The sequence below is a fragment of the Capricornis sumatraensis genome, chromosome 14 (assembly GCF_032405125.1).
Source record: "Capricornis sumatraensis isolate serow.1 chromosome 14, serow.2, whole genome shotgun sequence".
In the NCBI taxonomy this organism is placed as follows: Eukaryota; Metazoa; Chordata; class Mammalia; order Artiodactyla; family Bovidae; genus Capricornis; species Capricornis sumatraensis.
Genome location: NC_091082.1, coordinates 88,038,994 through 88,107,939, shown reverse-complemented (window position 1 = coordinate 88,107,939; position 68,946 = coordinate 88,038,994). Strand labels below are relative to the sequence as shown.

General features: G+C 58.9%; 2 protein-coding genes across 6 annotated transcripts; both read right to left on the bottom strand.

Annotated features, from left to right (window-relative positions):
* Positions 1 to 26,886: 26,886 nt before the first annotated feature.
* On the bottom strand, positions 26,887 to 34,389 carry TNNT2 (troponin T2, cardiac type). Of its 5 annotated transcripts, none has more exons than XM_068985631.1 (14): positions 34,355 to 34,389; positions 33,652 to 33,662; positions 33,538 to 33,552; positions 32,754 to 32,819; positions 32,380 to 32,415; positions 31,390 to 31,423; positions 30,271 to 30,331; positions 29,939 to 30,055; positions 29,457 to 29,534; positions 29,008 to 29,131; positions 28,048 to 28,153; positions 27,623 to 27,713; positions 27,194 to 27,234; positions 26,887 to 26,979 (listed from the first exon to the last, which is right to left on the bottom strand). In XM_068985631.1, exons 1-14 carry the CDS (start codon positions 34,387 to 34,389, stop codon positions 26,934 to 26,936), a joined length of 861 nt encoding a protein of 286 aa, XP_068841732.1. In that variant the 3' UTR covers positions 26,887 to 26,933. The 5 variants fall into 5 exon arrangements, with proteins under 5 accessions (XP_068841732.1, XP_068841730.1, XP_068841734.1 ...); XM_068985629.1 differs by having other exon boundaries at positions 28,048 to 28,157; positions 29,021 to 29,131; XM_068985633.1 differs by having other exon boundaries at positions 32,380 to 32,412.
* A 6,691-nt stretch (positions 34,390 to 41,080) lies between these two features.
* LAD1 (ladinin 1) lies at positions 41,081 to 53,497 on the bottom strand. The gene is made up of 11 exons (XM_068986477.1): positions 53,460 to 53,497; positions 46,103 to 46,216; positions 45,004 to 45,121; positions 44,407 to 44,955; positions 43,542 to 43,652; positions 43,202 to 43,245; positions 42,242 to 42,314; positions 42,020 to 42,157; positions 41,697 to 41,783; positions 41,407 to 41,487; positions 41,081 to 41,234 (listed from the first exon to the last, which is right to left on the bottom strand). The coding sequence occupies exons 1-11, from the start codon at positions 53,495 to 53,497 to the stop codon at positions 41,229 to 41,231; spliced, it is 1,359 nt and encodes a 452-aa protein (XP_068842578.1). The 3' UTR covers positions 41,081 to 41,228.
* Positions 53,498 to 68,946: the final 15,449 nt, after the last annotated feature.

The following is a 68,946-nucleotide window of genomic DNA, read 5'->3' as shown; positions in this document are numbered from 1 at the left end:
GGGGCTGCACCCATTGGGGGTGTGGGGAGAGCCACACCCTTGCTTCCAGCCCATTGCCTCGGGCTGCCCCAGGCAGGGGGCTGGCTGTGAAGACTCCATGGGTAGGGGATGAACCAGGCCAGGGGCTTGGGGCTGGGCCTCCTGAGAAAAGACCAGATACTTTCGGTGAGGACCCAGAGGCCACAGAGCCACCCTGCCCAGAGACCCGCCCCAGACCTGGCATCACGGCCCTGGGGGCTGCTGGCCCTGCCCTCTGCCCTGTCCCCAGGACCAGGGAGGGGGACACGCTGCAGCCCATCAGTCAGTCGTCCCTGGGGGAGGCAGTGCCCGGGGCAGACAGGACCGCAGGCGTAGCTTGAACCCCGAAGACCCCCTCCTGGGTACCGAGGGTGTGGAACTGAGGGCTGGAAGAGGGCTTGTGCCCTTGGACTTCGGCCGGGTGGACAGGGAGGGGGGCATGCAGAGCCCAGGCACCAGCACTTGCCAGGTTTCCTGGTGGGGGAGGCAGCTGAACGGAGCCGGGCCGGGGTGGACAGTGAGTGGGGGGCGGGCAGACTCCAGGACCCAGCACGGGGGTAAACGTCTCCGGGAAAAGGCCGTGGGGTATGTGCGTGCGTGTGTACACGTGCGTGTGTGCTGTGTTCCTGACAGCGTCTCCCCTCACGCCGCAGGGAGCAGGAAGGTAAGCACACCCCAACTCTCACTGGGCAGAAGGACAGCCTGGCTGGAAACTGACTGTCTCTTCTCTCCTCTCTTGCACTCACGCCTCCTCCCTGAGCAGAAGCAGCCGTGGAAGGTATGGGGGTGGGGGTCGCCCAGGAAGCATCTCGCCTGTCCCCAGTCCCTGCTCCCAGCTGAGCAAAGCCCCCCTACCAGCCCCGGCTTTCTGCGGTCAGAGTCCTGACGGGGCCATGCCGCCTGTCTGCTCCACCGCCTGACCCGGCTGGGGGCCCCACCCTGCCAGCGAGTGATGAAAATAGAACCCCACCTCCTCACTCCACCCCGGCCCGGTCCTCTCGCATGCTGGGCGGCCCCTCACCCACACGGGTCCTTTCTGGTCCCAGACACTGAGGAAGGGGCTCCAGGGCCTGAGTCTAGGACAGGACCCTGGCCCCGTGCCATGATGCCAGAGAACGAGCTGGGGAGGGAGGCTGAGTCAGACACGGGGCCCAGAGGCGGCCCCACTTCAGCAGCACCTCCAGGTGCAGAGGGAGCTTCAGCCCCAGAGAGGCAAGTTTCAAACGAGAGGACCCGGCACAGACTTCCCCTGAAGGAGCAGACACAGAGCGTTCCAGGCTTTGTGGCCGCCCGTCCTGCTGAGGCCACTGCTCCAGGAACATTCTAGAAACGTCTGCAGGCTGTTGGGCCCCAGTTTGCGGCTTCTGGTTTAAACCAAGAACAGAGCAGCCGCTGTCAGCCACACGAGGCCCCCCACACTCACTGAGACCTTGGATGTGACTGGGCCCCACACCTCCCTGCACCGGGCCTGCTCACTGTCTGGTTCACCTCTCCAGAGCACGAGGAGGCGGTGGAAGAGGAGGCTGGAGGCGAGGCTGAGGCTGGGGAGCCCAGTGCCGCAGGTGAGGCCCCTCCCGGAGCGAGGGGGGAAGGGGGCCCGCCTGAGCTGGGGGCGGCAAGGGCCCCAGCGCCGCTCCTGTGGCAGCGGGGAGGCCCCCTAGACCGTGCTCTGCAGCCTGGGCAGCCCCCAGTGCAGGCTGGGCTCAGCCTCGTCAGTACATGCTGCACCTGCTTCCTTCGGCCAGGCGGGTCTGGGCCCTGGCAGGTGTGCACAGGCGGGTCCTGGACCTGCAGCCCTGCAGGGCCCCCTTGGCTGCGGATGTGTGGGTGGGACAGGGGGCTACTGGCAGGGCCTTGAGCTTGGAACCGGGACCGTGACTCCTTCTCATGTTCTGTTTAGAAGATGGAGAAGAGGAGGAAGGTAGAGAGGCTGAAGGTGAGGCCCGCTGGCCATTGGGACATGGTGGGGAAGCCCCTCCTGCGGCTGTGGGGGAGACCCTCGGGGGAGGGGGAGACCCTCGGGGGAGGGGGAGACCCTGGGGGGAGGGGGAGACCCTCGGGGGAGGGGGAGACCCAGGTGAGGAGGGGGAGACCCTGGGCTGCTATTTACAATGTACTTAGGAGAATGTGTGGAGGGTCACTTAAAAATAACATACAAGTGTTCCTGGCAATAATCCTCGCTTCCTTTGTCCACCGAAGCTGAATAAGAAATACAGAGACAGAGCTTGGAGGCAACAGAGAGGTGGCTTCAATCCTCAGCCAGTGGAGGGGGACACGGTAGGTCCCCTCATGAGGAGTCTGCGGGCTTATATAAGGCAAGGGCACACAGTGAGGGGCTGATGACGAGGAACAAACATGTTAGAATCGTCCCCAGAACAGTCACAGGCTGGCGCCAGCCACCCAGGAACGAAGTCTGGCGGTTCGGGGGCTCTGCGGCCTCCTGTCTGAGGTGTAACTACAAGGGGCAGGGTGTTGCGAGGGGAGCCAGGGGCTCCAGGTGTGAAGCGCAGCTCCTGCGGAGCGAGGGGCAGAAAAGCACAGCGGCTCGCCGGCTCGCAGAGTGCAGAGCGGCACAGCGGAAGAGAAAGGAGGAAGCGAGGCGCGCCCGGGCCGGCTCACCGCGCTCCTTATTCTTTGCTCTCAGGAAAGAAAAGAAAAAAACTCACTCCTCCTTTCTATTTTCTTTTCACTGCACCCAATTCCACCATCATTTTATGTCCTCCATGTCAATGGAGAAAGGGAAATAGGCCTCATTCTTGTTCTTGTCTCAGTTTCGGTCTGTTTGATGATCACCAGCTGTTCAACCCAGGGACCCATCTTTCTCCTGCTTCAGATTTTCCTCGAGAGACATGAACTCCAAGAAATATCTACTGGGGTGATGAGACAGATGGTCAATCTTTCGTAACTTCACTGCTGACATGGTATTCATAGACCCTATCTAATCGGGGTCACGGAGCTCCCGCCCAGTTTTATTAAGGGCCCCAGGGTGACTTTTGTGGTTACTCCCGGAGGATCTGTTCAGAGGAGTGGCTGTGATCTCTTCGGGGCTGTGAGTTTTCTCTCTGCATCACTGTCATCTTGAAATGAATATGCTGTCATCTGGAGGAGACAAGTCTTAACAGGTAGTTTAAGGAAACAGAGGCCACAGATCAGTAAAAGAGTTACTGTAACTAGGGGTCAAAGAAAGGGTAAGAACCAAGTTACATTTGATGACGATTTTGATTGTGGTCCAGATAGGGTCACTGCTTCGGTCATCCTGTCCAAAGGGATGGAGCCATTCAGACCCAGAAATAGCTGCAGGAATAACAACCTGAACATTGATACATAAACTAGAAAAAAATAAGCCTGAAATTGAGCCTGACTCCTAATTTAGACTTAACACTTTGAGGGGACTGTTAGGTAAAAGACGACCAGGACACCAAAAAGAGTGTCTAACAGGCTTTAATGGCGAAGCGCTCCCGGCGAGGTTCCTGGACCCGAATGAGGCAGGTTGAGGAAGTCCGCGCCCAGACTGTGCTGGGAAGTAGCTTATATGCGTTCGTTGCAAGGGATGGTCAGGCTAAATCGCCCAAAAAAGGTACGGTTAGTGGACGAGGGTTCGGATAGGTGGTTAGGTCGAGGTGTCGCTCGGGCTGATATGTCCTTCTACGTGGCTGGGGTGGGGCTGCTTTAGCTGGCGAAGTGCGCTGTCATTGGTCCCAGGGATCTGGGAGGGTCCTTCTGTTAGGGACTTTCTCACCAGTGGGAGAGAGGAGGGGCAGCCCATCATGGCCCCCAGGTCTGGCCTTACAGGGACATGTAGCCAGGTAGCCAGTTGTCTAGGTTTATCAGCGTAGGTCTTAACTTTTAATATGGCTATTGGTCATTACATATTTGTTTTTCTTTTCTTGTCAACATATGATCCAGAGCAATTTCCTTGTCTAAACAAGGAATATAACAGTTACAAAGTTACAAGAAGAGACCTTTAAAAAGTAAGGTTCTAGACCTGCCTCTTGAGAAACCTGTATGCAGGTCAGGAAGCAACAGTTAAAACTGGACATGGAACAACAGACTGGTTCCAAATAGGAAAAGCAGTATGTCAAGGCTGTATACTGTCACCCTGCTTATTTAACTTACATGCAGAGTACATCATGAGAAACGCTGGACTGGAAGAAACACAAGCTGGAATCAAGATTGCCGGGAGAAATATCAATAACCTCAGATATGCAGATGACACCACCCTTATGGCAGAAAGTGAAGAGGAGCTAAAAAGCCTCTTGATGAAAGTGAAAGAGGAGAGCGAAAAAGTTGGCTTAAAGCTCAACATTCAGAAAACAAAGATCATGGCATCCGGTCCCATCACTTCATGGGAAATAGATGGGGAAACAGTAGAAACAGTATCAGACTTTATTTGGGGGGGCTCCAAAATCACTGCAAATGGTGACTGCAGCCATGAAATTAAAAGACACTTACTCCTCGGAAGGAAAGTTATGACCGACCTAGATAGCATATTCAAAAGCAGAGACATTACTTTGCTGACTAAGTTCCATCTAGTCAAGGCTATGGTTTTTCCAGTAGTCATGTATGGATGTGAGAGTTGGACTGTGAAGAAGGCTGAGTGCCGAAGAATTGATGCTTTTGAACTGTGGTGTTGGAGAAGACTCTTGAGAGTCCCTTGGACTGCAAGGAGATCCAACCAGTCCATTCTGAAGGAGATCAGCCCTGGGATTTCTTTGGAAGGAAAGATGCTAAAGCTGAAGCTCCAGTACTTTGGCCACCTCATGCGAAGAGTTGACTCATTGGAAGAGACTCTAATGCTGGGAGGGATTGAGGGCAGGAGGAGAAGGGGACGACCGAGGATGAGATGGCTGGATGGCATCACTGACTCGATGGACATGAGTCTGAGTGAACTCCGGGAGTTGGTGATGGACAGGGAGGCCTGGCGTGCTGCAGTCCATGGGGTCGCAAAGAGTCAGACACGACTGAGCGACTGGACTGAGCTGAGTCACCTGCTGCTGGCAGACGTGGCTCTCAGAACGGCTGACGGCACCTACGTCTGATGCTCAGAAAACTCAGTTCTCAACGACACAAGGACTTGTCTGGAATCACACCATGGTGTCGTCTGGTTATTTTCATAGCTACTGTACCTTGACTTTACCTGTAAACTTTTTTCTTAACAACCAAGTGGCTGTCACTGTCACCAGTGCTGGTGTTTCTCTAGGTCTGAGAAGACACAAGAATCAGGGTCATAAAAATCTCCTCCCAAAAGTGTCCAACTATCTGAAGGCCTCTTCTGCAGGTGTTTTTTGTTTTGTTTTTTTTTTTTGGAGCGCAGAGTGCCCCATTTCTAATTTCCACCCTGAACTCCTTTCAGGGATGTTGAAGGTCAGCAGCTTCAGTGGCCGTGGTTCAATCTTTGTAGAGGTAGATGACAGCGCCCCTTCAGGGTCATGAACCTGAGTGCAGTTTGGCGGCACTACATAACCATTTTGTCACACACTTGGTAATGTAAGGGACAACACTTTTTTTAATTTTTTAAAAAATTTAAAAGACATGGAACCCATGCAATCTTGGCCCAACAAGGTACAATAGTCAAGTCTGGGAAGCAAGCTAAATGTAGAAATTACAGATGAATAGAAACAGACCGGGTACACGTACACAATGCAATGTTTCTCAACAATAAGGAAGTAGGAAATAATGCCAAGTCCAGCCACAGGGAATAAAGTAGAGACGATCATTCCAAGTGAACTAAGGGAGACAGGGAGATACACGCATCATGTGATATCACCTCTAGGTGTAACCTAAAAATAGATACAAATGAAGTTCCTTCCCAAAGAAACACAGCCTCACAGATTTAGAATCCTCTAGGTGTAACCTAAAAATAGACACAGATGAAGCTCCTTCCCAAAGAAATACAGCCTCACAGATTTAGGAAAGAAACTTCCGGTCACCAAGAAAATCAAGTTGCATTGGGCTGAAAAGGAAAAAAGCCCCACAAGATCGTGATTCACCTGTATACTCCAGTTCAAACCATAGGGTAAAAACAGAAAAATATGGAACAAGAAATGCTGATTCTATTCGCGTCAGGCCACAGTGACCTGGGCTGGTGTCCCATCCCTGGAGTCTGATTGGCTTGGACACCAAGGCTGAGCATCCTGGGGCTGAGGGAGCCAGGAGCAGGTGGCAGGCACCCCCACGGTGGACCTGGGGTGCCTGCTGCCCTCTGCAGAGCCCCAAGCCTTCAGAAACAAGTGGGGGAAGTTAGGAGTTTGGAATTAACATATACACAGAAATATATATCAGATGATCACAACGTAACTGGTGAATAGCATAGGAAAGTCGATGAGCACACTGTAATCACCTATACGTGAAAATGAACCCAAAGAGGATAGATAAACATCCGTGCAGAACTGAACCATGTATCTGCACAGCTGAAACAAACACATCGGAACCAACAATATCCCAACATGAAATAACAAGGAAATTACAGCGGGGAAAAAAAGGGGGAGCAGTGCTGCCCCCTCCTGGCCTTTTAATTTACCAACACCGTGAAAAGCCGCGCTGCGGGGCATTTAACGCACAAGGGTCAAGGGGCTGAAGGTAAGACACTTGCCTTCAAGAAACGTCCTAGGTGTCACTGAAAAAAAGTTCAGAACAAGGCAGGCACTCAAGTGGCCAATTTCAAGAGGTAAGTTTAACTCACACCCTTTAAAAGAATCACGTGAGATGTTCACATCACTGTGAACATGCAAATCAAAACTGCAATGAGGCGCTCCTCACTGTCCAAACGCTGGCAGGCAATAAGCACTGGAGGGAGTGTGGGGAGAAGGGAGCCCTCCCACACTGCTAGAGAAAAGGTGGATTAGTAGCAGCCACTATGAAGAACAGTGTGCAGGTTTCTTAAGAATGAAGTTAGAATACTGCCTAACAGCATACAGAAAAATAAACTCCAAATAGATTAAGGACCTAACTAAAAGGACAGAAAATATGAAAATCTTAAGGGGAAAAGCAGAACACACTTTGACATAAAATGCAGCAAGTTTTTGTTTGACCCACCTCTTAGATTCATGAAAAATAAAAATAAATAAATGGGACCTCATCACCATGAAAAATAAATGCAAAAAAGCAAAATGGTTGTCTGAGGAGGCCTTACAAAAAGCTATGAAAAGAAGAGAAGCAAAAAGCAAAGGAGAAAAGCAATAATACACCCATTTGAATACAGAGTTCCAAAGAATAGCAAAGAGAGATAAGAAAGGCTTCCTCGGTGATCAATGCAAAGAAATAGAGGAAAGCAATAGAACAGGTAAGACTAGAGATCTCTTCAAGAAAATTAGAGATACCAAGGGAACATTTCATACAAACATGGGCACAGTAAAGGACGGAAATGGTCTGGACCTAACAGAAGCAGAAGATATTAAGAAGAGGTGGCAAGAATACACAGAAGAACTGTACAAAAAAGATCTTCATGACCCAGATAATCATGATGGTGTGATCACTCACCCAGAGCCAGACATCCTGGAATGTGAAGTCAAGTGGGCCTTAGGAAGCATCACTATGAACAAAGCTAGTGGAGGTGATGGAATTCCAGTTGAGCTGTTTCAAATCCTGAAAGATGATGATGTGAAAGTGCTGCACTCAATATGCCAGCACATTTGGAAAACTCAGCAGTGGCCACAGGACTGGAAAAGGTCAGTTTTCATTCCAAACCCAAAGAAAGGCAATGCCAAAGAATGCTCAAACTATCACACAATTGCACTCATCTCACATGCTAGTAAAATAATGCTCAAAATTCTCCAAGCCAGGCTTCAACAGTATGTGAATCGTGAACTTCCTGCTGTTCAAGCTGGTTTTAGAAAAGGCAGAGGAACCAGAGATCAAATTGCCAACATCTGTTGGATCATCGAAAAAGCATGAAAATGCCAGGAAAAAAACATATATTTCTGTTTTATTGACTATGCCAATGCCTTTGACTCTGTGGACCACAATAAACTGTGGAAAATTCTAAGAGATGGGAATACCAGACCACCTGACCTGCCTCTTCAGAAATCTGTATGCAGGTCAGGAAGCAACATTTAAAACTGGACATGGAACAACAGACTGGTTCCAAATAGGAAAAGGAGTGCATCAAGGCTGTATATTGTCACCCTGCTTATTTAACTTATATGCAGAGCACATCATGAGAAACACTGGGCTGGAAGAAACACAAGCTAGAATCAAGATTGCCGGGAGAAATATCAATAACCTCAGATATGCAGATGACACCACCCTTATGGCAGAAAGTGAAGAAGAACTAAAGAGCCTCTTGATGAAAGTGAAAGAGAAGAATGAAAAAGTTGGCTTAAAGCTCAACATTCAGAAAACGAAGATCATGGCATCCAGTCCCATCACTTCATGGGAAATAGATGGGGAAACAGTGGAAACAGTGTCAGACTTTATTTTTGGGGGGCTCCAAAATCACTGCAGATGATGACTGCAGCCATGAAATTAAAGAATGCTTACTCCTTGGAAGGAAAGTTATGACCAACCTAGACAGCATATTAAAAAGCAGAAACATTACTTTGCCAACAAAGGTCCATCTAGTCAAGGCTATGGTTTTTCCAGTGGTCATGTATGGATGTGAGAGTTGGACTGTGAAGAGAGCTGAGCACCAAAGAACTGAGGGTTTTTGAACTGTGATGTTGGAGAAGACTCTTGAGAGTCCCTTGGACTGCAAGGAGCTCCAACCAGTCCATCCTAAAGGAGATCAGTCCTGAATATTCATTGGAAGGAGTGATGTTGAAGCTGAAACTCCAATACTTTGGCCACCTGATGCAAAGAACTGACTTATTTGAAAAGACCCTGATGCTGGGAAAGATTGAAGGCAGGAGGAGAAGGGAATGACAGAGGATGAGTTGGTTGGATGGCATCACTGACTCAATGGACATGAGTTTGAGTAAACTTCGGGAGTTGGCGATGGACAGGGAGGCCTGGCGTGCTGCTGTTCATGGGGTCGCAAAGAGTCGGACACGACTGAGCGACTGGACTCGACTGAGCTCCCCTTTAAAGCACCGGCACAGTAGAGGAAACCATAAACGCAGCAAGAAGACAATGGGACTAATCTGTGCAAACAGACACCCACAAGGAATTTCTCTCCAAAATATACACAGCCTATGCACCTCAGTATCAAAGAAACAACCCAGTCAAATAGGGGCACAAGACTTGAACGGACCTTTCTCCACAGAAGACATGGAGATGGCCCCGAAGCATGTGAAAGATAGCATCTGAAGTATTGGAGAACTGAGTCAGAAGTAGCATTGCTTCACACACATCAGAACAGTCAGCCTAAAAAACCTATGACAATGAATGTTGGAGAGGGAATGGAGGGAAAAGAACCCTCCCAGCTGTTGGTGGGAATGAAAGTCAGCAAATCTACAAAGCTGATGAGGACAAACATTCATTTAACTTAGCAGAGAAGTGCCGTAGGGCCCAGCAATCCCATTCCTGGGCACAGATCCAGGGAAAACCATAATTTTAAAGACAGGTGCACCCCAATGTTCATGGCAACACCACGCACAAGAGCCAAGACACGGAAGAAGCACAAGTGGGTGAGCACAGATGAACGGGCAAAAAGACGGGGAACACACACGCAGAGCAATGTCAGCCATAAAGGACGACATCACACCATGCCCAGCAACAAGGTAGGGAGTAGAGATGGTCACACGAAGCGACGTGAGACAAAGAAAGACAAGCACCCTATGACACCACTTAGGGGTGGATTCTGAAAACGGATGCAAATGGACTTCTTTACCAAACAGAGGTGGCCTGGCAACGTAGCGCAGTGCCTCATGGTCACCGAGAGGGAAGCGAGGGGCTGGGGGAAGTGAGCAGGTAGGATGGACATGCACACACGACTCTGTAAAACGATCCACGAGAACCCACTCTAGGACGAGGACCCCTGCCCAACGCTGCACGACAGACCATGCGGGAGGGAACCCAAAAAGCAACGCGTGCACGCTACGCAGGAGGGAGTCACGCTCCTGTCCACCTGAAGCAAACAAACAGCACACTCTACAGCACTGTCAGTCACCTCTACGCCAATGCAAAACACCGATCCCAGAAAGAGAACGCTGACTCTGCTCCCCTCGGGCCTTGGTGGCTGGCTGCTGCCCTATCCTAGAAGACTGGGCAGGCCTGGGCCCGTGAGCTGACTGTCTTGGGGCTGAGGGGACTAGACACAGGTCCTCCTGAAGCAAAACTCTGCCTCATACACCCAAAGGATGGTTGCGCCGCTGGCCCAGAAGAACTTTGAAAAGGCCCCTGGGCTCGACGTCTCCTGGTGGCAGGGTCCCCGCCTCCAGCCCCCTTCCTTAGGCCCGCCCCACCTATGATGACAGCACCCTCCCCAGAGCGGTGCTCCGGGAACTGGAATGTGTCCAGGACACAGGGTTAAGGAAGGAAGACGGAGTGGCACACACGCCTTGGGTGTTTCTTCTGGACATTCCACTCTAATCGGCAACCCAGGAGTAGAACTTTTCCTAAGGCTCTGGTTGCCCCAGTAACCAGAGTTGGGCATGAACACGCTGCTGCCTTGTGGCCATTTCCCGGAACAACAACGCTGAAGCCACTGCTTGTGTAGTGTAGTGTGAGTTACTCAGTCGTGTCGGACTCTTCGAGACCCCATGGACGGTAGGTAGCCCGCCAAGGTCCTCTGTCCATGGGATTCTCCAGGCAAGAATACTGGAGTAGGCTGCCATTTCCTTCTCCACCATTGCTCCTGGGCACTTAATATTCACAAGGCCAGCGGGCTGTAAATGAAAAACACCTGCCCTCAAGAAATGTCCTAGGAGAGGTCATCAGAAAAATATCAAAAACAGAGCAGGCATTCAAGAAGACAATTTGAATAAGTAAGTTTAACTCATACTGTTTTTAAAAATCACATGCAGCACTCATGGCTGATCCGTGTCGATGTAAGGCAAGAACCGCAATATTATAATTAGCCTCCAATTAAAATAAATAAATCAAATTTTAAAAATCATATGCAAAGATGTCAGCATCACTAAATATGAGAGATGTGTAAATCAAAGCTTCAGTGAGGCATCACCTCACACTGGTCAGGATGGCCATGGATAGAAAGTCTACAAACAGGAATTGCTGGGGAGGGTGTGGAGAAAGGGAGCCTCCTACGCTGACGCTGGGAACGGAAATAGGGAGCAGTCACTGTGGGCGACACCGGGCAGCTTCCTTGGCAACGAAATTAGAAAGCTCCCGAACACCATACACAGAAACCATAGATTGAAGATCTAAATAAAAAGACAGGCACTACGGAACTCTTAAGGAAAAGAGCAGAACACGCTTTGACATAAAATGCAGCAAGTCCTTTTTTGACCCACCTCGTAGAATCATGAAAAATAAAAAAATAAATAAATGGGACCTAATGTTAAAAAGTATTTGCACAGCAAAGGAAACCATCAGTGAAAGAAAAAGACAACCCTCAGAATGGAAAAAAATTCTTGCAAAGGAAAATACCTACGAAGAATTTATGTCCAATACATACAAACAACTTGCACAGATCAATATAAAAAAAATCCAGTAAAGATTAGCCAATGGTCTAAATGCACATTTCTCCAAAGATGTCACAGAGACAGCCATAAAGCACAAGAAAAGGTGCTCAGCGTCACTAGTTCTCAGAGAAAGGCGGGTCAGACGCACAGCGGGCATCACTTCACATCGATCAGAGTGGCCGTGTCAGAAAGCCTAAATAGATTCTGCAGAGGTGTGGAGAGAAGGGAGCCCTCCTGCGCTGATGGCAGGAATATAAACCAGCACACCCACGAGGGAGAACGCTATGGAGGTTCTTAAAAAGCTAAATATAAAAGAACCAAGAGGCTGGCAGTTTCATGCCTAGGCGGAGATCCAGAGAAAACCAAGCTTTAAAAAGCCAGCTGCACCCCAAAGATCATGGCAGCACTAGGTAGAATAACCGAGCCACAGAAGCAACTTAAATACACAAGGACAGATGAGTGGACACAGAAAAACGGGTACATATACCCGATGCAATATTAACCAGACACAAAGCAGGCAAAATAATGCCACTTCCAGTTGCAGGGAAGAAACTGGAGGTGATGGTACCAAGTGAAGTCAGTGAGAAAGGCTGAAGCGAGTGCCATAGGTCATCGGTTCCGGTGGAAACGAAGCACAGACACATGTGAATTCTTTACGAAGAGAAACAGCCTAACAGACGCAGAAGAGGAAGGCGTGGACACCGAAAAAGAGAGGCGGAGGGGCAGCGAGCGACGAGCTGGCTCAGATCAGCATCCATGCTGTGAAACAGCGGCCAAGGGGCTCTGAATGGCCACAAGTCCAGGAGGGCTGTAAACGACACCCACCCTCAAGAAATGTCCTGGGTGAGTCACTGGAAAAGAATTCCAAACAGGGCCAACTTTCAAGAGGTGAACTGTAATCACAAAGTGTAAAATAAAAGCACACGGAAAGATGCTCCACACCAAGAATTATTAAATCAATGCCAATCAAATCCACAATGAGTGACCCCAATGACCACAATGAGTGACCTCACGCTGGTCACAGTGACCGTCATCGAAAAGATCTACAAAGAATAAATACCGCAGAGGATGTGCTGAAAGGGGGAAGAGGCGAAAGCGAAGTTGCCCAGTCGTGTCCGGCTCTGCGATCCCGTGGACGGGAGTCTACCAGGCTTCTCTGTCCATGGGATTTTCCAGGCAAGAGAACTGGGGTGGGTTGCCATTTCCTCCTCCAGGGGATCTTCCTGACCCAGGGATCGAACCCGGGTCTCCTGCATTGCAGGCACAGGCTTTACCCTCTGAGCCCAAGGGGAACCTTCCTACAATCTTGGTGGGAATGTAAATGGTGAAACCATGATGGAAAACAGCATGGAGGGTCCTGGAAACACTAAACACAGAGGTACCATATGATCCCGCAATCCCATTCCCGGGCTTAGGTCCAGAGAGGACCACCATTCAAAAGGATGCGTGCACTTTGACTATTACGACAGCCACCATGCAGGATTCAGCACTGACAGAACCGTAAGGACTGTGTGGCAACCTAACCCCGGAAAGCTGCTCAGCCACGAAGCGTAACAGAGCCCTGACACCGGCAGCAGCAAGGGTGCACCCAGAAACTGCCATCCTAGCGGGTAGATCGGGGGAGAAGACAGACACCCTGCGGGAGCACATACAGGCAGGACCGACACATCCATCCCAGGGAGCTGGCGCGCAGAACAGAGGCAGACCCAGACAGAGCCGAGCCGCAACCATCAAAGGGAGTCAGAAGGGAGGGGTGAATTAAGGGTTTGGGATGAAATTAAACAAACAAATAGGTACCGAGTTGTTTGTTGACCATGATGGCTACTCCATTTCTCCTAAGGGATTCCTGCCCACAGTAGTAGATGTAATGGTCATCTGAGTTAAATCCACCCATTCCATCCCATCTTAGTTCACTGATTCCTAGAATGTCGACGTTCACTCTTGCCGTCTCCTGTTTGACCACTTCCAATTTGCCTTGGTTCATGGACCTGACATGCCAGGTTCCTATGCAATATTGCTCTTTATAGTATCGGATCTTGCTTCTATCACCAGTCACATCCTCAGCTGGGTATTGTTTTTGCTTTGGCTCCATCCCTTCATTCTTTCTGGAGTTATTTCTCCACTGATCTCCAGGAGCATATTGGACACTTACCGACCTGCGGAGTTCCTCTTTCAGTATCCTATCATTTTGCCTTTTCATACTGTTCATAGGATTCTCAAGGCAAGAATACTGAAGTGGTTTGCCAGCCCTTCTCCAGTGGACCACATTCTGTCAGACCTCTCCACCATGACCCGTGTGTCTTGGGTGGCCCCACGGGCACGGCTTAGTTTCATTGAGTTAGACAAGGCTGTGGTCCATGTGATCAGATTGGCTAGTTGTCTGTGATTGTGGTTTCAGTGTGTCTGCCCTCTGATGCCCTCTCGCAACACCTACTGTCTTACTTGGGTTTCTCTTACCTTGGGCTTGGGTTATCTCTTCACGGCTGCTCCAGCAAAGCACAGCCACTGCTCCTTACCTTGGACAAGGGGTATCTCCTCACCGCCACCCCTCCTGACCTTGAACGTGGAGTAGCTCCTCTCGGCCCTCCTATGCCCGTGCAGCCACTGCTCCTTGGACGTGGGGTTGCTCCTCTCAGTCGCTGGCCCTGACCTAGGGCGTGGGCTAGCTCATCTCGGCTGCCACCCCTGACCTCAGACATGGAGTAGCTCGTCTCGGCTGCTCCTTCGCCATTGCAGCCTGGCGCTCTCGGTCAACACCCCTGACCTTGGGCAAGGGGCAGCTCCTCTCAGCCACGTTTCTGCACAGTCTGTCGCAGCCAGCATGCTTCTGCAATCTCAAAAATGACAGAATGATCTCTGTTCATTTCCAAGGCAAACCATTCAATATCACGGTAATCCAAGCCTATGCCCCAACCAGTAACACTGAAGAAGCTGAAGTTGGATGGTTCTATGAACACCTACAAGACCTTTTAGAACTAACACCCAAAAAAGATGTCCTTTTCATTATAGGGGACTGGAATGCAAAAGTAGGAAGTCAAGAAACACCTGGAGTAACAGGCAAATTTGGCCTTGGAGTACGGAATGAAGCAGGGCAAAGACTAATAGAGTTTTGCCACGAGAATGCACTGGTCATAGCAAACACCCTCTTCTAACAACACAAGAGAAGACTCTACACATGGACATCACCAGATGGTCAACACCGAAATCAGATTGATTATATTCTTTGCAGGCAAAGATGGAGAAGCTCTATACAGTCAGCAAAAACAAGACCAGGAGCTGACTGTGGCTCAGATCATGAACTCCTTATTGACAAATTCAGACTTAAATTGAAGAAAGTAGGGAAAACCACTAGACCATTCAGGTATGACCTAAATCAAATCCCTTGTGATTATACAGTGGAAGTGAGAAATAGATTTAAGGGACTAGATCTGATAGACAGAGTGCCTGATGAACTATGGATAGAGGTTCATGACACTGTACAGAAGACAGGGATCAAGACCATCCCCAAGAAAAAGAAATGCAAAAAAGCAAATTGGCTGTCTGGGGAGGCCTTACAAATAGCTGTGAAAAGAAGAGAAGTGAAAAGCAAAGGAGAAAAGGAAAGATATAAGCATCTGAATGCAGAGTTCCAAAGAATAGCAAGAAGAGATAAGAAAGCCTTCCTCGGTGATCAATGTAAAGAAATAGAGGAAAAGAACAGAATGAGAAAGACTAGAGATCTCTTCAAGAAAATTAAAGATACCAAGGAAACATTTCATGCAAAGATGGGCTCAATAAAGGACAGAAATGGTATGGACCTAACAGAAGCAGAAGATATTAAGAAGAGGTGGCAAGAATACACAGAAGAACTGTACAGAAAAGATCTTCATGACCTGGATAATCACGATGGTGTGATCACTAATCCAGAGCCAGACATCCTGGAATAGGAAGTCAAGTGGTCCTTAGAAAGCAACACTATGAACAAAGCTAGTGGAGGTGATGGAATTCCAGCTGAGCTATTTCAAATCCTGAAAGATGATGCTGTGAAAGTGTTGCACTCAATATGCCAGCAAGTTTGGAAAATTCAGCAGTGGCCACAGGACTGGAAAAGGTCAGTAACCTCAGATATGCAGATGACCCCATCCTTATGGCAGAAAGTGAAGAGAAACTAAAAAGCCCCTTGATGAAAGTGAAAGAGGAGAGTTAAAAAGTTGGCTTAAAGCTCAACATTAAGAAAGCTAAGATCATGGCAACAGGTCCCATCACTTCATGGGAAGTAGATGGGGAAATAGTGGAAACAGTGGCTGACTTTAATTTTGGGGGGCTCCAAAATCACTGCAGATGGTGATTGCAGCCATAAAATTAAAAGACGCTTACTCCTTGGAAGGAAAGTTATGACCAACCTAGATAGCATATTAAAAAGCAGAGACATTACTTTGCCAACAAAGGTCTGTCTAGTCAAGGCTATGGTTTTCCCAGTGGTCATGTATGGATGTGAGAGTTGGACTGTGAAGAAAGCTGAGCGCCGAAGAACTGATGTTTTTGAACTGTGGTGTTGGAGAAGATTCTTGAGAGTCTCTTGGACTGCAAGGAGCTCCAACCAGTCCATTCTAAAGGAGATCAGTCCTGGGTGTTCATTGGAAGGACTGATGCTAAAGCTGAAACTCCAATACTTTGGTCACCTGATGTGAAGAGTTGACTCATTGGAAAAGAGTCTGTTGTTGGGAAAGTTTGAGGGCAGGAGGAAAAGGGGATGACAGAGGATGAGTTGGTTGGATGGCATCACCGACTCAATGGACATGAGTTTGAGTGAACTCCAGTAGTTGATGGACAGGGAGGCCTGGCGTGCTGCAATTCTTGGGGTCGCAAAGAGTCAGACACGACTGAGCAACTGAACTGAACTGAACTGAACTGAAGATACCGAGTTGATGACGGGAAAGGACCAACTGAATAGAAGAGGGAACTCTATTGAACAAACTGTAATAACCTATCTAAGGAAAAACCAGAAAAAAAAATAGATACACATCTATGCATAACTGAATCAAGTTCATGGACACCTAAAGGAAATAAAATATTGGAAATCAACTCTAATCCAATATAAAATAACAAATAAATTACAAATTAAATTACCTGAGCTTGGTCTAGGGGAAACCAGACAGTTGAACCCTACAAATTGGATATGTGATGTGATATTAATATTTCACCACCAAAGGTTTTCACTCAGCAGAACACAGAGCGGCAGCCCACTCAGAGGTGCCTGACCTCATGTGAGTGCAAGAAGGTTAAGAAAAAGGACCACAGGTTAATCAAGGCAACACCCTCAATTCAGATGCTGGAAATCTCAGCGGGAACAAGACACACTGCAGGTAAACGGCAGATTTGGGGTCTCTGGGTATAGGATCCTGACCCACGTGGTTGGGGTGAGACCCACACAGTCCCCAGACCCTGCCCCTGGGGTGGACGACCCTTGGTTAGGACCCCACGTCTCTGCTTGTTGGGTCCTTAAGGCAGAAGTGAGTGGATTTCTGCAACCTCCTGGGACGGCAGAAAGAGGCGCAGGGCCAGTCTCCGCTCCCCACACTTGTCCCAGAGTAGTCTCCCCTTTTCCTTTCGGCTCTGTGTGATGTTAGCTGCTTTCACACCGGTCACGGTAGCGTCGAACACCGCCTTGGTTCTGGCAGGCTTGGTCCTTTCTGGCCACACTGAAGTATTGAGAAAACACATCACACATGGGCTGGGAGCCGAGGGGCAGGTCTGGTCTCTGCTGAGTAAGGACCATCGACCTGAAGGAGGTCCCAGCAGCAACCTCACTTGCCCTTTCGCTTTTTGCCTGATCCATGTGCCCTGCAATCAATTCACCAGGTGAGCCTACCTCCCTACTCAACCTGAATGTGCTGGTAAACTGGAATAATTACCAGGTAGCCCACCTGAGGAGTCTCCAGGAACCCCAGGTAGGGTGAGCCTCATGGGGGTAAAGAGGCAAACAGGCCCATGCTTGTCTAAAGTGAATACCATAAAGCGTTAATTCCTAAACACAAAATAAGCTCACATGTATCCTTCCCTTCTTCTTAGCTTTGAAGATTTTCAAAATAAAAAGTTTTTAAAAAATAAAGTTAATGTAAATGAATTTTGGTTCATGGCACTTTCTGAAGTCATTCCACAAATATTATAAGATGTAAGAGATGAATGTAGCTATTTCATGTGTCCATTGAGAGAAGAATGGACAAGCAGACCATGGCCCATCCACACAATGAATGTTGTTCAGCCTGAAAGGAAGGTGATTCTGACACAGGCTGCAGTGTGGAGGAGCGGTGAGCGCATTACGCTCAGGGACGTAAGCCAGACACGAAAGAACTAGCGATGTCTGAGTCCACTCATACACGGCCTAGAGCAGTCGGTGCCATAGACACAGAAAGCAGGACGGTGGGTGCCAGGGGCTGAGGGAGGGGAATGAGGACTGAGCGTCTCATGGGGACTGTCTTGGTTTTGCAAGAGAGAAGTAGTTCTGGAGATAGCGGTCATGGTTGCACACCAGTGTGATGGACCCTGAAATGTGCACTTCAACAGGCATTAATATGACAAATGTTATGTGTATGTAACCACAAATTTTTAAAACTTAAAAACAGAAAAAAGTCCATGAACACAATAAGATGTACAACTTTCCTAATAACCGAGAGATTGAAACCATAGGAATAAGCTATGCACACACTTGCCAGCCTGGCAGACAGGAAAATCACAGTCAGGCACCAGCCTGGCAGACAGGAAAATCACAGTGTCAGACGCCAGCCTGGCAGACAGGAAAATCATAGTCAGATGTCAGCCTGGCAGACAGGAAAATCACAGTCCGACACCAGCCTGGCAGACTGGAAAATCACAGTCAAATGTCAGCATGGCAGACAGGAAAATCATAGTCAGATGTCAGCCTGGCAGACAGGAAAATCACAGTCAGACGCCAGCCTGGTAGACAGGAAAGTCACAGTCAGACGCCAGCCTGGAAGACAGGAAAGTCACAGTCAGACGCCAGCCTGGAAGACAGGAAAGTCACAGTCAGACGCCAGCCTGGCAGACAGGAAAGTCACAGTCAGACGTCAGCCTGGCAGACAGGAAAGTCACAGTCAGACGTCAGCCTGGCAGACAGGAAAATCACAGTCAGAGGCCGGCCTGGCAGACAGGAAAATCACAGTGTCAGACGTCAGCCTAGCAGACAGGAAAGTCACAGTAAGACACCAGCCTGGCAGACAGGAAAGTCACAGTCAGATGCCAGCCTGGCAGACAGGAAAATCACAGTCAGACGCCAGCCTGGCAGACAGGAAAATCACAGTCAGACGCCGGCCTGGCAGACAGGAAAATCACAGTCAGACGCCAGCCTGGCAGACAGGAAAGTCACAGTAAGACACCGGCCTGGCAGACAGGAAAATCACGGTGTCAGACGCCAGCACGACCTGGAGCAATGGGAAGCCTGGTGCAGCCGGGGTGCGACCGCTTCTGAACCTACCTGGCCTCAGACCACAGGGTCCAAGCACGCATGGCCCACAGCGCTGTTCCAACCTGAACACAAACCCACGAGCACCGCACCAGGACACACAGGTGTGGACTCCACACCCTCTGGAGCCAGACCGAAACCCATCTAAAGGACGTCATGAGCGACATAGAGACAAAGCGTGCAAGCTCAGCTGAGGGAATGCTCCAGAGCCGTCAAGTCAGTTTGTGTTTAGAGCATAAAAATTATCTCTGAAACAGTGTACCCCCTAGATGAAAGAATCAGGGAGACACTGCTGAGCCACCCTGGGGGCCAACCAGCACACACAGCACATGCACACAGAGCGGGGCTGGGCGACGCCGGGCCGCGTGCCAGGGGGACCACGTGGACAAGCCCACTGGCTCGGAGGTGGAGGACAGCGGCCTCGGGGTGGGGGAGTAGGCTGCGACCAGAGAAGGTGCTCCTGGGGGTCCGCTCATCCCGCTCTGTCTCGTGATCTTCATGATTATTGTATACATGTGAGCACCCCCTCCAGTTCTCTTGCCTGGAAAATCCTATGGATGGAGGAGCCTGGTGGGCTGCAGTCCATGGGGTCGCTAAGAGTCAGATACAACTGAGCGACTTCACTTTCACTTTTCACTTTCATGCATTGGAGAAGGAAATGGCAACCCACTCCAGTGTTCTTGCCTGGAGAATCCCAAGGACGGGGTAGCCTGGTGGGCTGCCGTCTATGGGGTCGCACAGAGTCGGACACGACTGAAGTGACTTAGCAGCAGCAGCATACATGTACACAGTGTAATCCTTACTATGTAATTAAAGCTAGCCATTTTTCTTTATTAAAAAGTTCAGTTCAGTTCAGTCCGCTCAGTCATGTCTGACTCTTTGTGACCCCATGAACAGCAGCATGCCAGGCCTCCCTGTCCATCACCAACTCCCAGAGTCCACCCAAACCCATGTCCATTGAGTCAGTGATGCCATCCAACCATCTCATCCTCTGTCATCCCCTTCTCCTCCTGCCCTCAGTCTTTCCCAACATCAGACTCTTTTCCAGTGAATCAGTTCTTTGCATCAGGTGGCCAAAGTATTGGAGCTTCAGCTTCAACATCATTCCTTCCAGTTAACACCCAGGACTGATCTCCTTTAGGATGGACTGGTTGGAGCTCCTTGCAGTCCAAGGGACTCTCAAGAGTCTTCTCCAACACCACAGTTCAAAAGCATCAATTCTTCGGTGCTCAGCTTTCTTCACAGTCCAACTCTCACATCCATACATGACCAATGGAAAAACCATAGCCTTGACTAGACGGACCTTTGCTGGCAAAGTAATGTCTCTGCTTTTTAATATGCTATCTAGGTTGGTCATAACTTTACTTCCAAGGAGTCTTTTAATTTCATGGCTGCAATCACCATCTGCAGTGATTTCGGAGCCCAGGGAAAAAAAAAAAAAAAGTCAGCCACTGTTTCCACCGTTTCCCCATCTGTTTCCCATGAAGTGATGGGACCAGATGCCACGATCTTCATTTTCTGAATGTTGAGCTTTAAGTCAACTTTTTCACTCTCCTCTTTCACTTTCATCAAGAGGATCTTTAGTTCTTCTTCACTTTCTGCCATAAGGGTGGTGTCATCTGCAAAGAGGATCTCCCGAATAAAGTATAAGGGGATTTTCCTCTCGCAGGAAAGAAATGAATGGTTTCTACCCGTGAAATCTTGATACCGGGGCCACGTTCACCACCGAGCCTGGTGATAACCAGGTTAGCAGGGCGTGGGCACGGCGCCTGGAGGAGACCCCGCCCGCGGCCACGGTCACGCTTCTGAGGAGCCCCGCGCACTCCCGCTTCTCGGCGTCCTGGGAGCAGGCTCCCAGCCGGGTTGCTCCAGCACAGCTCCGCCGTCACCTTTTCTGGGAGAGAAAGAGGAAGCGTGCGGAGAGAAAGGCTGGGCTCAAGCTGACCCCCTGCTTCTGTGGAGACGACGCCTCGGGCCCTAAGAGGATGGCGAGGCCAGGGACCCAACCTCACGGGCGCTTCACAGTCACAAGGCTGCCTGGCTCTGAATGTTACCGGCACTGTAAAAATGTCCATGTGTAACTAATCGAAAATAATTAGAAACTGGGCAGAAAGTGAAGAAGAAAATTTCCACGGTGAGTTCCACACACACTGTTTAAAACAAAACCCGTGAAAACGTGCTGCACATCACGAATTGTTACAAACGTGCAAATCAAACCCACAACAAGGGACCACCCTGCACCTTTGAAAGGCCATCCTCAGCCTACAAAGAGTACGTACGGAGAAGACGTAGAGAAAAGGGAGCTCTTCCGTGGTGCCGACAGGATGCGAATGGTGAGAATCACCGTTGAGAGGGGTATGGAACTGCCTTTTTTTTCTTTGGGAAACAAACACTGATCCCAGTGCAGGTCCCTGGAGGACCTGAAGCGTGCTCTGCTCAGTGCTTCCTCATGGTCAGCACCACGGCGAGAAGGCGCCTGAGCAGCAGCTCCACCCGAAGCCAGCAGGCACCTGCTGTGAGGGCCCTGCTGCTGCTGAGTCGCTTCACTCATGTCTGACTCTGTGCGACCCCACAGACGGCAGCCCACCAGGCTCCCCCGTCCCTGGGATTCTCCAGGCAAGGGCACTGGAGGGGGCTGCCTTGTGAGGGCCTAAACTCCTGTACCCTGATGAAACACAGCGCTGGAAACAGCTCTGCCTCAATACAGGATCAAGACGAACCTGCAGGGAAAAGAAGGAGACAGGAACCAGGGACAGGGAGACGCACTCGTGGCTGTTTCCACGACAACAACGGCAAAGCTGTGCTCGCGGGCACCTGGTCTTCACCAGGTCCACGGGGTGGTGAGGGCAGCTGTCCTCAAGAAACGTTCCAGGCGTGTTCATCCGGAACCAGTTCTAAACAAGGCAGATGTTGGAGAGGCCATTGGCGGGAGATAAGTTTCACTCACACCCTTTAGAAAAACTCACAGGAAATTATGTCGACATTACCAGTTATTTGAGAAACGCAGACCCAGACTGCAGTGAGGTATCACCTCACACCTGTCAGAGTGGCCATTGGCAAACACTCCACAGAGAATCAGCGCTGGAGAGGGTGCTAGGAAAGTCAGTCTCTAACCAGAACAGTCAATTTTGAATTAACACTGGGTCTGTTTCTGTGACTTTAACCCCTGTCTTGTGGATATTGTGGGTGTACATAATAGCCTGCTTCAGAGACACAACCTGCCCTCCCACCTGTGAAGGACTGTGAGACCCCTGTGCTCTTTGTGTGGCAAACGGCGCCTCTCACCTGCTTACCGCTCGGAAATCCACATTTGGAGAGGACAGAATCACAGATAGCTGTGGCATCTTTGTTTGTTGATATGACAGAAGATATTCCGTTTCACATCACCCTCACGCTGCCCAAGGCTCGCCGTTCTTGGAGGTACTTGCAACGGCTGAATGGCCTCTTCACTTTGTGTCCTCACCTCCCCCATCTCTGATTTGTGGGAGCTCCTGGCATCGAGGCCCCGATAAGATGGCTATCAGGCTAGAAAAGGCCCCAATAAGATGGCTAGTCCACCATGTTCTCAGTCAGCCAGCTTCCCAAATACAGCCACATTCCTTGCCGCAACACCTCGTCTCTCGGATTTATTGGCCTAGGACGTGACGAGCAGAGTGAGCTTGAACTTGGTAACAACTAGGCGTGCCAGTGTGAGAGCTTTGCTGCTAGTGGCTCGCCTTATTCAGATGGGATCCCAAGCAGCTCCTGGACCGACTGTTCTGGGAGTCTTTCCCTCAAGGTTCCCTGAAAATGGTGCCAGCTGCCCCCAGCACGTGGCAGCTGTGACAGGATCTTACTTAACTTGTAGGGTAAGTCTACCCAACTCAACGGCCAGTGCATTTGTTTGCGGTTTGTGTGCCCCACTGTTATAAGTTGATGGGCTCAGGTTTTGTAGGGTAGATCACTCTGGCGTGCACACCGGGAGCATGTTCCTCCCTCGCTTAGGACCTTTCCTTTTTGAGATAAGCCAGTTTGGTTGAGGTACCTTGTTTGGGGCGGGAAGAAGGTGTTTTCTGGATGATCCATCTGGGAGCCAGCTCTTGGGGGGCAGGGCTAGTCTAGCTGGAGCTGGTTCATTCGGTTTGCAGGGTGACATTTGCTTACTTGATTTGGGAGCCAGACCAGCTATGCATTGCTGCTGGACATTGTGCTGATTTTGTTGGAGTTTGTCTATGTCCTTTGTGTCTTGGTGCTACAAAGCTTGTAGAAATGGGGAGTACTCCATCTATCCCAGAGGAAAGCCCTCTGGGGCGTGTGTTAGATAAATGGGGAAAATATAGCCTTGAGCCTATGGCTAAGAAAGATATAATACTGTGATGAAGTGTGAACCCAATATATTTTAGGGTCAGAAGAGCAAAGACCCCTGAATGACTCCCCCAGTTATTATACAATTTCACAGTTAGAAATGTTCTGCAAAATAGCAGGAAAGAAAGATGAAAGTCCATAAACAGAAGCATTTATGCTATGACATTATTACATCAGGAGAAGAGTCAAGGACTGCTGCCTTGCGGGGCAGAGACCTGAAAGGAAGCCCAAAGGAAAGCCCACTCCACAGGAGGAGAAGGTGGGAGCGGGGAAAGGTTAGGCCAGAGCCTGAACCCCACCGGCTGCGCAGGCTGCGCCCCCAACCCATGTCCTCAGCATAGTCACTGCTTTCCTTGACTCCTGTTTACACTGCCGATGGGGAACAGACAGATGTTTCCATGGTAACTCCCAAGTCACAGGGACCTGGTTGGGTGTCACCGTCCCGGACCCAACAGGGCACCCAGTTTGGCCTGGAAGCCACTTCAGCAGCAGAGCGATTCCCCTTGTGCCGAGACCCCAGGGAGCCCACTGGGTTCCTGTGGATACACACTCCTTTCTCTGCCTCAGAGCCTCAGGTTTTCTTACCTGAGAAATCATAGCCCTGCTCACCAAGAGGACCCACTCCGCATGACTGAGGTTTCACCTCCATCTCTGTCACCCCCCACTCCACTTGGGCGGATAGTCACACGCTTATGGATCTGACATTAACTGAGGAAAGAATTGACAAAGTTAGGGAGGAAGCGCACCAGCTCCGTCTGGTGGATCTGAGTGCAACTCACGAAGCTGATTGCAGTCTCCACCGTGAGCCCAACTGAGACCCTAACAACGGGGGCACCCCACTTCTAGAATATTATGGATGTATTTTAATGAGTCTTTGAAAAGGAGTGCCCAAACAAAAGAGCTTAAACAAAATTCAGGAGCTAAAACAAAAACCACACGAAGACCCATCAGAGTTCCTAGAAAGGCTTTATCAAGCCTACAGGCATTACACAAGGGCACAGCCTGAGGCCCATGAGCACGAAAGGGGGATAAACACGACCTTTGTCGGGCAAAGCGCCCCAGACACGAGGAGGAAATTACAGAAGCTGGATGGTACGTTTGGAAGGAACCTTCTCTGTTAGTAGAAATTGCTTTCAGGTATTCAGCAAGGAACAGTGCAGAAACAAGCAGGTGAAAACCAGAAGGCAGCCTCTCTGGAAGCAGAGCTGAAGACAAACAGCCTGAAGGGAGTTGGGGGCGGCGGGGACAATGCACTTAGGCAAGGAGAGAGGGTTAGAGGCGCTGGAGAGAAGACTGGCTGAGCTGAAAAACAGCAAAGGGAAGGCGAGAGCCTCTCTCCTGGTGAGGAGAGGAACACCCTTGGTGGTGAATGCGGGGGCTGGGGGCTCCCTTGGACTTTCCCCCAGGAGGCCCAGGTAACACCGACAGTGGGGACTGAGCTGATCCGACTTTCCGACAGACGTGGGTGCCACCTACTCTGTGGTAAGCACCGAAGAGGCCCGGGAAACATCCCAGTCTACCCGGGTCGGGGGGTTTCCGGAGAAGTAAAACAACTAAACATTTTCACAGCCTCTGGAATGCTAACTAGGGGATCTCACCCTTCCACATAGCTTCTTCTATAAGCCAGAGGGCCCAGTTCCCCTTGAGGACAAGATCTCCTTTGTAAATTAAACGCTCAAGTAACCATCCCACCAGAAGAGCTTGACATCAGGGTTCTGCTGGAGCACGCCTTGAGCCTACAAGTGGCACTCATAGAAACCCCAGAAAAGGAAACAGAACTCTTTCCCCCTGAGGTCTACCACAAGGTGAGGTCAGAAGTGTGGGCTGATGGCACACTGGGGAAGGCCATAAATGCAAGACCAATATAAATCCCACGAAAAATGATGCTGGAACACCTAATTTAAAACAATATCCCCTGAGATAAGATGCCCAAAAGAATCCCGTCAATTCTGGAGAAGTTTTTAAAGACAGGACTGATCAGACCTTGCAGGTCTCCATATAACACCCCTATCCTCCCAGTAAAACACCAAACTCAGGAGAGTATTGCCTCATTCAGGACTTGAGGGCTATTAATGAAGTAGTCCACGACTTACACCCTGTGGGGCCTAATCCACACACTCTGCTCACAACTGTTCCAGGAGGACACAGTTGGTTCTCGGTCCTGGGTGTGAAGGGCGCTTCCTTCTGCACCCCTGTTGCAGAGGAATTGCAGCTGCTACTTGCCTTTGAACGACAGGACCTGGGAGCACAGCCAGTCCAGCACTGCTGTGGGACAGTCCTGCCGCAAGTACTCAAAACCCCCACCTCGTCTGGGGAAACGCTGGCTAGGGACCTGAGAGACTTAATGTTGGGTGAAGGACTTTTGCTCCAGTACGTGGATGACATGCTCATGGCAAGCCCTACATATGACAAGTATCTAGAGAATACTGTCAAGACCCTGAACTATTTGGCCAAATGTGGATATAAGGTCTCCCAGGGAAAAGCCCAGATATGCAAACAAGTCACATATCTGGGCTTTGTCCTCTCCCAAGGACAACTGGACCTCTTGCCTGACAGAAAGCAAGCAACTGCAGGTTTGGGAGCACCGAGGATCTGCAGGCAACTGAAAGGGTTTCTAGGAATGGCAGGGTTTTGTCTGATTTGGATCCCACATTATGGGCTCACAGGGAAGCCCCTGAGACACTGAAGGGACATGACCTTGAGCCTCTTACTTGGAGTAAAGAGGGCCAAACAGCCTTTGAGACAATAAAAAGGAACCTAGTCTCGGCTCCAGCTTTGGACTATCACACCTAAAGAAACCTTTCAAACTGTATGTCCATCACACTCAAGGTAAGCCTCGGGGTGCTAACCCTGACCCTGGGGAGCATCCCCCAACCTGCCGCCTGCTTCTCAGAACAGCTGGGACAGCCTGCCAAGGGCCGGTCTCTCTGTCTGTGAGCCGCGGCAGCTGCTTGTGGCACACTCCAGGACACTGAGAGGCGCCCCCTGGGGCAAGCCCCGCCGTGTGCGCCTCATCAGTCGTCCCTTTGCTGCAACGAGAAGGGGGCTGAGGGCTGCCTTCGGGGAAGCGCCAAGCCATTCTCCCCGACAATCCCCGAGAGTCACTCCAGCTCTGAATCCAGCAGGCGCTTCCGTTCAATGCTGCGCCCGCAGGTCATGGAACTGCAGACTCCAGCAGACCCGACCTAGGGGACAAACCCCTGGCTGAGCGGAAACAGAACTGGTCGCTGACGGACGCGGCTCTGTGGACCAGTGCCAGCGTGCCCGGGTGTCCGGGGGCAACCCTGACACAGACGTGGAGGCAGAAGCCCCGCCCCGAGGGCTCAGCTCAGAAACCGCTGCCTCGACGGGAGCTCTGCGCAGCCCCTGGGGGCCGGGTGCCCTGCAGGCCGCCTCCCCCTGAAGAGAACAGACAGGAGTGCAGGGGGCGCGGTGCTTTTATTATGATGGGGGTGGGGAGCGGTGCGAGTGCGGCTTCCAGCCGGTCTGCGGCAGGGGACTGGGGTGGAGGGGTGGCTGTGCAGGGTGCGGACGGTGCTGAGCAGGAGAAGGCGGGGGTCAGGAGCGGTCCCGGAGGAGGAGGCGCCGTCCTACTTCCAGCGCCCGGTGACCTTGGCCTTCCCTCGGGTCTTGGAGCTGCAGGGAGCAGGGCCCAGTCAAGGGGGACGGGCGGCGGGGGACGCCTCCGGGGAGCGTGGGTGTGCTGAGGGCCGACGGGGGGCAGGGGCACACTGAGCTGCCTTGCAGAGGCTCAGCCCGAAGCAGCCTCGCGGGGGGCAGGGGCTCGGCCACAGGAGAGGGGAGGGGACGGGAGGTCATGGGGGGGGCGGGGCTGGAGTCAGACACTCACACTTTCTGATTGTCGTTGACCCTGTTCCGGAGAACATTGATCTGAAAGAAACACCGAAGAGCAGCCCAGTCGCCCCAAGCCCCACCCACCTCCCCAGGCCCAGCGTGGGTCCTGGGAGAGGCAGGGCGGTCTCGGGCGGGAGCATGAGGGAGCGAAGGGGCCGAACCGCTGGTGTGCCCCTGACTCCACAGGAGGCCCGGCTTGTACAGTGGCCCTCCCGGTGGACTCAGGGCGCTGAGCTGCTGCCTCAGGCCAGAAGTGGGGGCCCTCAGGGCCAGGACCCTGGGAAGTGTCTGCTCAGCCCCAGTAACCCTCAGGCTCCAGGAGCACCAGCCCCGGCAAGGGTGGGGAGCACCACCTGACAGGCCCGGGGGGTGTGGGGGACCGAGGCCGCCGGCGGGGGCCGGGGCGCGGGCGGCAGCTGCTCGCCTCGTATTTCTGCTGCTTGAACTTCTCCTGCAGGTCGAACTTCTCCGCCTCCAGGTCATAGATGCTCTGCCAGAGCTCCCGGGCCTTCTCCCTGCGCGGGCCGGCAAGAGAGGTGGGCGGCAAGAAGGCCCCCTCCTGCCTGCATCCGGATCCTGACCCCTGGCCCTGCCCTCCCTCGCCCCCAGGCCCCGCACCCTGGCTTGGCCTGGGCAGTGCCCAGCACTGCGGGCAGACGCCAGCGCTGCCAGGACAGAGCCTTAGGGCGTGGAGCTGGGGAGCCCCAGCGGGAAGCAGAGGGAGCCGAGCGCCGCCTGCCAAGAAGCCCCCGGCCAGCCCCCCGAAGCCCCCACAGGAAAGTGGGGCGGCAGCGCCCGGTGACGGGAGGCGGGGCGCCCTCCGGAGGTGCAGCCCCGCCGGCAGCCCACCTCAGCTGGTCTTCGTTTAGGTGGTCGATGGCCAGCACCTTCCTCCGCTCAGCCAGAATCTTCTTCTTCTTCTCCCGCTCTGTCTGTCTCTTCCCACTTTTACGCTCTGTCTGGAGAGAGTAAGAAGCGGGGGAGGGGCTAGAGAGGCCCTGCCTTCCCCGCACCCCCGGGCCTGGCAGGGAGACAGGCCTGCCTGCAGCCCCACCTCCCTGCTGCACACCCAGGCCAGCAACGCCCGGCCTCCCCGCCTTCCAGCCCAGCACCCTGCCCTCCCCAGGCTCCCCAAAGGAGAGGAGAAGGACCTGAGGACCGGAGCCTACCTGGGCCTGCACAGCGGGACAGCGGGAGAAGAGCCCCAGAGAAAGCCAGGAGAGGCGACAGACAGAGGGAGGGGCAGGAACACAGTGGAGACATGGAGGAGAGGCGTCAGCTGCCTCGGGGAGCCAGCTGCTGGACCCGCGTGCAGGCCGGGGCAGGGCCGACTGCCAGCAGGGCCCTGCTTGAGGACCAGGAGGCAGGGCCTGGGGGCTGGCCAGGTCCACAGCACAGAGAGTTCTGCTCCCTCTTACCCCCTCCAGGAATGGGGGGCACCACACTAGGCCCTGAGATGGGCCCTAGGAGGAAACCAGCCTGCATCCAGGCAGCACTCAGCTGCTTTCCAGGGTGGCCCGTCTGACCATCTCAGAGCAGGCAGACGGCACCATTAATGCCACGCTACAAATGGAGAGACAGCCTCCAGGCTGCGGGAGGCCACACCAGGCAGACCTGAGATGGGGCTTCGGGCCTGCCAGCTGCACCAGCCACCAGGGAAGAGCGCTGGTGCTCTGGAGCCCCCGGCCCGGTAGCTCTTCCCAGGGAAAGCCAGCCAGGGAGAGGCAGCTCGGGGTCTGCGTGTGAGAGCGCGGTCTCCCAGCGGTGGCTGGGCATTTCTCTCCCGGGACCCCCCGCAAGAGGAGGAGCCGGAGGCCCCCACCTTCTGGATGTAGCCCCCGAAGTGCATCATGTTGGACAGAGCCTTCTTCTTGCGCGCCTCGTCCTCCGCCTTCCTGCGGCTCTCCTCCTCCTCTCGGCGGGCGCGCTCCTCCTGGTTCCCGCGGGGAGAGAATGGGTTACACTGGGGGCCAGACGCCCTGAGTCTGGGCCAGCACTGAGGGCGCGCCCGGCACAGGCTTGGCGCTGGCGGTGCCGGCGGGAGGAGAGGGGCTGAGCGGAGGGGCTCCGGGTCCCGAGGGCCTGCTCCCCTCCAGGGGCCCACCTGCAGCAGCGCAGGAGGGGGCTGCGGGGCTCGGCTCCCCGGGGCGTGCTGCGGAGGGATGGGGCGTCTCCTTAGACACTCCGGGAATCTCTGTCTCCTCCGCAGTCAGAGCCGGGACCGCGACCCTGGGCCCCCGCCGACGGCGGCCACTCACCGCCAGGCGCGCCTGCCGCTCCTTCTCGCGCTCCGTGCGGATGCGCTGCTGCTCAGCGCGTTCTGCCCGCCGCTTCTCCTGCGGGGGGGGCCGCAAGGCTGCGGTCACTCGGGACGGACCTCAGCCCCCAGAGAGGACCCGACGGCCTTCGCCGCGGCCTCTGAGTGCCCGCCGGCCCCGCCCCCGCCGGGTGGACGCCACCCTGCGCGGGGAGGTAGAGGCCAAGCCCTGTGGAGCAGGAGCGGGGCGGGGCGGAGGGGCTAGAGGGTGGAGAGAGAATCCAGGCTCGGGGGAACCGCCTGGGCTCTGGGGCATCTGCCCTCCATCACTGGGGCGGAGTTGTGCCCAGGGTGCGGGGGATGGGGGCGGGGATGCCGACTCCGCTCCGCCCTGGGGTGTCGGGGAGGGAAGAGAGCGCGGGGCAGGGCCCTGGGGGCTCCTGCCGGACCCCCTCCCAGCCGCCCAGAGGGCGCGACACCCACTATCCTGTCTTTGAGGGAGACCAGCTCCTCCTCCTCCTTCTTGCGGTTCTCGAAATGCGCCTCGATCAGCGTCTGCAGCTCGTTGAGGTCCTTCTCCATACGCTTCCGGTGTATGTCCTGGGTTGTGGGGGGGGGGGGGGCGGCACTCAGAGGCGACCCCGCCCGCAGGGCTGGAGCGAAGCCTTGGGGTTGTGGGACCGACTTCGGCTGAGCCCAGGGTGTTGTCGGACAGGGTGCCCCTCCCCGCGTGTCCTCCCCCAAGCGTGGCGGGTGGGGGGCGTGGGCCTGAGGTTCAGGGAGGCGGGGGCTGCCCGCCTTGAGCTCTCACTCACATCGAAGTCCACCCTCTCTCCATCAGGGATCTTGGGCGGCACCAAGTTGGGCATGAAGGGCCTGGTGGGCAGAAGGAGGGGTGAGCACCAAGCCCTCCCTGCCCAGAGGGGCTGCGGTACCGGGGATGGGCAGCTCCCTCTCTTCCCTACAGAAAGGCCGAGACCCAGCCACCCGTGCATTGACACCAGCACGGTGCCCACCGCGGGTCCCCACGCCCACTCGGGACTGGGGCGCCTACAGTGGCCTCATGTATCCTCACAGTTACCTGGAGTGGAAACCACTCATCTCGTTCAGGAAGAGAGAGGCTCAGAGACATTAGGCTTTGCTCAAAAGCATGCAGCCAGGAAGTAGAGAGGCTTGGCTTTGCACCCTGGCTGACCCACACTCCTGGCCCCAACCCCAGGGGCCGGGGAGGCGGCAGTCGGCCTCACACGCCTCACCCACTCGCTGTGGGACTCCGGGCCAGGACGCTGAGCCCCGCTTTCCTGTCTGCCCTCGGGTGTGGGGCTCTGAACCAAGACACGGTAGTGTTTGCTCCAATGAGGGGCTTGGATTGCGGCTGGCCTGCTTCTGGAGTGTCTCCTGGACTGTGTGCTGAGGCACCAGATGGCAGGGTTGGCATTTCCAAAGCCCCACACCCCTCTGCCCCCAGAGCTCCCACATGTGTCCTGTGTGGCCCCGAGTTGCCTTGTGTGGCCCTTTGTGACCCTCTGAAGCCACATGCCTAGACTGACATGCTTCCACTGCTTGGCCTCTCCAAATTTTCTTCCCCCAGGTTCTCCTCCAGCCACCAGGGACAGTGTCCCAGCTCTCCTGAGGGTGGGACAGGGTGCCTGCCCAGGTCCATGGCTAGTCTTCCCTTCCCCTCTAGGTGGCCATAGGGCTGACTGTAGCAGGGCAAGGCACTGGTGATGGCGTGTGGGTGGTTTTCAGCCACCCCATCCCCCTACCCCCACACACCCAGCAGAGACTCTTATGCGGTACACAACCTACGCAGGTGCACATGGTGGCCTGTGCCTGCCGCACCCCAGCCTGCGCCCACGGGGCCGCGTGCACTCCAGCCCCATCCCGAGGGCTCTCTCTCGCAGGCCGTCTCCTCCCAGAGCCTCACCACTCACCTGGGCTTGGGCTTGGACTCCTCCACCGGGCCATCTGGAGAAGAGGAAAGCACATGAACTTGGGGTCGGGAGGCCTGGATCTGGCCCCACTGTGCCCCTGGTAAGCTGGCACCCATGAGCCTCCGTTTGCCCTTCACCAGTGATTCCCTCCCATCCCGGGATTGCAGGAGCAACCAGAGCACTAAGCTGCAGGGCTGCAAACCCCAGGCTCCACTCAGGGCTGATGCTCAGGGGGTCTCGGGGACGCAAGTGCACACATCGCTCTCACTCAGCAGTGCCTGCCACACAGGGAGGAGGGGTCGGGGACACGGTCCTGGGGTCCTGGCCCCAGAGTCCCTGCCTAAGTCTCTGCCTCTGCAGCCACCCCCCAGACAGCTGATGGGTGTGACTCCAAGCCCTGCCGGCTGTCTGCCTCCGGAGGTGCGACTCGGGCCACCTGGGCCCCTGTGAAGGCGGCAGGTCAACAGTGCCCACAGCAGTGACCTAGCCCATGGGCCATCTGTGCCTGGGACCTCAGCCCCAGACACCCTACCCTCCAGTGGTTCACACAGGCTGCAGAACCCTCATGGACAGACATGATGTGACCACTGCCCTGACCCACCCTAGCCCCTCCCCCTGGGCACCCCCAAGGCACTGTCTCTGGAAGGAGGAGCCCAACCTGCAGACACACACGGTTCTGCCCCCAGGGTCTGCCCCTCCTCCCCCCAGGGTCTCTCCCTCCTCCCCCCAGGGTCTCTCCCTCCTCACCAGGGTATCCCCCTCCCCCCCAGGGTCTCCCCCTCCCCCCCAGGGTCTCCGCCTCCTCCCCCCCAGGGTCTCCCCCTCTCCCCCATGGTATCCCCTTCCCCCCAGGGTCTCCCGTCCCCCCAAGGGTCTCCCCCTCCCCCGAGGGTCTCCCCCTCCCCCGAGGGTCTCCCCCTCCCCACAGGGTCTCCCCCACAGCCGCAGGAGGGGCTTCCCCACCATGTCCCAATGGCCAGCGGGCCTCACCTTCAGCCTCTCTACCTTCCTCCTCTTCTCCATCTTCTAAACAGAACATGAGAAGGAGTCACAGTCCCGGGTCCAAGCTCAAGGCCCTGCCAGTAGCCCCCTGTCCCACCCACACATCCCCAGCCAAGGGGGCCCTGCAGGGCTGCAGGTCCAGGACCCGCCTGTGCACACCTGCCAGGGCCCAGACCCGCCTGGCCGAAGGAAGCAGGTGCAGCATGTACTGACGAGGCTGAGCCCAGCCTGCACTGGGGGCTGCCCAGGCTGCAGAGCACGGTCTAGGGGGCCTCCCCGCTGCCACAGGAGCGGCGCTGGGGCCCTTGCCGCCCCCAGCTCAGGCGGGCCCCCTTCCCCCCTCGCTCCGGGAGGGGCCTCACCTGCGGCACTGGGCTCCCCAGCCTCAGCCTCGCCTCCAGCCTCCTCTTCCACCGCCTCCTCGTGCTCTGGAGAGGTGAACGAGACAGTGAGCAGGCCCGGTGCAGGGAGGTGTGGGGCCCAGTCACATCCAAGGTCTCAGTGAGTGTGGGGGGCCTCGTGTGGCTGACAGCAGCTGCTCTGTTCTTGGTTTAAACCAGAAGCCGCAAACTGGGGCCCAACAGCCTGCAGACGTTTCTAGAATGTTCCTGGAGCAGTGGCCTCAGCAGGACGGGCGGCCACAAAGCCTGGAACGCTCCGTGTCTGCTCCTTCAGGGGAAGTCTGTGCCGGGTCCTCTCGTTTGAAACTTGCCTCTCTGGGGCTGAAGCTCCCTCTGCACCTGGAGGTGCTGCTGAAGTGGGGCCGCCTCTGGGCCCCGTGTCTGACTCAGCCTCCCTCCCCAGCTCGTTCTCTGGCATCATGGCACGGGGCCAGGGTCCTGTCCTAGACTCAGGCCCTGGAGCCCCTTCCTCAGTGTCTGGGACCAGAAAGGACCCGTGTGGGTGAGGGGCTGCCCAGCACGCGAGAGGACCGGGCCGGGGTGGAGTGAGGAGGTGGGGTTCTATTTTCATCACTCGCTGGCAGGGTGGGGCCCCCAGCCGGGTCAGGCGGTGGAGCAGACAGGCGGCATGGCCCCGTCAGGACTCTGACCGCAGAAAGCTGGGGCTGGTAGGGGGGCTTTGCTCAGCTGGGAGCAGGGGCTGGGGACAGGCGAGATGCTTCCTGGGCGACCCCCACCCCCATACCTTCCACGGCTGCTTCTGCTCAGGGAGGAGGCGTGAGTGCAAGAGAGGAGAGAAGAGACAGTCAGTTTCCAGCCAGGCTGTCCTTCTGCCCAGTGAGAGTTGGGGTGTGCTTACCTTCCTGCTCCCTGCGGCGTGAGGGGAGACGCTGTCAGGAACACAGCACACACGCACGTGTACACACGCACGCACATACCCCACGGCCTTTTCCCGGAGACGTTTACCCCCGTGCTGGGTCCTGGAGTCTGCCCGCCCCCCACTCACTGTCCACCCCGGCCCGGCTCCGTTCAGCTGCCTCCCCCACCAGGAAACCTGGCAAGTGCTGGTGCCTGGGCTCTGCATGCCCGCCTCCCTGTCCACCCGGCCGAAGTCCATGGGCACAAGCCCTCCACCAGCCCCCAGTTCCACACCCTCGGTACCCAGGAGGGGGTCTTCGGGGTTCAAGCTATGCCTGCGGTCCTGTCTGCCCCGGGCACTGCCTCCCCCAGGACGACTGACTGATGGGCTGCAGCGTGTCCCCCTCCCTGGTCCTGGGGACAGGGCAGAGGGCAGGGCCAGCAGCCCCCAGGGCCGTGATGCCAGGTCTGGGGCGGGTCTCTGGGCAGGGTGGCTCTGTGGCCTCTGGGTCCTCACCGAAACTATCTGGTCTTTTCTCAGGAGGCCCAGCCCCAAGCCCCTGGCCTGGTTCATCCCCTACCCATGGAGTCTTCACAGCCAGCCCCCTGCCTGGGGCAGCCCGAGGCAATGGGCTGGAAGCAAGGGTGTGGCTCTCCCCACACCCCCAATGGGTGCAGCCCCTGCCCAGCACCCCAGGACTCACTCATACTCGTCCACCATCTCTTCCACGTCCGACATGGCCTCCTCTTCTCTCTGCAGAGAGACAGTCCGGTGGCCAGAGGGCCAGCCGCCCGGCTCTGCGGGAAGCGCCGGGCCTGCCATCCCCCAGCCCTGGACCAGCTGCACTGGGCCCACGCCCCTGTCGGGCAGAGACGCCATCCCAGCAGGGCCAGGCTGCAGGCTCCTCACCCCTTGGACGCGGCTCTGAGTCTCCAACAGCCAGGCCTCTCCCCCGGGAGCGGCTTAGCAACAGGGAGGAACCTGCAGGGTCAGCCAACACCCTGGGCCAAACTCAGGGCCCACGGTCACGGGGAGGGGCCGCTGCCTGCGGCTCTGTCTGTAAAGCTCTCAGGGCAGACACGGAGGACGGATCAGGGCCACGGGGCCTGTGGAGGCTGGAGGGACACGGGGGACACGCAGGGGACACGCGGCTGCAGAGCTGCCCAGGGCTATTCTGCTGGCGGCTCCACAGACACACAGGTGAACGTCCACGATCACACACACACCAGACACACACCAGACACCAGACACACACCAGATACCAGACCCACAGAGGCTAAACGGAAAGGGGCTCACCCTCACACACGGTCACACACACACAGCACCCACCAGACACACACCAGACACCGGACACACACCAGATACCAGACACACACCAGATACCAGACCCACAGAGGCTAAACGGAAGGGGGCTCACCCTCACACACGGTCACACACACACACAGCACACACCAGACACTAGACACACACCAGATACCAGACACACACCAGATACCAGACCCACAGAGGCTAAACGGAAGGGGGCTCACCCTCACACACGGTCACACACACACACAGCACACACCAGACACTAGACACACACCAGACCCCAGACACACACCACACATGGGGAGTGCGAGCTGAGCAGGGAATCTGAGGAGGATCACAGATGAGGGAATGCCCACGTGCCAGCCTGTGTGGTGGTTCCCTGGGGACCCTGGGCGGGTGTGGGGTGTGTTCATCTCTCACAGCCGCCGTCTCTGTGAAAAGCCCAGCTCCATGGAGCTTCTCCAGGGTGTCCCCCACGCTGCACTGGGAACGGAAACCGGGGCCCGAGCCCCCCTCCCAGGGCCTGTGTGCAGGCAGCCCAGGGTCCCACACTGGGAAGCGTCTTGCTGTCCCGTCGCTGTGAGCACCGGGAGAGGCCAGAGGGGTGCCTGGGAGGCCGGCCTGGCTCGGGACGCGGGCTCCACGCCCCGTGTGCCTGACCGTGGGAAGTCTGTTGGCCCCTTGTGCCTCAGTTTCCTCTTCTCCAAGGGGAGGAAGGCTGGGGTGAAGGGAGGCTGCACCCAGCGCTGCGGCTGCCAACCTGTGACTCAGGCCACAGTAACAGCGCCCTGGATGGGGTGCTGATGCCGCCTCACCTGTCCCCCAGACCCCACCCTCACGGCTGAGACCCACCCAGGCACCCGTCTGCAGACGTGCCACGAGCCCCAGCTCTGGCAGGTGGCATGGTGGCCCACAAGGCAGCCCCTCTGAGGCTAAGAGGTGCTGAAGGGGCCCTGCCTGCAGGCCCCGGGGGAGACCGCCTCGGGCGGCAGCCTCAGGCTGCGGGCTCTTCTGCGCCTGCTCCCAGTCGTCCAGCCCTGCTGGGTCAGGGCAAACGGACCTACAGTGGGGCGGGCAGGGCGGGGCTGGCAAGAGGGTGCTTTGGACTGAAGCTGGCTCCCCTGGGTGGGGTACTCACCCCAGAGAGTCTCCAAATGGAGCCTGGGGGAGGAGCGGCAGGGGGACAGCCCCCAGCCCAGGGCGGGTGAGGACGGGCAGGCCAGCACTGCTCAGAGCCCCAGGGGAGCAGTCAGGCCAGGGGCCTGAGCCCCGGGAGGAGTCTGCCACCCAGGGGTGCAGGGAGGCCTCCAGGGAGCAGGTTGGCCAGCCTGGGGTGCGGCTCTCACACTCTCTCCTCTGCGGCCTGTCCCCCTGCCCGCTCTGAGCCCCCGCAGGGACCTGCGAGCCTGCCTGCTCCTACAAGCACAGCTCTTAAAAACAGAGCCACTCAAGAGGCAGGTCGGGGTCGGGGAGGGCTTCCAGCCCAGAGGAGGCATCTGAGATTGTGTCCAGGCGCTGGTGGCAGGAAGGCAGGCGCCAGGGGGGCCTCCAGTTGGGAGAGGGGCCGGAAGGCCCACACCAAGCCCCCACCTGCCCTTTCCAGCAGGTCGCCGTCACAGCCAAAAGGCCAGGGTCACCTTCCCTGGGGAATAAAGCAGAAACACTGGCCGTGCTGTCAAAGACCCAGTTTTAACACCCAGCTTTGCTGTGTGACCTTAGCTGAGTCACTTAACCTCTCTGCGCCTCTGTTAACCTATCCATGAAACAGAAGGCCGGAGGCCCCACCCTCAGCCCTGTGCCCGGCAGGCAGCTGGACTCGTCCCGACCACAGCTGTTGGCCCACCCGCAGAGCTGGACCAGGGCAACGTGATCCTCCCAGATTCCTCTCCTGCCCGAAGACCCAGGTCAGAGGAGGAATTCGGGAGGTCAGGCTTCCCAGCTGCACCAGGACAAGAATGAGCCTCAAATGCCCATCTCCAGGCGGCCACCCTCATGTTCCTTCAGGAGGGAGTGGTTCTGCCTGCAGAGCTCCAGCAGGCGCTCTCCCCAGGGGCGTGGGGAGCAGGGACCCTGGATGGGGGCACTGGACTCAAGGTTAACACCCTGACCCAGGGAGCCGGGCCCTCCCCCCCCAAGAAGCAGGTCTCTCCACGCCGCTCAGCCCGCGCCCTGTCCGGGGTGGGGCCCAGCCCTGCATCTGCCTGGAAGGGCCTCCGGGGTCCCTGGTCCCCTGGCTGCCTCTGGCAGGCGGCCTTTCTCATCAGTTCTGACAACTTCTGAACCCCAGGGAGGAGGATGTGGCCGCGAGGACTGTTCTGACTGGTGTGGGCACCCTCGGCCCAGCTCTGGCCCCCAGGGAGAGGGGAGGACCTGCCCAGGATGGGGCAGAGGCTCCCCGCCTGGAGGGAGAAGGCGCCAGGAGGGGGTCCCCGGGGGTCGGAGCATCGTTTCATTTAGAGGCCTGGCAATTATCTCTCCACCCTACAAACGAGGGAACAGGCCCATGGAGGGACAGCTGTTCACCCAAGACCTTCCACCCGCCCCAGGCCTTCAGCGGGAGGTCTGTGATTCAGTCTCCAGCCTCAGGCTGAGGGTGGTTAAACTAGGCTCAGGGATTCATCTCCAAGACCCCGCCCTCTAAAGATCCCGAGGGAAGGGGGCCTCTCCCAGCTCCGACACCCAGTCAGAGTGGACACTGCGACTTGGGACAGAGGGCCCAGGCTACAGGGCACCCCTCTGCTCTTGGAGCCTGCCCCAGTCTTACCCAGAACAGGAGCTGCCAACGTGCCTTGTGGTGTCTGCTCCGCCTCGCGGGGTCTGGGCGAGGGCAGGGGCTGGACCGGCTTTAAGCAGGCCCGCGGCCCGGTGGTGGGAGGAATGTGCGCAGCAGTCACGCCGGGGGTGGCGGGGGCAGGGGGAGAGGGGGTGTTGGCTGCTATTTTGGCAGGTGCCAGGGACTGAGCTGAGGGAACACGTACCCCAGGCCATATAAGCTCATGTGGTCGTCCAGCTGCTCAGATAAGCTATTTAAAACCAGGACAGACAGGCACGGGACAGGGGGGAGCAGGCACATAACACAAGCCAGCTGTCTGTTCTGAGAACCCCGATAAAGCGGGTGCCAGCGGCCGGGAAGGCAGGCTGGGGGCAGGGCGGGGGCAGGAGCTCAGCTGCGGTGATGTGTGGACAAGGGTGCTTCCAGGCTGCTGGCTCCTCCAGCAGGTGAACACCCTTGGGAGGGAGGCAGGCTCTGGCGGCCTCGGTGAGCACACCTACAGAGGGGTCTGCTTGCCCCCCAAGCCACGTGGCAAGCCCTCCCCACTGGGCAAGGGAGTAGACCCACTGCAGGGGGTCAGATTCAAGGTCGAACTTCCAGCCAAGAGAGAGGGTTCTCTTCAAAGAGGCAGCTGGTTGAGTCAAGGGGCAGGGAAGATGGTTGAAGTTCACGCCATGATGGCTTTAAAATTACGACCTGCTAAACCCACTAGATTACAGTGTCCACGCTGCCAGCACCCAGGGGCCTCGCATTTGCTTGCACGCCTGTGCCTGCGGCCTCCAGCACAGCACCTGGGTCACGGAAGAGCTCAGGACACAGCAAAGAAGAGGAAGCGGACCTGGGGGTGGCCTGCTCTCTTGAATTCTCAGGGGCCCCGTCCTGCCCGACTCCTGGGTCCTGAGCCCCGGCCCTGCCAAGGGCCGCCTGTGGGTGACGCACACTCCTCTCCGTGGGCAAGGACGGCCTCTGCCCGCTTCCCTCCTCTCCTGACCCACGTCCCGCCCCCGCCCCCAACTTCGCTGCCTGGGGAGCCCCAGGCCCTGTCTGTCACGCGCTCCTCAGCTGCTCTGCTATCAACTTGGCCCCATCTCAGCTGAGGCTGTCCTTCCACGGTCCCCGGGGTCCTCTGAGCCCAGTGGCCTGAGCCCTCTCCTCCAGGCTCAGGGGCCCTTCCCGCACCAGTAGATCCGGGGTGGGACCGGCTGAAGCCAGGAGCCAGCAGCTGGCACCGGGGGACAGTGAGCAGCCAGGCCGCCACCCGCTCTCCTGGTCTGGCCCCCGGGGGCCCAGCCGGGCTTTGTGTCCTGGCCTGAAATCTCCTGCAATTTAAGAACCACTTTCCTACAGCTTCCCTTAACTCGAGCTACTTCAGTGGGTGCCTTGTAAGCTCAAAAGTCCTTCGAATGGGACAGAATTTGCTTGCGTGGATGCCTGGGAGAGGGCTCTGGCACCTGAGGCCCCACAGGAAAAGCCTGGCAGGTTCCAGGCATCTGTGGCCTGACTGTGCGTGGCCTCCAGGGGCCGTCCTCAGGCAGGATGGACTGACTCGGCACGCGGGCAGCCGTCACTGCAGCCGCCACAGCTGGCCTGCCCCGGATGCCCTGCCCTTGCACACGAGGTGAAGTCACCTCCCCGAGCTTACAGAGAGGCACGAGGACACAGAGACGGTGCCCGCAGCCCTGAGGACCGCAGGAGGCCCCGAGCGGGAGAGCCTGTGCTGCCCCCACCAGGAGCGGGGCGCCCCCTCCACAGCCTGTCAGGCGGGCGCCCAGGCTGCATGCTGTCCTCACATGCCACCCTGAGGCCGCCCTGGGCACGCATCTCCCGCAGAAGGGTGAGTGCAGGGCCTTCGTGTGTAGATGAGGGAGTGCAAGGGGGTGGGTGGCGGGGTGCTGCCCTCCGCACCCTGCCCAGGCAGCCCCGATGGGCACCAAGGGCTACCCCCAGGGACAGCAGTGCCAGACGCCCAGACCCTAGGGCCAAGTGGGCCAAGATCCCTTGGGCCCCTCTTGGACCCCCATGCTGGAGGGAGGGCTCTGCTGTGCTGGGCAAAGCCACCCGCCAGGACCTTCCCGAGTGTAGCACGTGAGCGCTCAGCACCTCTCGGTCGCTTGCTGACTGAGTTCCTGGTGGGACAGCGTAGGGCGGGGCCTGCCTCTCTGGGGGTGCCCAGCCCAGCCCTCCTGGCTCCGTCCAGGAACTCTGGGGTTGCACGTGTGGTGGTGGGTGGGGGTGGCTGGCCAGGGCCTCCGGGTCCCGCTGCCCCCAGCTCTGGGCAGGCACGGGGCTGGCCACGCAAGACCCCCTGCTGGAGTCGGGCCAGTCTGGGTTCACAGGTGGGGCCCCGAGGCCCTTCCGTCCCTGGCCCCAGGAAGCGGGACGGGAGCCACCCTCAGGACCAGGCCCACAGGGAGGCTGGGGCAAAGGGGGTGTGGGGTGTCACTGACTCCAGAGACACCTAAGAGCAGGGTTCTAATGTAAGTCTAGTGATGGGGAGAGGTGTGGGCCACACACGGACTTGTGCACACACACACACACACCCTCAGCCACACACACACTTGTGCACACACTCACACCCTCAGCCACACACACACTTGTGCGCGTGTGCTCACACACACATACACACACACCCCCAGCCACACACAGACTTGTGCACACACACGCACACCCCACACACACACCCTCAGCCACACACAGCGTGCAGGGCTGACGGCACCAGGCTGGCTCTGGCTGCTTGTTCTACGCGCAGCTCAGCATCCACCCTGGCTCAGGAGGGCAGGGGAGTGGAGAACCGGGTTTGGGGGCAGGTGTGCTGGGCTGTGGCCACAGAGGCTGCTGGCACGTGACTGCCTGCCCCCCTCGGGCCCCCACAGCCCAAACACCCTCCCCGTGCCATTTAGTCTCCACTGAGATGCAAAGCTTCCGGAAAGAATGATTTTTTTAGGTATCATTGGTCACACCTGAGAGTGAATGAGTTTATCAGCCCTTTCCTGAGAGTGGGGAGGGCGCACAGGACGGCTTGGCCAGGGCAGCAGGTGGAGCGTGAAGGGGAGCAAGGCAGGGCCTGGGAGGGGTCAGCGCGGCTCCTCCAGCCTGGCAGGCAGTGCAAGGACGGTGGGGGCCAGCCTGGGAGAGGCACACAGAGACGCCGGTGCGACCCGACGGCCCCGGAGGAGGAGGAAGAGCAGGAGTCCACATGGACAGGGTGGCGAGGCTGTGCAGACGCACAGTGCCCACAGCCAGACAAGGTGCGGGGCACGCCTGCGCCCACAGGGGTGTGGGGAAGATGCCAGTGCCCACAGCCAGACAAGGTGCGGGGCACGCCTGCGCCCACAGGGCTGGGGGGAAGATGCCAGTGCCCACAGCCAGACAAGCCGTGGGGCACGCCTGCGCCCACAGGGCTGGGGGGAAGATGCCAGCCAGCGTCCTCCCGGGTCCAAGGCAGAAAGCGGGCGGGAGAGGCGGCCGGCACAGCTGCTGGCCTGAGGCTGGCTTCTCACACCTGCGGGACCGAAAGCAGTCAGGACAAGGGGGTTCCCGGGGTGGGGCAGGAACACTCCCTTTTCCCCAGTCCCCCCATGCTGGGCAGAGCCAAGGCCTGCAGTGGAGGTGTGGGCGCCTACCGGCCCGCGTTCTCCAGGGACAGCCGCCCCAGCCCCTGGGCCCCCACACACCTCGGCACCCAGCGGGGGCTCTGGCTTCTTCCTCCACTGGGGCCTCCTGCCAGCTGCCGACTCTCTCTGCGTCTCCTGGTTCTGGGCATCAGGACAGAGACCAGGCTCAGGCTGCCACAGAGCCCCCTGGCCCACCCCTTCCTCCTTCCGCCCTCTGACTGGCAGGCTTCCCCACAGCCGTCCCGCGTGCAGAGCATCTCCACCGCGCTCGGGGCTGTCCCTCCCCTGACAGGTCATCCCGCTACGAGAGGCCTGCAGGGAGGCCAGGGGCAGAGGGGCATGCGCGGTACCTGCGGGCCCTGCTGCGCTAACTCCTGGGTCCTGCTGATCCACACATTGAGCCGTGACGTCACCACCCCTGAGAGCTGCAAGTTCTCCTGAGAAGAGAGCTCCTACCCTGCGGCCGGGCTGGCATCTCCAGAGGGTCCCCCTCACCACCTCCACACAGCCAGGCCACGGGACCCTCCCCTGGAGCTGTGTGCACACCTGGGCTGGAGGCTCAGCAACAGACATGGCCGGGAAAGCATGGAGCTGTCCCGCAGTCCCCAGGCTCCAGCTCTGCAGACCCCAGGCTCAGTGGCCTGCAGGCGCCTGGTGGGCCAGAGCCACTCACCTTGCGGCTGGAGGCTGGGCCCTCTCGGCTCTGGCCCACCAGCTCTTTCTCGAAGAGGTGGCGCTTGCTGGCAACATCCACAGGAGCCACGAGGAACTCAGTGCGGGATGGGCTTGAACTCTTGACAGACCCTGATCTCTGGGGGCAGAAAGCACAGGCCGCTGACCCTGGAGTGTGAGGGCCCTGGCACGCCCAGCACACTCCAGGGCCCGGCCCGCTCACCTGTATGGCTGAGTGGTATCGCTCCAGCTTCGGGCCTAATTTGACTGAGCTAGCCGGGATCCTCACGCTGGCGCTGCAGGGCAGGAAGACAGGGCGAGACAAAGTCGGTGAGGCCCTGCCTGCCCACAGGACACCAGGCCTGCCCCTGTGCCCCACCTCACTCAGGCAAAGAGAATGCGGCCTCCGTATACAGACTGTGGGTGCTCCTTGTCCTCCCGAGACACAGTCCATTCGACAGGACACCCCAGGCCAGAAACAGCTGCTGTCCCTGCCCCGTGGAGTCTGTCCCGCCTCAGAAGCTGCTCCCCTCTCTCCACCTTCCACCCCCCCAGCCCCCAGGCCCCCCATCCCAGATCAACCCCATCCTGCCCTCAGGCACAGGCAGTGTGAAAGGCTCATGACCTGGATCTGATGCTCTCCTGACCATGGCGCCCCCACCCTGCACCCCATGCTGCTGCGCTGGCCAGCTGACCTCCATGTGGACTCCGCTCCAAGCCCCTCCTTTCACCAACCCTCCGTCCAGAGCTGCCTGCAGAGCTCTCCCCACCTCACGCCCCCTGACGCCTGCCACCCTGTGCCCTCACGCCACTCTCGCAGGCTGAGCTCCCCTGACCGCAAGGGGCTCCGGAACCCTCAGAACCTCCATGCCCCATGGTTTCTGCACGTCTCACTCTGATGCGAGGGCAGCGACCCCCTCATCCACTGTGTGCCCCATGCCCCCCGGCCTTGCCCAGAACCGCTGGCCTCAGAGACAGTCTCGGGGCAGACGGTGCAGCCTGCATGCATGAATCCCCAGTGCTTGACTCAAACAACCCTGGTGCACCCAATCCCCGCCCCGGGCACCCAGTGGCTCAGGACGTCCCCTCCCGCCCGCCCCCTCCAGGCAGCCAGACCCTCCCCTTGCTGCACCTCGGGCCTCAGCCCCACGGCAGACGAGCCCCAGGGCCCCTAGGCCCTGACCTGCGGGTTAAGGCCACCTCTGAGCTGTCTCTCCGGGGGCTCATCTGGAAAGAAAAGGAAGGCACCAGTGAGTGGGGTCCATGGTAGCCACGGCCTCCACAGGAGAGGACTCAGCTCTCAGAACGCAGCCCGCCCCGGGGTCTCCCCACCCAACCCCCCTCTGCACAGACCCCAGCCACACCCCCATGGAAGGCCCGCCTCGGGCCTGGGGCATGGCCCCTCCTATCAAGCCAGGTCAACAGACCTCCCTTGATGCCCCCAGATCTTCTCGGGGTGCCTCCTGCCTGCCTCCAAACTGCTCCGAGCCCTGCATGGAGGGGCCCGTGGCAGCCAGGCTTACCCTGAAGGAGATGGTGCGGGGGCTGGAGCGCTGCAGGGCACTGCTGAAGGTGGGCGAGGCCCGTGTCGGCGAGGGGGGCTCTGCCTCAGCCTCCATGCTGGGGGTCCTCACCTGCACAGAGCAGGGGGTGAGTCACGCCGGAGGACAGGCAGCCCAGAGCCGCCACGGGCCCGGCTCACCCAGCAGCTGCGGGGCAGTGGCAGTAGGCCAGTGCTCTGCTCTCGCCCGCTGCCTCGGCTGCGGGGGTGCGGCCACAGGCCCAGGGCCCGGCCAGCGGACAGGGCTTCCGGGGGCAGGGGGCTTCTGGAGGCATCTGAGGCTTCCCTGGAGTCTAGGTCTAGGATGAGGGTGCCAGGTGAGACTGCAGCTCAGTCCCCTGTCCTGCGGGTGGCGGAGCAGGCGGGGAGAGGAGACACAGCTGGGGCTGGCCTGGAGGGAGGAGGACAGGAAACAGAGAGGCAGCCAGAGATGCCGGGAGGACAGGAAATGGGGAGGCCGCCGGAGATGCCGGGAGGACAGGAAATGGGGAGGCCGCCGGAGATGCCGGGAGGACAGGAGACGGGGAGGCCGCCGGAGATGCTGAGAGGACAGGAGACGGGGAGGCCGCCAGGGATGCCGGGAGGACAGGAGACGGGGAGGCCGCCGGAGATGCCGGGAGGACAGGAAATGGGGAGGCCGCCGGAGATGCCGGGAGGACAGGAAATGGGGAGACCAGCAGGGATGCCGGGAGGACAGGAGACGGGGAGGCCGCCGGAGATGCCGGGAGGACAGGAGACGGGGAGGCCGCCAGGGATGCCGGGAGGACAGGAGACGGGGAGGCCGCCGGAGATGCTGAGAGGACAGGGAGGCAGGGGGCATCACGCACCTGCAGAGTGACAGGCGGGAGGCTGCCAGCCCGGGGCAGAGGCCCCGCCGAGGACTCAGGCTCCTTCTCAGGCCCAGCGCCCCCAGCACCCCGCTGCCCCCTGGGGCTGGGCGGGCGCTCCACTGAGGCTGGGTGCTCCCGGGCCTGGGGCTGCGCTGGGGCCATGGCCCTGCCTGGGGCCAGCTGCGTCTCGGGGGCCAGCGTCTTCTCGAAGACAGTGGCTTTCTCAGACACCAGTCTCTTCTCCGAGACACTGGCTTTGTCTGGAACCACCCTCTTTCCTGAGAAGGCTCTCTCATCCAGCACAGCAATCTTCTGGGACACGGAGCATTTACTGGGGCTGGGGGTCTCAGGATCCAGGCTCACTTCCGGCTGAAGTGTCTTCCCTGCAGCAGACGGCTTCTCGGAGCCCGCAGGCGCCCTGCCTGCCAGGCCCCCTTCATCCGTGGAGCCACGCTGCGGGCTCAGTCTCCGGCCGGACGGCGACTGCACCCGCTCCTCGGGGGCCGGGGGTGGATGCCCGGCCTCCCGCGGCTCCGAGACGGGGGCCTCCCGCGGCTCCGAGAGGGGGGCCTCCCGCGGCTCCGAGAGGGGGGCCTCCCGGCGCCTCTGCCTCCGTTCCTGCCGCGTCCTCAGGACGGCCCGGACATCCTCCTCATCTCTGGGGTCTGGGGCTGGTGGCTGGGGCCCCTCTGCTTCCTCCACGCTCAGCAGTCTGAGTCGGAAGGGAGATGGCGGGAGACAGTCAGAGGCTGGAAAGACCCCGTGAGCACCCCACCCAGGGGGACACCTCGGGGTGCCTGGTGCCCTCCCAACCCCTTGAACGACTGTCCCTTAAATCAGGATTGCTTTCATCTGCTTTACCCATCAGGCTTCTGAGGTATCATCTGAACAAAGCACAAGAGGCTTTAAAAAAAATTATAAGCGCCTGTAAGGTGCAACCACTCCATGTTCAACAAACACCTCTCCTGTGTCAGGCCCTGCCACTTACAGATGAGGAGCAGAGACGGGCAGGGAGCTGGCCCGAGTCACACGGCGCAGGGCAGGGAACCAGGAGTGGCACCCAGGCCTCTGCGCCTCTGCGGCCACGTGGGGGCAATGCAGGCCGCACACCCCACGGCCCCCACTCCAGGGAACACCACATGAGGCCGCCCCAAACCTGGCCTGCAGCAGAGGGGCCCCTCCTGTGCCTCCACCCGCCCTCCCATGGCTCGGGTGAGTTCACTTGCTGGCTGAGCCCGCTGCCAGATCTGCAAACTGGGCTTTTTTCGAGGCAAGAGGAGACATGTCCCCCAAGTGGGCCCCGTCCCCGTGGACAGGCCTGTCACGGCGCTCAGCCTCGGGGCTGGTCAGACCAGCAGCGCCTCCTTCCCATCAGACACCTTGGGAGTCCGCTAGCGGGAGTGGTCTGGGCTGAAGGGGCATGGTCAGCCCAGGGCCCGACGACCCCCAGGCCCTGCCCCCGGCGCTCGAGCTATACACTCGCTGACTGCTGCCCACCCGTGAGGAGGGTTAGCACCCTCTCAGGAGCGTGGAAGGATGAGCTGTGCTGAGAAAACGCCCAGCATGAGCCGCCCAGCTCATCCACACTGGTCCTGACTGCCGTCCCGACCAGGGTGGGGCCTGCAGAAGGCCAGCCCGCTCCCCGGCAGGGGCGGCTGGTCCATCTCACTGGGGTCCCGCCTCCCACCCACACCTCTCGGGGGCCGGCGGGTCCTCGTCGTCCGTGGCAACGCTCAGGTTCCGGTGTCGCCGCCGGCGTTCTCGCTCCTGTTCCTCCTCATCCTCCAGGGTCCACTGCCGGGTCAGGCTGTGGGGGACAGGGGGTCAGCGCAGCCTCAGGGTGATCCCCAGAGCATCCCGCTGGCCAGCATTGTGGGGAGGGGCCGGCGGGCCGGACTTCACCCTGCACGCCCACTGGAACTGGGGTCTACTCGCCTGGGTGTCCTGCTTCACCACTGCAATGGGGGTCCACCCGCATGGGCGCCCCTGCGCCCCCACTGGAATGGGGGTCCACCCTGCCTGGGCTTCCAGGGACGTGGCAGGGTGGTCACTGCTCGGCCCGAAGGAGGCAGGTGAACCTGGCAGAGCCCAGCTTTGATCTGAGGCTCTTAGACGAACACTTACTGAGAAACATCCCAGCCCCCCAGACAGAGATCCCAGATGAACCAGCCATCCCCAAAGGGGAACCCAGCATCACTTCCCTCACCACCTAGGCGCTCCGTCAGCCTCCTTCACCTCCGAAAACCAGCCTTCCCAGCCCTCCCGTGGGCAGGAGCGAGGGGCACAGCCTGCCTCTGGCCCCTGGTCATTCTCCCAGCCACAGTCACTCCCAGGCACTCTCTGAGCCAGGCCCCCTCATAGCCATGCCCCGACCCTGCCTTCCACCATCCCTCCTCCAGCCCCATGTCCCTACAGCGCCCTGCCCCAGCCTCCCACCAGTCATCTTGACCCACCTGCCCAAGCACCTACCTTCCCCCCCGCCCCCACCCCGATTCTAGCCAAAGAACAAAGAATCTCTGAGGAACTGCGCTGGGCCAGCCTGTCACTGGGAACTGGGGGGTCACAGACCCACCCGCCAAACACCAAGAAAGGGAAGTGAGCCCCCCTCTGCCCCAGGAGGGAAAGGGCTGGACTTCAGCGGGGGGACAGGATGACCGGGAGGCCAGGGGCGGGGCCCCGGGGGAGGGGGGCGGGGCCCGCGGGGAGAGAGGCGGGGCCCGCGGGGGAAGGAGGTGGAGCTTCTCGAGGGGCCGCAGGAGAAGCTCCGGGCCGTGTGGGCCGGGGGTACCGTCCAGCACTGTCTGGGAAGGCCACCCTCTCGCCTCCCAGCATCACTGCAGGGTGGTAAGGCCCCCGCCTGGTCAGCGCCTAAACCTGTTCCGCAGCCTCCCCGCTGCCCTGTTCCTACCGCGGCCTCGCCTGCCTCTACAGAGCCTCACATGCAACCACAGAAGAAGTATCACGGAGGAGCAGGCACGTTTCCAGGGGGAAACCCACAAATTTTATCAACTGAATGACATGAACCCTATCTAAGAAGCTTCCTAAAGGAAAGAGCCCCCGGCCCCTGGGGAGACTTCTGCAGGGCCGGGTCAGACAGCCTGCTTGATCCGTCCACCTAAGGGGGGTCACTTCCCTGCACCTCCCCAGTCCTCCTCCCTGAAAGGGGCAGGAGCCACACCACCACCCTCACCTCTTTGTTCAGGCCCAGCGTCGTGTTCGCTGACCTGGTGTTTAGTAAACTCACGTATTTTGAGCAGGATCCACACACAAGCGGGTTCTAGGGCTCCCCCGCTCGTGAACAAAAGGACAGGAGGGACCAAGGACAAGGGGTGGCAGCGCCAGAGGGGACAGAGCCCTGAGGAGCCGGGTGTGCTGGCAGAGCGCAAGCCCAGGCCTGGCTGGGATGTGTGGCAGTGGGGGGGGGACGCTGGACTCAGCAGAAGGGGCGCAGGACGGGTGCTTGCGGACCGAGGGAGACGCGGGTTGACTCCCTGTGTGGAGAGCCACTAGGAAGCGTAAGTGATGGACTCGGGACACAGTTGGAAGGCAGAGTCCACTGGGTTTGCTGGGGGGCTGGATGGGGGGCCAGCGAGGAAACGAGAAAAATGAAGGAAAATGGGGTGCGCAGCTCCTGGCGGTGCTTTCAGAAGGCTAGGGGCCATCAGGGAGGGAGGGGCTCAGTGAGGTGTCTGCAGCAGTGGTGGTGGAGGGGCGGGAGGACGTGAAGGGTGAGGAGACACTCGCTTGATGGAGGAGGGAGGAGCCAGTCTGGTGGGCCACAGGAAGGGGCCCACCGGGACAGTGCTGGGCAAAGACGCCCCCAGATCCTTAAAAAGAGCCCGACTGGACGAGAGACAACCAGGGGGCTCCAGAAGGAGGAGCTGGTGACACGCAGCATCTGAGAAGGGTTAACAAGAAGCGGTATCAGAGATTTGCAAACAAAGTGTGGATAGCTTGTCCCATGGGGAGAGAAAAGGCCATGGGACAGGGCGTATTCACCACGGAGCCCAGAACACACATGCCGCCAAGCGTGGGGCCAGGAAGGGGGCAGGGCTCCTCCTCACAGGTCACCAGACCTCTGCCTGGCACACCGGAGCACAGAGGGGCAGCAAACCCTAGGCCCCACACTGGTACCTGCCCACACCTGGCCGTCAGGCGCGCTGGCAGTACAGACCTCAGCGCCCCTGCCTGCCAGGGCTCGACTCCCCCCGAGTGGGTGGGAAGGGCTCCAGCCCAGGCTCAACAGCCTTGATCACGGGGTGGAAACCGAACCACCCCAGGCCTCTGCCATCACTCACTCCACGGGAACCCACGGCCCCTCCAACCAGGCCCCAATGCCCTCGTCCAGGTGAGAAAGGTCCCCTGCACGTGGCTTCCCCTGGGTCCACACAGTCAGCCCTCCCCCTGTGGACCCTCCCTCGAGTCCACAGTTTGGGGTCAGCCATGCACTGCAGAGATGAGAGACCACCCCCCGCAGGGAGACTGGCCCACAGAGATGGGACTCCCCAGCACACCTGTGGCCAGATAGGGATGGAACGCCCAGGATTCCTTGGGCCTGAGCAAGCCTGTTCCCACGCAGGCTGCTCAGCCCTCAGGGGAGCTGCTGGTTTGTTGGTGGAACCTGGGTCAGACAGCGTGTGATCTGTCAGAGCCTAGTCTCAGGGAAGTGACTCACCCCAGGCAGCTCCTTGCCTAGAGGGTGTCAGCCCAGGTGACCTGAAGTGACCCCCAGCTGTACACCAAGACCCCACTGCTCACCTCAGTGATGTGGCCACCCCCCCAACCACACCCCCCCTCCCCCAGCCCAAGAGAAACGTTATCTCCACCAAAGAGCTACCCCTCTTAAGAGAAGGAAAGAGAGAGAAGGACAGGAGGGGTGGAGGTCAGGCTCCCAGGGGGCCGGGTAAAGCCCCAGGAATGAATATACGAAGCCCCAAAGGCCGAGGGCAGTGCCGAAGAATGTTCCAACTTCTGGACAACTGCATTCATTCCACATGCTGCTAAGGTTATGCTCAAAATCCTTCAAGTTAGGCTTCAACTGGATGTGAACTGTGAACTTCCAGACTGTGAAACTGGGTTTAGGAAAGGCAGAGGAACCAGAGATCATATTACCAACATCTGCTGGATCATAGAGAAAGAAAGGGAATTCCAGAAACACATCTACTTCTGCTTCACTGACTACGCTAAAGCCTTTGACAGTGTGGATCACAACAAACTGTGGAAAATTCTTTAAGAGATGGGAATACCAGACCACGTTACCTGCCTCCTGAGAAACCTGGGTGCAGGTCAGGAAGCAACAGTTAGAACCGGACATGCAACAATGGACTGGTTCAAAACTGGGAAAGGAGTATAAAAAGGCTGTATATTATCACCCTTATAACTTATATGCAGACTCTAATAACTTATGTCTATAACTTATATGCAGAGTACATCATGCAAAATGCAGCTGGATGAATCCCAGGCTGGAATCAAGATTGCCGGGAGAAACATCAACAACCTCAGATATGCAGATGATACCATCCTTATGGCAGAAAGTGAAGAGGAACTGAAGAGCCTCTTGATGAGGATGAAAGAGGAGAGTGAAAAAGCTGGCTTAAAGCTCAACATTCAGAAAACGAAGATCACAGCATCCAGTCCCATCACTTCATGGCAAGTAGATGGGGAAAAGGTGGAAGGAGCGACAGCTTTTATTTTCTTGGGCTCCAAAATCACTGTGGACAGTGACTGCAGCCATGAAAATAAAAGATGCTTGCTCCTTAGAAGGAAAGCTATAACAAACCTAGATAGTGCATTGAAAAACAAAGACATCACTTTGCCAACAAAGGTCCATATAGTCAAAGTTACGATTTTTCCAATAGTCATGTATGGATGTGAGAGTTGGACCATAAAGAAGGCTGAGCATCAAAAAATTGATGCCTTTGAATTATGGTGCTGGAGAAGACTCTTGAGTGTCTCTTGGACAGCAAGGAAATCAAACCAGTCCATCCTGAAGGGAATCAACCCTGAATATTCATTGGAAGGACCAATGTTGAAGCTGAAGCTCCAATACTTTGGCCACCTGATGGGAAGAGCCAACTTACTGAAAAATATCCTGATGCTGGGAAAGATTGAAGGCGGGAGGAGAAGGGAACGACAGAGGATGAGATGGTTGGATGGTATCACCGACTCAATGGACATGAGTCTGAGTGAGCTCCGGGAGTTGGTGAAGGACAGGGAGGCCTGGCCTGCCGCGGTCATGGGGTCGCAGGAACGTGACTGAGGGACTGAACAAACGGCTCAGAGCAGTGCTCAGCGCTCAGAAGCACACGCGTTCAGTGAGTACAGTGCCCAGAAAACCAATAAACGAAGCAGTGAGGGCTCTGACGTGTGCCTAGACGGCACCGGGTGCTCACAGGCGCCGCTGACAAGAGGCCCCCACAACCTTGAGGAACGCAGGGGGCGGGGCACCCCCATTCTGCAGATGAGGCTTCCAAGGCTCACTGGATTAACAAGGTACCCACGGCAGGATGGCCACTAAAAGAGGGAGCCGAGGTTCCCAGCCAGGGCAGCCTGTTAACCACAGGCCCAGTGCCAGGAAGGATGCCCAGGGAGGCTCCACCTTCTCAGGAGCCCAGGAGCTGAGCAGTCAAGAGGGAGTGGGGTGCCTGGGAGGGGCCGGAAGGGGTGGGACTCCCCAGCCCCGCCTGAGCTCCGGTGCAGCCTGGGGAAGCAGGTTTGGGGAGACCCAGCGGCCAACAGCTTGTCTAGAGCGCCAGGGTCAGTGCTCGCTGACACCCGGGGGTCCCAGCCACGGCCATCAGCTGAAGCCCCAGCAGCTGCCCCTGCACCTCCCCCCACCCAGGCCTGCCAGCCCCCACGCTCCATCCTTAGAGGAAGGGATCTCCTGTTCCCTTCTGTGGTTCGGGAAACTCCCTGCCCGCTGTCCTGGGGAGAGCCAGTTCAGCTCCCTCCCCCAGACCCTTCTTCCTGAGTCCGCCCTGCCCATGGTCAGCAGCTGAGGGCAGGGGTGTCCCTGCGGGCAGGTTGACCAGCAGAACCCTTCCTTCCTAAGGGAATCACACACAGAAATTTGCTGTGTGACAGGTCAGGGCTCAGCTGCCTGGGGAGGGTTAGCAGGGGAGGGCACAGGGCTGCCCCAGGGCGTTCCATGGAGGCCCAGGCTCAAAGGGCAGGACGTGCAGACCTTGAGAGGGGAAGAGCAGGTGGAGGCCTGACACCAGGCCCTGTGACCGGGGGCCAGTGTGCTGCCCGAGGGGAGCCAGACTCCCCAGGCGAGGGGCCACTGTCAGTGGTCGGTGAGACCCCCTCCAGCCCTGACGGTCTAGGGAGAGGTGCCAGGGAGAACCAGGCAGCTTGGGAAGTGGCAGGGCTGCGGGAGGCCGGGCGGGGAAATGATTAACCCCCTGCCGCTCTGTCCTGGGCACCTGACCCACCCTCACCCCCCGCAGACAGGCCCGCCCCGCCTCATGGGGAGGAGAGGGCAGGGCGCCAGGCGCCCATACAGGGCTGGGTGTCTGTATTTCAACCTGGCGCCAAGGATGGGGGGCCCGCTGTCCCTCCGCTGCCCACCTGGGCCCTGCCTGGAGCCACGCTCCTAGCCCCCTCCTCAGCACCCCCCACCCTCGCCTTGGGAGCTCGGTTGACGGTGACTCACAGCCCTTCCCTCTGCCAGCTGGGGCTTGTTCTCGGGAGTGGGGCGGAGGGTCCCAGCTCCAGCTGCCTCCTGGGCAAGCTGCGGCTTCCCAGGGGCGCTGGGGAGGCAGGGCAGCTTCCCCAGGGCACTCGAGCCCACCCTGCAGCCACAGGAGCCTGAGGCCTCTGAGCAGAGAGCCAGCGAAGAACAGACCCTGCACCGCCATCCTCAGTGGACATCTGAGCGGACGCAAACGCCCAAGGCCCAAACGGCAATGTCAGAACCTCCCACCCACCCCGACTTCTCCGCACTACGCAAGGCCCACACGTGCGTGTGCATACGCACACACGAACACAGACAGGCCCTGCCTGGAAACACAGACACTCCCGCATCAGACCCACACGCAGAGTCCAAGACCTTGACTGCCAGCCCCACCCTCTGCACAGACCCTCCCTGGGTGTGACTGGCCTCTGAGACGCTGGGCCCCCGTCCAGAGCACCAAGCGCCTCCTTTCTTGGGGTGTGTCCTCCCCTCTCCAGACCGCACAGGCCTCTGCTGCGGAGCAGCGAGGACAGAGTCCAGGGGGACCCCAGCCCTGGGGGGGCGGTGCTGCCATGGGGGTTCCCTGGAGCTTAGGGCCCTTGGCGGCTGGAGGGAGGGGAGGGTCAAGGTCCTGATGGGAGGGGCTGCCCACACCTGCAGAGGCAGCCTGGCCTCACCACCCAAAAGCCCGCCTGGGGCCAATTTCTACCAGCAAGAGCCGTTGGGTCGAGGAGTGGGACCCAGCTCCTGCCCGTTCACTACATGGGCCTCAGTCTTCTGGGGATGGCGTGGGGGGGCGGTCAGGAGATGCTCTTGGGGGTCCCCAAGAGGAGTTCAGGGGTCATCAATCGCATGAGGGTGCTGCCTCCTGGACACCCACCCCCCAGGCTTCTCTCACCCTGACTAGATGTCCAGCAGACAAGGATGAGACACCCAGTCCCTGGACCCTTTGAAAGCCCCGCTCATGAGTGAAGACTGAAGCGCAGAGAGGGAGAGCGCCAAGCATGAGGTTTCCCAGCCCCTACAGCACCCCGAAACACTGCGCCCAGAGCCTGAGCCTCATCCCTGGGAGGGCACCTGCCCACTCAGCCTACTCACTGACCCTGCGAGGCAGTGTGGCCGCCTTCTCCCGGGAGGGGCCTCTCAGACTCCAGAGAAAGACAGGCAGTCAGGGGCGGCTCAGAAGCTGAGACTTGGCCGTTCACCTCCTGAACGCCTCCCCAGCCCCCAGAGCGGCCTCTCTGGGCTGGACAGCCCTCCGCAGGCAGCCTGCTCGGGCCTGCGTCCCCAAGGAGGAAGGCGGGCCGGAACCCCGGGGGCTGGGCGGCGTGGCCCCGACCCTGTGGTCCCCGGAGCAGTCAGGACCCCGGCTCACCTGGACAGAGCGGCCCAGCTCTTCCTGCTGACCGACATGCCGCCAGACCGCCGCGCGTCCCGTCCACTCCGCGCCGCCCCGCGCCCCGCCCGCGGCGCAGGTAGGCTCACCTGGCCTCTTATCCCCGGCCGCGCCCGCGCCGCCGCGCAGCCGCACCGCCTGCCGCCTCGGATTGGCCTGCGGCTGGGGGCGTCGCGGACGGAGCCTCCCCGGTCCCCACCCCTGCCTCCCGGTCCTGCGCCCTAGACTGGTCGCCACACCGAGGGACAGACGGACGGATGGACGGGCGGACAGGCGCCCAGGCCGCGCGGGGCGGGGCGGCCGCCCAGGGTGGGGACCGAGACTTCCTGCTCGGAACCTGTCGAACCAGCCCGCCGGGCCGCCCCCTCCCGCGGGTGCCCGACCGGGAGTGGGGTGCCCCGGGTCAAGCCCGCTCTCCGCCCGCCGACCGGCTCGACCACGCGAAACCCAGCTGGGAAGCGAGCGGGCAGGCGCGCATCTTGGGTCCGGAGCAAGAGCTCTCCCCAGGAGCGCGCGGGGCGCGGAAAACTGCGGGCACGCCCCGTGCAAAGCCCGCCTCTCCAGAAAGAAGAGCCGGGATCCCTTCTGCACACGCAGCGCTCAGGGCTCCGGGGAAGCCAAGGCTTCGGGCTGGCGGGGCAGGGGGTTGAACCCGGCCGGCTTCCCCCCGGGGAACAGCGAGCAGGAGAGTAGCGCGGGAGCTCTGGAGCGACTGAGGTACCACCTGGCTCCCTTTAGGTGCATGTCCGCTGCGCGCGCCTCCCATCCAGCAGGACCTCAGGGGACCAGGGAGGGTCAGCGCCTAGCAGAGGAATCTTGTCTTCCCTGTGCACCAGAGCTGTTGCCGCTCCCAGAGGAAGGAGGTGCAACCCCCGACACCAGTAGGAGAAGACAGGTGCCGGAGGGCCGGAAATGACACGTCCTGCTGGGTCTCGCTGGCCAGCCTGGCCCCCGTGGGGCGCTGGTGCAGAGCTAGTGGTCTCTACAGTGCCTCCCAGCTCTGAGATCCCCAGTGAAGGGCTAGCCTGCTGCTGAGCAAAAGGCCTGGGCACACAAGGCAGCCCCTTCCCCAAACACCCCCTCCTCCAGGGAGTCCTCCTTCTTGGCTAGAGGAGCTGAACGACTTTCAAGGAATGAGAGCTGGAGGCCAAGCTTTGGGCGCTGGCATGGATGGGCCATGTGGCCCGGGCAGTCACCTGTTTCCTCCTCTGGGTAGTAGAAATGACACTTTACTCAGCTTCCTTCCAGGTTGTGGGGGTCAAATGAGTCTGCCGCTGAATGCAGGTGAACCTGGGGTGAGCAGTGAGAGCTACCCAAGGCCATGCAGAGGCCAAGGCAGGCCAGGCCACTGGCTCCTCCAGGGGGAGAGGGAGAGGGGGTGGCAACAACCCAGCCCCTGCATGCTGGGACTCGTGGCCACCCCTTCCGGGGCGCCTGCTGTCCCCAGGGACCCAGAAAATGTCCTTCCCTTGGTTTGTCAACTGAGAAGGAAAAGTATCCCTTGTCATTGGAAGCCCAGCCCTTCCAGGGACACTCCGTGAAGCCAGCAGTTGGGAGTGTCTCTAGAAGTTCAAACTCCAACACTGGCGCTATGGACACAAAACCGAAAGACAGGAAAGGCTGGTGTGCAGACCCTCCAGAGGTGTGGGAAAGTGAGCTTTGTGGGTGGTAGAGCCCCCCTACAGCCCGCTAATGGCAGACCCTTTCTGCGTCCTGGGCACTCGCTGTCCACGTATAGTGCCAGCGCTGCAGAAGCAAGTGTCACCGGCTCGGTGGCTGCAGAGCTCAGGTGTTCATTTTCTCACGAGAACCACGCTCCCCCAGAGACCCTGGGGCAGGATCCGTGCTGCATCCTCCTGCTGCCAGGGTTTGTGGCGGCTCCGGGCCTGTGGCTGCGTGACTCCTCATCTGCCTTCAGAGGCCCGGGGAGCCGTGCCGGCCTCTCTGCGCCCGCGTCCAAAGTCCCCCTTCTATCAGGACACCAGTCCCTGCCCAGGGCCCACCCTGATCGTATCTGCAGAGGCTGGCACTCACAGCTGGCAGGGCTTAGGGGTAGCCCACAGCTTTGTGGGAGAACACAGTTCCTGCTGCAGTCAGCAAACGGCGGTGGCTTTCGGTGACTCAAAGATGCTGGGACTTGGTTCCTGACGCCAAGACACCCCCACTCGGGCATTGGAGAGGCACACACATGTGTGCTCCCAAACTTGCACTCACACAGCCGTGCACAAGCGCACCTACTCACACGCACTCCTCCGCGGTGCATACAGCACGCTGTGTCCTCGACAGGTTGAGGCGGAGGGGACACGCGTACCTATGGCTGATTCATGTTGGTGTATGGCAGAAACCAACATGGTATTGTGAAGCAATTATCCTCCAGTGGAAATAATTTTTTTTAGAAGACAAGCTGTGATGAAAATTAAAATTGTGTCATCAGGAGAGACTCATTCTAACGGAGAGACTGGGGCACCTTGAAGGGCAGGGAAGCCCGGCTTGGGCTTGAAGGCTGAGTGAAACAAATTCACTCGTTAGAGAAGGTGGCAACAGACCGGCTACAAGACAGGGTGCAAGTGAAGAGGCAGGGGTGTGAGCGGGAGGCGGGAAGGCAAGGAGAGGCGCTCCCGTACCTGGAAGGGGGGCTTGGCTGTGACCCTGCAGAACAGGAAAGGCCTGAAATGAGGTGAACGGCATCTGAGCGGGAAAACCCCTGAGACTTTGAGGGTCAAGAGGTCAGGCTGGAGAGGGGAGGCCACTGCGGAGGGGTTACTTATATGTCTATAAAAGAAAGAAGGGGCTTGAGCACGGGCAGCCCAGAGGAGGGGCAGCAGCATCGGCGGAGCTCCAGAAGGCCGAGCGGTCACAGGGCTGGCCGTAGGTGGGGGGCAAGGCCAGGTGCCCCCTCACTGCAGGAGGGGCGATAAGGGCAGGTGTCCCAGGGGCCTGAGGCTCAGCATCTTGAGACCCAGGGCCTGAGAGGGCGCAACGTGGGGCCACCCACAGCCCGTGAGGTCAGCAGTGCCCCTGGCCAACCCACTGGATGGGGAGGCCGTGAGACAGCGGGGAGGTGCCCAGCATGGGCTCAGCACACAGCCCCTGGGGCACGTGCAGGCAGGGGGAGAGGGGACACTCAGGAGGCAGGGGCGGTGTTCCGCACATCCATGCCGTGCGGCCCTGACACCCGAGCGTCCTGAGGAGAGGAGGGTGCCTCCTTCGCCCATGTCTAGGCTTGGAGAATGGCACTAACTTGCTTTGGGAAGGAGACCAGGAAATCCCAGAGGCCATAGGTCGGGGCTGGGTCGGGTCTCTCAGCACCCAGGACCCATCTTCTCCAGGATCGGGGTCGCCTTGATGGTAAGTTGCTGCAAGAGCATCTGTGGTACAACCCAGTGGCCGGCACTGTGACCGCAGGCGCCAACAGGACTCTCTGAGCAGCACTGGTTACAGTCAGAAAATTCCGGAGACCACCCAGAGGTCTGTTCACAAGAAAATGGGTGAATAAATGTTGGTAGTTTGTCATTTTTCTCTCTTACTACAATCTCTGCCTCTGTGCTGCTGCTAAGTTGCTCCAGTCGTGTCCGACTCTGTGCGGCCCCATAGACGGCAGCCCGCCAGGCTCCTCCGTGCCTGGGATTCTCCAGGCAGAAGTACTGGAGTGGAGTGCCATTGCCTTCTCCCTCTGATGAACTTCAAAGCAGAAAGCACGTGTTTATGTCAGACTGACAAACAAATACAATGTATTGTTTCAGGAACCAGAAACAGGAAGCACCAGGGGGATGACACACAAACCGAGGATGCGCTTGCCTTTGGGGAGAGACAGGGCCATGGCTGGAAAGGGACACACGGGGGCTCCAACAGCGCCTGCGATCACCTAGCTCCTTCTCATCGAAGTGCAGTCGCTTCGCAGTGCCATGTGAGTCTCAGATGTGCAGCAAGATGACCCAGTGACACAGATAAACAATTATTCTCTCACGTTCAGGTTATTTTCTGCTATGCATTATTACAAGATATTGAATTGCAGCCCCCTAGTTCATAAAATTAGAGGTTGGTTCAGGGAACGTTAGTGACTGTGAGCCTGCAGTGGCCACATCCCCTGGAAGAATCCAAGAAGACAGGGCTTGCCAGCCCAGGGACCCCTGCTCCAGGACAGGCGTTCTCAAGACGCCACAGCCAGCGGGAGGGGGAGCCCCTTTCTCTTCCCAAGGAAGACGCCAGGCTCTGGGATTCCCAGCCTCCAACTCCTGTCTACATAGGACATAAGGAAGCTCCTTTTTCCCCAGGAGCCAGAGTGGGGACTGGTGGGCCTCGGGCCAGGAGGGTTGTGAGTCAGCCTGACGCGTCAGTTCCCACATGAGGGGCAAGACCCACACCCTAAAGAATGCAGGGCAGTGGTTCCTGACTTTGGATTTTCCCAAATTAATACTTTTTAAAATATGAATATACAAATGGTACCATGGTGTTTTTTGAAGTAAGAAATTAAAAGACATTACCACCTCCTGTACTCCCACCCCATAAGTAAAACGTATTTGATACTAAAATAATGAAATTAAGACATGCATTACTTTCTCAGCAAAGGTCCGTCTAGTCAAGGCTATGGTTTTTCCAGTAGTCATGTATGGGTGTGAGAGTTGGACTATAAAGAAAGCTGAGTGCTGAAGAATCGATGTTTTTGAACTGTGGTGTTAGAGAAGACTCTTGAGAGTCCCTTGGACTACAAGGAGATCCAACCAGTCCATCCTAAAGGAAATCAGCCCTGGGTGTTCATTGGAAGGACTAATGCTGAAGCTGAAACTCCAATATTTGGGCCACTTGATGCGAAGAGTTGACGCATTAGAAAAGACCCTGATGTTGGGAAAGATTGAAGGCAGGAGGAGAAGGGGACAACAGAGGATGAGATGGTTGGATGGCATCACCGATTGGATGGACATGAGTTTGGGTGGACTCGGGAGTTGGTGATGGACAGGGAGGCCTGGCATGCCGTAGTTCGTGGGCTTGGAAAGAGTCGGACACGACTGAGTGACTGAACTGACTGACTGATGCATGCCTGAACAGAGGAGAATCCTTTTCACTGAGTACACTACCTTTACGGAAACTTCAAGGCCAGGCTTCCCAGCAAGCCGCGGAGCAGTAGGAGGTGGGGCAGAGATCCGATCAGAATCGCCATCTGGGAAGTTCTAACAGGAGGAACATGTGCCATCCGTCCGCCCTCACAGCCGCGTGCACAGGGGCACACACACCAGGCTCACCCCTTCCGATGGACACACACATGCACACACACGTGCTCACATGCACACACACACGCTCCTCCATGTGGCTCCGGCGTGGGAATGGCTGTCCTGGCGCCCAGCTGAGACCAGACTTCTCTGCTGAGCCCAGAGCCAAGGGTGGGCTCACCCTGCCCGTGTGACCGTGCAGCCCAGTGGTGCGGAGCCAGAGGGGTCACCTGCCCAGGCCCCCAGGCCCTGCCCTTGCCGCCTGCAGTGAGTCCAGCCCCTGGGTCTCAGCCCCGTTAGGGCCGTGGCCTTCAAGGAGCCACTCCATCTCTGCCTCCAGACACCGCAGGGCTCATGTTCTCCGGGACCCGCGGATCCACCAGGAAGTGTCCCAGGTGCAAGGCCGTCCGTTCCCTGTAACCACAGGCTACTCTGGGGGTCAGGAGAGGAGGCTGCCACCCCCCACAGTCCCAGCGGCCTGTCCCTGGCTGGGACAGCAGCCTGGTCACCCACCTGGAACGATGCTGGCCAGCCCGGAACCCTGCGGGAAGCCTGCCTCCCTTCGTGGGGGGCCACTGGGGCTAATGTTTAACAGGCTTCCTCCGTGGCGGGCCCTTCAGTCCCCATGGCCCTGGGCCAGAGCCAGCCCGCTGTGAGGGGACCTCTAGGCGGAGAGTGGGCTCGGCCTCCTGCCAAGAGGATACAGAGCTCGGGGCTGGCCGGAGCGCATGTGGGAGGCATTCCACCCCCGGGTCCTCAGGAGGACCCCCCACCCCCCACCCGGAGGCAGCGCTGCAGGTTTACGTCCCTGCTGGTGGGGGACCCTTAGCCCATCGGGGGCATTTGTGTCTCATTTGAATGTTTTCCCCTCTGTGGGGACAGGCAAACTCCAAGGTGTGTGTGTATTGCCCTTGGTCCCCGGCCACGTCCCTTCTGGAAAGTTACAGGTTGGGCTCTGTTGAGCCTGATCCCAGAAAAGGGTGACCCCCAGATCCCTGTCCCCAGCCTGCAGCTGTCAAACCCCAAAATTTATGTTGAATGACTTCAGCTCTCCAAGCCTCTGTTTGCTTATGTGTGAATGGATCTGAAGTAACAGGATCTGAGCCTTAGGTTTCCGTGAGAACGTAATGAGTGATGCTGACGAAGCGTGTTAGTCGTGACTAACAGTCTGGGCCCTTACAGACTAGATGGTTCAGTCCTGGCCCCTCGCTCAGGAGCCGTGACTTCTCTGCCTCCGTGTTCCCCTCTGGAGATTGGGGGGGGGTGCTTTTCTCAGGGGGTGTGAATGTCTGAGGAGTAATCAGGTGCGGAGAGAGGAGCCTGGCAAAGAGTGAGTGCTGCGGCCGCTGGTCTGACCCCAGCTCTGCTCTGCCTGTGGCCAGCCCGGGTCCCTGCAAGGTGAGTGGGGACTGGGTAGGCGTCTCTCCAGAGATCGTGCCTCCTTTCCAGTCCCTGCTGTGGCCACAGCCCGGCCCGCCCCATCCAGCCTACGGGGGACGCAGCAGGTAGCCGAGGTCTGGCCCCATCCCGTGGGCTCTCTGCACTGGGCATTTGCTCTGAGTCAGGCCTGGGTTTGTAGGGCAGGGTGGGGCCCAGTGCCTGGGACCCAGCTTGACAGTCAGCCAGCAAACTGAGAGCTGCCTCTGCAACCCCGGGGCCTCCAAGGGCAGAGGCAGGGATCACGCCTTGGACCCAGGCAGTCCGCAGGGGCCCTGGGGCAGGGAAGAGGTGCTGGGACTGCCTGGGTGTGAAGCGCAAGCCATGCTCTGTGGCGTGAACCAGCCCTGCCTGCCAGGCTCTGCAGCTAGGAGTGTGTGGGTGTGCGTGTGTCTCTGGGCGTGTCTGTGCCTAAGGGTTTCCGTGTTGTAGGAGCTGTTTCTTTGAGCACGTCTGCCTCTCTGCCCACCCAGCTCTTTGCAGCCAGGACCGAAGCAGGATTCTCCCCAGCTCCTCCAGGCTGCTGTCCCTCGGGCGCCGGCAGGTAAACAGGAGCCAGGCCCTGCCCCAGGGCCCCGGGCGCTGCACTTTGCTCCCAGCTTCGAGCATTTATGGCAGGTAGCACACTGGGAGCAGAGGGCAGAGCAGGGACTCACAGGCAGGCGGAGGGCTTTGCACTCAACCCAGCCTCTCCTGGGACCGGTGCTGGGCGGCCAAGAAGCCCAGGGCCAGGGCAGGGAGCAGCCACTCCCCGAAGGATATAGCTCAGGATTCACATGACACCACCCGGAAAAGCCAGACCCTCCGAGCCCAGACGCTGGTCCCCGCCCCATGGGCCACTATCCCCGGTGTGCATGGGGTGCCTCCAGACCCCTACTCCATCGCAGCAGACTTCCAGCCCGCACTGGACTTGGTCCAGCTGCCTGAGGGGTGGAGAAAGGACTTCACCTAGAGGACAGACCCCTGACTGCCCCACCTTAGGAAGAATCAGTCCCGGGGCACACTGCCTGTCAGAAGTGTGAAGGGAAATCGGGCGGGGATTCCGCCGGCAGATGGCACGCTGGCCGGAGGTGGGACAGAGAGTCCAGGGCAGGGTAAGGGGCCCCCCCTGGTGGCCGGGCCTCCAACTACCAGGCGTCCCCTTGGCTGAGCCAGGGGCTCCGCCCGAGGGTCAGGGACACCAGGGTACCCGTACAGGGGGCCTGGGGAACGGCCCTGCGGAGCGGCAGGGCCGGGGGCTGAAGTGGGGAGCCCCTGAGTACTGACGGCCGGAGGTCAGGCTGCACTGAGCTGAGCCCTCGGGGTGAGGCTGCGCTGTGTGAAATCCCCTTAGCGTGCCTCTGTGTGTGTCTGCCCGAAGCCCGCACGGCCTCCCCGCCTCCCCTCCCCTGGGTACTCACAGCCAGAGCCGCGGGGGATCAGGACACTGGCTTTAATGCGGGGCGGGGTGCGGGGGGGGGGGCGGCGTGACGCCTGGGGGCAACAGGCACAGGGGCCCGAGACCCGCAGGCGCCCACCCGCCAGGCGAGGTCTTCACCCCAACCCTGCCAGGGTCGCTCAGCAGGCAGGGAGCCGCGGCGCGGGGCGGGGCGGCGGCGAGCAGGGCTGGAGGGCGGGGCGGGCGGGGAGCCCGGAGCGCAGCGGGGCCAGCAGCCTGCAGAGATAGAGGAGCAGGGCCTTCAGCGCCAAGCTGGGCCTCAGCTCTCAGCCGGGCCGGAGCCCTCCCACACCCCCTGCCCCACGGGGTCCCGGCCCCGCCGGGCCGGGTGTCCCCTCCACGTCTGGCGAGTCATCCTCAGCGCCGAGCTCGACTGCACCGTCAGCCCCTGACTTGCTCTCCCAGCGTCTGCAACCCCACTGCACCCTCGAGGACTTCACCCCTCCAGGGGGCTTCTCCAGACGACGGGGCTGTGGACAGACCCTGCCTGTCACGTGTCCCCCGGCTCGCCCACGCAGGGTGCCACCTGGCCTGGCTCTGTGCCTTCTCCAGCATTTTCCTGGGAGAGTGGGCGGCCCTGTCTCTCTTGGACCACTGCGGGGCACTTTGCAAGAGGCAGTTAAAAGTGCTTGTACTTTTGGAAAGTCAGAGCCAGAGGGTCCTGGGGACCACTGAAGCCCAGGTCCTAAGCTCTTACATCAGAGTCATCCAGGGGCTGCCCCGCCCCAGAGTCTGGGGCCCAGAGGGCCTGGGAGGGGCCAGGTCATCGTCACCCAAGGTGGTGCTGGGTGCACACCTGGGCAACCACGGAGCTGACACAGCCCCGTGCAGGTGAGGGGGCAAGGGCCCGAAGCAGGAGTGACGTGTCCAGACCACCTGGGGACCAAACCGAGCCCAGCTCAGGGCGCTCTCCTCAGACCACAAGGCCCAGCCCGGGGGCACCACCCTGGAGTCCCTGCTGCCCTGGGGGCGGGGCCGGGAGCAGGAGGCTGGCCCTGGGGGCGGGGCCGGGAGCAGGGGGCTGGCCCTCCGTACCTCTACTGGGTGGTCGGGGACTTGGCGGCATCGAACATCTTCTTGCGGCCCTCCATGCCAGACATGGCCTCCACGTTCTTCCTCCAGTCGCCCACCTCCACGGGCCGTTCCTGCGAGGGCCACACACGGAGACTGAGCGCCGGCCCGCCAGGCGCAAGAGAGACTGGGCGATGGGCAGTCAGCCTGTCCTAGAAGGCGGGGCAGCCCCAGCCCTCCTTCCCCCAGAACAGGGCGGGGAGCCCCCCGTCCCCAGTCTCCCAGGGGTTCTGGAATGTTCTGCCAGGGGGCGGGGCTCCCCCAGGGGCTGCAGGGCCGGCGGCGTTGGTGCGGGTGGGGCTTACCTTCTCTGTGTCCTCCTTCTTCACGGACTTGAGGTTGGCGCGCAGGTCCATAGACACCTTGTGCTTGGAGCCCAGCAGGGCGCGCAGCATGGCATCCGCGGAGACGCGCACGCGCCGCAGCGGGGGGCGCTTGAACTTCCCGCGCAAGTCCAGCACCTTGAGCTTCAGGTCTTTGATCTGCAGGGAGCAGGTGGCTCAGGGCTCCGGGCCAGGCCCCCAGGGACGCCCGTGACCACCACCACCTCATGGACAAACACCTATGTTCCATCCGATGTTGCTGGCACAGGGGTGGGTGGATCTCGGACGGGGAACAGACGGATGTGTCGTTTGGAAGCCCCGTTTGGAGTCTGGGGCAGGGGGCGGGGCACGTCCTCCTATTCCCGCTTCTAACAAGTCCCTCCCGGTGAGCCTTCAGAGCAGGCCACTGAGGGCAGGGCCACGCCCCAGGGTGTTTCCAGAGTGCAGCCTCGGGAGGGAATTCTGGGGAGATCCATGACCCGCAGACTAGCGGTCCTCCTCCGGTCCCTCCCCATGGCCCTCTGCGTGGACAGGCTCCCACAAGCTGCCCACCCCAGGCGCAGGAGCCCTGCCTCTGCCTCCCACCCACCCCCCTGGAGCTGACGCCCCCACGCCCCACGCCAAAGGAGCGCTGAGCGCCAGAGTCGGGGTCAGGGACAGGCTGTCCCAGGCCCGCTGCTGTGTGACCCGGGCCGAGGTTCCCAGCCTCGCTGAACCTCAGGGCCCTCATCTGTCAGGTGCGGATAAAAGCACCGCTTGGTGCACAGGCACGCAGGGTGATCACAGGCGCAGTGCACCGGAAGGCCGTGCCCAAGGGGAGCTGTCATCGCCAGGCTGTGAGGATGTGTGTGGGTGAGCAAACGGGGGCTGCTCTCCCACCGCGGAGCCCGCCCGGTGGGCTGGAGGAAGTCGTGCCTTTCATCAGTGAGACCGTCCTGCCCCGCCATCTCCAGGGCTGGGCGTCTGCAGTGGGAGGTGGGCCCGGCCCACACCTGCCAGTCAGCGGCCCCAGCCTCCCAGCCGCTCACCTCCCTGGTGTTGTGCAGGCACTTGGCCTCGATGTCGTATCGCTCCTCGTCCACCACCTCCACTTTGGCGTGCAGGTCACGGCACAGGTCCTGGGGAAGCAGGGAATCGGGAAGGGAGACTAGGAGAGCTCAGCCTTCGAACCTTTTTCTGCCCCTCAGCCTGGGGCCCTTGGCCACCTCCCACCCTCGGCTGTTGGACCCCGAACTCTGAATGGAAGCCCTTTGTTTTCCTTTCTGAATGTACTTGTTATCACCAGAAACTTTTCTTATGATAAAAAGAATATGTTAGTTGTAAAATTTTGAAAACTGTGTATTAACCAAAAATGATCAAGTAAGAATATTTAATGAGACTAAATAAAGTAAGAATACTGCCACCAACTGGAGGGAACCATGGATGACACCCTGATTCACTGCTGTTCACTCGCTAAGTCATGTCTGATTCTGACCCCGTGGACCGTAGCCTGCCAGACTCCTCTGTCCATGGGATTTCCCAGGCAAGGATGCTGGAGTGGGTTGCCACTTCCTTCTCCAGGGGATCTTCCTGACCCAAGGATCGAACCCACATCTCTTGAGTCTCCTTCATCGGCAGGCGGATTCTCTACCACTGCACCACCTGGAAGCCTTGGTTTACGGATGGTCCCTGGTCTAAGGATGGTTCAACTTATGATGGTGGTGGTGAGGCACTGATGCACGTTCAGCAGAAACCATCCTTGGAATTCTGGATTTTCACCTTCCTCAGGCTGACATGCGGTGCCAAGCAGGGCAGCCCCATGCTCACGCAGGGAACCGTCAACACACTCAGAGCCATTCGTACCAGACAACCACTTCTCATCTTCAGTGAATAACAGGATATATTCAACTCTCCATCATTATATAGGCTTCCTGTTGGCCGATTTCACCCACCTGTCGGCTGTGTGAGTGCCCTGCACGTGTTAAACTGGGCCAGGCAAGCTGTGATGTGCGGTGGGTGAGGTGTCGACCACTCACATTCACACTCGGATACCTCACCTGACAGTGGTCTATCAGCCCATAGCCACGGCCTAGTCAAAGGAGATCTGTTTCCTTCCAGCCCCTTTGCCCTGCAGTCACTGATATCTACCCTCTCATTACTGTTAGGGAAACTTTAAAGCCATCTGCAGGGGAAGCCAGGCAAGGCTGGAGAAGCGGCCTCCCCACCGTGCTGCCCACCTGCCTGCTGGGCTCCTTAGGCTGGCCTGCGCCCCCCTTCCCGTCACCTGTCGGGGCCCCTCTCCCCCCGTCCCCACCCCCCGCCACGCCCCGTGCCCACCCTGCCCGCCCCCGCCCCCACCCTCACGCCGTCACCCACACGATGTCACCTGCTCACCTCCACCGCCACGCCGTCACACCCCCACGCCCCGCCCCCCACCCCCATGCCGTCGCCCGCTCGCCCCCACCTGCAGGGCGCTGAGCGACAGCCCGCGGGTCTGCAGCGCGGGGACGCGCTCCGCCAGGTAGCGCTTCTTCTCAGCCTCGCGCTCCTCGAGCTCCTGATCCCAGCACTCCTTGGCTCTGGCCAGCATCAGGCTCTGCGCAAGGCGGGGCCGAGCCGGATGAGCATCAGGGAAGGCGGGCCCGAGCTGGGCCGGCCCTGGCCCCGCCCCTGAGGAGGCACGTGTGCACAAGGCGGCGGTACCTGCCAGGCATGTGTGCACCACGTGAGACCAGACCCTGGGACCCATCTGACCACGTGGGCGCTCGGCCCCCCGGGCCTGACTGCCCTTCCGCCTTCCTCTTATCATTTCCCATCCTTGTGGGACCCAGAGCGCCTGAGAGAGAAACACTCAGCAAAACAGAGGCAGCCCTTTGTCCCCACGAGGGGTCCGGCCTCCCCCCAGGCCCCGATCTCAGGCTCTGGGCTCCGCCGGCCGCCTCCGCTGAGCCTCCGTTCCTCCGCCATCTCCCCTTCCCCCGCCACCCCAGTCTCAAAGGAGCCCAGCACCCCTCTGCCTCCCCAGCTGTCTCCCCCAGGGCCGGGAACCCGCTCACCTTCAGCAGGAGTTTGCGGGAGGCAGTGATCTTGGGTTTTCTCTGAGAAGGAGGAGGAGGAGAGACAGCTGAGGCAGAGGGTTAGAACCAGAAACCTGGTCGAGCACTGCCCGACCACCCTCAGCACCCAGAACCCCTGCCTCAGGGTCCCTTAAGTGCCCATCTGCGATTTAACCCCTCAGATTCAGAGACTCAGCCCCCTGACCAATGCGCTGGATCCTGCAATACGCCGTGCGGGCCCTGGGGTCTGCGCACCCCTCCCTCATCTGTGAATCAGGGGACTGAGACACCCCCGCCCCAGGCCAGCAGAGGGACTGTAGACAGCGTGAGGTTTGGACAACCACAGGCCTCGGGGAGCAAGGACGGCCCGCATCTCTGGGGGCAACTCCACCTCACTTCAAAGAAACAAGCTGTGAGTTCCTCAGTGAAGAAGCTTGCCGCTTCAGTCGTCAAACTTTTGGCTGATGTCAACACTATCCACATAATCGCTCTCAGAAAACAATATTTTCTCCCCTTATTAAAAATCTTTGCCGTCTCTTGCTGACTAGACACTTCCTAACAGGTCTCAGCCCTGTAGGTGCGTTCTCCAGGGAAGCAAAGGGGCCACTCCACCCCTGAGTCCCAGGTCTCCTGCCCCCTCTGGACACAGGTGGTCATGAACCCCACCCCAGCCAGCAGCTACTGGGCTGACCCCAGACCACGGCTTGGTTTGCTGTTCCTGTGTGTGAAGTGGAAGTGATGGGCCGTGAGCAGCCCCCAGGGGAGCAAATGAATGGGCTTTGGAGCCTGGAGCAAGCTTCTAATCCGCCGTTCAGTGTGGTCTGTCTCCTCCTCTGGGAAAGCCTGGGGTCTGACTGGGGTCCAGTCAGTGTGGTTGCCAGGGGTGGAATGTGGCTAAGGTCATCGCCAGCCTCAGCGTCCACTGTCCCTCACCCTTGGAAATGCTTCCAAGCAGTGCTGTCTCCCCACCACGTGGGGGGCTTGGGGCCACCTTGCACTCCCCACAGACTCACACCCATACAAGCCTCAGAGACACTCAGAGATTCCCACAGCTGCTGAAAGCCAGGCTTTCCGATTCTCACTGAGAACCTCTGCCCAGCGTCTGTCCATTGTTGCTGATTTCTGTCGGCCAGCCCTGGGTCCACAGCTGCCCACTGCAGTGCCCACCTTGGCTGAACAGAGCCTGTGTCCTTAGCAGCCTGAACAGACCAGGACCACCGCGGAGGCGGGGCAAAGACCTGAGGGGCGGGGCAAGGACCCTGGCTCATCCCTCAACATCCCATTGTGGGGGGTGGGGTGGGGGGCGGTGTCGGTGGGGCGTCCGAGGAGGATCTCCTCCCACCCTGCAAGTGTGGCTTTGCCCAGGACCTGCTTTGCAGGGACAGGATGGCCCGCCAGGGCTGGAGCACTCTCAGACCCAGAGAGGCAGAACTGCTGGGTGGCCAGCGTGGGTGCCGTCACTCTGGTCCCAACCTCAGGACCACCTTCAGGGAGGGGCGTCATGCACAGGGCCCTCCGCCCCCCCCCCCCCCCCCGCCCTGCCCGGACCTTGAGGAGCCCCACATCCAGGGAGTTTGCTCAGCCACTGGACACCCCTTCCCCAAGCCTTGACCCAAGCCCTCTCCTCTCCCCAAATGTCCACCCAGCACCCCAGCACCCAACTGAAGACTCAACCAGGGCGAAGATACCCAGGGTCTCACTCACCTCGCTGCGGGCGTCCGTCACAGGAAGGCCAGGGGCAGAGGGGGGAAGAAAACAGAGTCAGTGTGGACAGTGCTCAGCTTCCGGTGGGGAGAACGACAGGGACGGGGGACCGGGCCACAGGAACAGGCTGGGACAGGGCCACGGGGACGGGAGCAGGCCACGGGGACGGGGGGCCACAGGGAAGGGGGCAGGGCCATGGGGACAGGCTGGGAGAGGGCCACGGGGATGGGGGGCCACAGGGACGGGGGCAGGGCCACGGGGACGGGGGTGGGGCCATAGGGACAGGCTGGGACAGGGCCACGGGGACGGGGGGGCAGGGCCACGCAGACACGCTGGGACAGGGCCACGGGGGGGGCAGGGCCACGGGGATGGGGGGCCAGGGCCATGGAGACAGGGGGCAGGGCCACACAGACAGGCTGGGACAGGGCCATGGAGACAGGGGGCAGGGCCACACAGGCTGGGACAGGGCCACGGGGACGGGGGGCAGGGCCACGCAGACAGGCTGGGACAGGGCCATGGGGACGGGGCCCAGAGAGAATGCAGACAACACACAGAGGGGCCACTCCAAGGAGTAAAAGCCACAGGCTCCGTGGGCTGCTAGAGCCCCTCGCTGGGAAACACCAGTCATCTTATGGTGAGGAGGATGGGGTCCTCAAGGGGGCCCGGGCTGTGAAAGCTTCTGTCCTGGGTGCTCAGACGGAAGCTCAGCCAGAACCTCCCCAAGCTTTGTTCACCTACTTGGTGATACTGTCACGGCTTGCGGTCCACCCATTTCACCAGCACAGACAGACTCTGAGGGGCAGGCCATCGGGGAGGAGTTCTGCTCAAACCCTGGGAGCACCTGTGGGGCCCTGGGGACCCCAGCATGCAGCACTGTCCCTGTTTTAGGGTCTGGCCTCCCGGGGAACTGCTTCAGGCACTGAACAGGTGATCTGAAGCCTGCGGCAAACGGACACACCTTCTCTGACCCCGGGAAGGCGCAGGGGACTACTTACACTTCCGGCATGGTGACGGGCGGTTGGCACCTGGGGCAGAAGGAACCGCTGATGAGTGAGACACACCAGCCCTGCCCCACCCGCACTGGCTGGGCCTGGGGCTGCATCAGCCGCCCAGCCTGGGAGAGACGGTCCACAGCAGGAAAAGGCACACCGCCCCCCAGTGGGTCAGGAGGCGGCACACACTTGTCCGTTCACTCTTTTTGTCTACCCATTTCCTCCTTCATACAAGGGGACAGAAATCTCATGAAGGCAA

Bases quoted from the DNA above. Each gene is read 5' to 3' on its own strand.
- TNNT2 (XM_068985631.1), bottom strand. From the start codon at position 34,389: ATGTCGGACGTGGAAGAGATGGTGGACGAGTATGA. The intron at 30,332-31,389 runs GTGAGTGGTGAG...TCTGCCCACCAG, and splicing joins GAGTCCAAGCCCAAGCCCAG to GCCCTTCATGCCCAACTTGG. The intron at 29,132-29,456 runs GTGAGTGGCCGC...CGCGGGAACCAG, and splicing joins AGCGGCAGGCGCGCCTGGCG to GAGGAGCGCGCCCGCCGAGA.
- LAD1 (XM_068986477.1), bottom strand. From the start codon at position 53,497: ATGTCGGTCAGCAGGAAGAGCTGGGCCGCTCTGTCCAG. The intron at 45,122-46,102 runs GTGTGGGTGGGA...CTTCCGACTCAG, and splicing joins GACCCGCCGGCCCCCGAGAG to ACTGCTGAGCGTGGAGGAAG. The intron at 41,488-41,696 runs GTACCGCGCATG...CCTGATGCCCAG, and splicing joins TAGCGCAGCAGGGCCCGCAG to AACCAGGAGACGCAGAGAGA.